At 40.3% G+C, this 72,089-nt stretch overlaps 1 long non-coding RNA gene across 1 annotated transcript; it reads right to left on the bottom strand.

Moving 5' to 3' along the window:
* Positions 1-26,785: 26,785 nt before the first annotated feature.
* On the bottom strand, positions 26,786-57,445 carry LOC125440299. Its single transcript, XR_007245663.1, has 3 exons — positions 57,235-57,445; positions 48,293-48,441; positions 26,786-27,043 (listed from the first exon to the last, which is right to left on the bottom strand). It is a non-coding gene; the product is annotated as an uncharacterized LOC125440299 (long non-coding RNA).
* Positions 57,446-72,089: the final 14,644 nt, after the last annotated feature.

Raw genomic sequence — 72,089 nt, 5'->3', positions numbered from 1 at the left:
ACAAAGGTATATCAATATGGCAGACATAGGAGCTAGGATACCTGGCTAGCCTGCAGAGTCATTTCTGATAATTTTGAAGGGAAAAGTTGATGTTTTTAATTCTTAAATTGGTTTAATTAATTAATCAAAATATTTATATCCTGCCTTTCAGCTTAGCTAAAAGTAGCTTACAAGTAGTAACTAAAATACAGCCAATTAACTTCAAATAAAATACAATTTTAAAAAACCTGAATACCCTCCCCCCTTAAAAAAGATGGCTCAATCAAGAGCTCAGGCAAACAAAGAAATCTTGAAGATCTCCCAATTAAATGAACAGAAAAGCAATCAAATTTGTTAATTTTCCTGTTTGCACACACAGATGGGATAGGCTGTGCACTGAAAAAAACAGACATTGTATTTAGTGACTGTATTGGTGCTTGAAATCAAAGGGAGCATTGCTTTTGGCCTCAGTGAACAGACATATTCCCTTTATCTTGCTGGAATCTATATAGACACAGCCCGACATAGGAAGAAAGTGTCAGTTTTTACATTCAGGGTCCGTGCTTTATGAGATTTGATATGTTAATGTTTCCTCTGGGACCGTTTGGGATGAGTGCATTACACAGGTGGCCCATTGCAATTTATAGGCACAATAATGGAACAGGAAAAATCAGAGACATGAGCCTTTGCGGCACATGGGATGCAGCTGGTTCAAGTACATAAGCGGCAAGCATAACTTTTATATGACAAAGTCCCTTTCTGAAAGACAGGAAGTTTTTCTCCCTTCTCTGGACATGTCATGCACTTGCTTTTTCTGTAGTTGCCTTCATTGCTGCACATACCAGGGCATACTCCTGGAATCACTTTGTCAAGCCCTAAAATGAGCAATATAATCCACTATAATTTATACGGCTGTGGAATTCTTTTCAATGAACATCTGTTGGAGGCAGAGTCTGCTTGAGAAACACAGGGACCAAGTCATTGTTAAAGCTGGAAAGTGTGTGGGGGTTTAAAAAAAATCACATGAACATTTTATGGCTATCTTTTCAAGTTTTTAATGTATTAGCATCTCATAAGGGGCTTTGTTTCAGCACATTTTTGCTGCATTGCCACATTTTCTGACATCCTGGAAAAATAACTGTGATGGAGAGGCTCTCATTCACCTACAAATTTTAAATAGACACTACATATTTTCTTGAAAACAAAAACAAACAGGAAGACATTTAGAATTTAGACTATTGCCCGAATGATGTAGGCACTTAAAAGGTTTAATATATTGTATGGGTGCAGTTGGGTAAATCAAAAATCTTGTGTGGGAAATGTTTGCCTGTATCATTTGCTGAACACAAGAAACTAATAAATTCTGTGGTTGCATATGTTTTAAAGTTGGCACTTAATTATAAAAGTTTGCCATTGGGACAGTTAGATTACTTAAGTATCACTAAAATTAATGGGTTTAAAACGAAACCCTGAGCATGTTCGCTCACAAAATGAATCCCACTGAATCCAACCATTTTGCTTCCTCTCAAGAAAACATAAATCTATGTTCAGTTCCGCTACTCTGAACTATAGCTGACTCTGGTCTTCCACCAGGTGTTTATTTTGACAATAATATGAATCAGGATCATGATACCAGAGAAAGGTGTTAGGGGGCGGGGGGATCTGATGGCCCCTGGAAATTTTTTTGAAACTGTGTGGTAAAACTAGGTTTTGCCTGGAAATGATATCACACCATTGCCAACAATATTTTCCACAATTATTTTTCTTCTATTGGCTGCAGAAGCAGCCCTGGGAAACAGGAAGTGGAGTAGGGATTGATTGCCTTCATGGGAAAGTGGCAGACCTGGAAGGGAACTTACAGGTAATTGAAAACATAAATTAGAACTTGCCAGCATTTTCTTATTTCAAGACTTCATTCCTTACATATTTTAGAAATATTAATGTGAAATAAAATATGCACCAAACCTGCAACCCTCCCCCACCCCCCACACATGTCAAAACAGATTTTTTAAAATATAAAGACTGCCGTTCTGGATCTGGCAAGTGTGGGAAGAAGATTGTTGGAAACCCCTCCCTCTATGTCCACATCCTTAGCCATTACTTATGCCTGTGGGTATGGTGCTCTCCTACTGATTCAAGGGCACTTCCTTCCATATTGGAAGAGGAATAGTTCTGACAGTGACTTTGGAAGATGTGCCCTTGGACTCACCAGCATGTTGCTGTCTGAAGGACAGCTGATCAGATATTATCATGAACATGTGTTTTTAATGCTACTAGCTAGATTTTTTGTGTGTGATTTTTTTTGCAGGAAATCTGTTATGTTTCACAGCTGGAAGAAGACTCAATCTATTAGGTATTCTGGCTGTAATCCAGTAAATCACTTAAGCAGGCAGCTGACTAAGTGCATGACAAACTCTACTAATGCCAGTGAAGTCACTCTCAGTTGCATTGAAGGCGCATCCTTAGAGAACCTTTTGGAGGATTGGCTATGGTATGCTGCATTTCATAGTCCCAGTCTTCTAGGCACACAACTTTGATTTATTGTCTGGTTCAACATTAGTTCAAATGAAATCAAAAGTTGTCAATATCATTTTTTTAAAAAATACAAGTGCATATGAAGGGCAGATAAGAATATCACCATGGTTCATGTTTAGGACTAGTAGCTTCCTCATAAATCTGGTAGGTCATGGAACAGGTTAAAATAAATAGCACGCATGGCAGGATTTTATATTTCTTTGCACGGATGCAGATTTCTCATATACTTATTCTTCAAGAGCACCTGTATCTTCAGTTATTGCATTTTTTTTTAAAAAAATCTCTAGTTAAAAACTTAACCATGATAGATGTTATTGGCTGTTGTGGTTTTCTGGGCTGTGTGGACGTGGTAGTTTTTGCTTCTAATGTTTCGTCCACGTCTACGTCTGGCGTCTTAAGAGGCATGTCTTGATAAGATGTGTTTTCCTCTGTTTTTTAAAAGTTAATCTTTAATAGCTATAAATTAAAATTTACATCAACACGCCCAACAACCTCAAGCATGTTATTAATATTCACATTTGTGTGTGCAATTTGCTATTGAATATATTTAAGAACAGGCCTTTAATGCAAGCTGTAAATCTAATCCTCCTGCCCTGTTACTGAAATCTATCGTCTCCAGTTCACTGCAACAAGAATTGGTATTGGCTTCTTCAAGGAGGCACCATTTCTTTCGATAGGATATGTGCTAAAATAGAATCTTAGAAGGTCAGCAGGAGTTGGTCAGTAAAAGAGTAAAAAGAAAATGACAGACATACAGTCAATGAACACATACCATTCATTCTGTACTTTGTTATTCAGTTGCTTTATATCATGCTCTCCCTGGAAGCCCCGTTGCTGAAGAAACTTGTCTCTCAGGGGAAAAATCATACAGCTAAATCTAAGGTATATCCATTCTCTGCCACAGGGGGTCACTCTATAGCAATACATAAATCTAGGAAGCTGCATAAAATGTACAGGGATGGGACCTTTTTAAAAGAGGAACTCCATTCAGAATTATTTCCATGGCAATGTTTCTTACTGGCCTATCTGAAACCAAATTGTCAGTCCAGGTCTCACTCCCATTACACATGGCATGTAATCCTAAACAGAGTTACACCCTTCTAAACCCATTAACTTCAGTGGATTTAGAAGGGTGTTGCTCTGTTTAGATTTGTAATTTGCACTGTTAGTGACTGAGAACTAATACTATGGTCTTTTGTAAGAGCTCTCAGACAAATGACCAAGTTTAGATGTGATGGAAAAAAATGTGTATGTTGTCTCTTGTGTTTACTTTTTCATATGAGAATGAGTGTGTGAATGTTCTTCCAATTAAAGGAGCCATATGAGTGAGGGGAGCAAAATCCTCCATTCCTTCCTTCCTTCTTCCTTCCTTCCTTCCTTCCTTCCTTCCTTCCTTCCTTCCTTCCTTCCTTCCTTCCTTCCTTCCTTCCTTCCTTCCTGCCTGCCTGCCTGCCTGCCTGCCTACCTACCTACTGTTTATATTCTGCCTTTCTACATGACTCAAAATGGTTTATAAACCACAATTTAAAGCATCACAATTTACAATACATGGAATAGACCCTCCAAAAAAACCCTATCACAAAAACCTACCTATAGTCTGCACCCTATTAAAAGTCCTGGCAAATGAAAGAGTCATGCAGTGTCTCCTAAAATTTCTACAGGTGGCATTATTAGATCTTCAAAGCAGGAGTTACAAATGAGAAGGCATAGGTTCTGGGTTATGCCAGGCTGACTAACTTAAGTAGGGGAACAACCTGTAGGTGGCAGTTTGGGGACTATAATTTGTGCATGGGGATATAGAGGCAGGAAAAGTTTCTTCACACGTGTAGGCCATAGGCCGTAAATGTTTTAAAGGTCACAATCAGCCCCTTGAATTGGTCTCAGAAACAAAATGGCGGCCTATGTAGCTGGTTTTAGAAAGCAAGATGTGGTCCCATCAGCTAGCCCCTGAGAAATTGAACTGGCACATTCTGAACCAGCTGTCATTTCTGGGTTTTCACCTAACAAAGACTGCATTATGGTATTCCAGTTATGAAGTTACAAAGGCATAAATCCAGCCAAATTCAACAGAATCTAAGGTCTATACTAGATGTGATATCATCCTTGTGACTGTCATGGAAGTGTTGCTGATTTAAAAATGATTAAAAATACTGTGAGGCATCAGGCTAAGGATTTCTTGTGTCTCACTCTGCCTTTTCCAGGGCCCAAAATAGCCAGGAGGGACAAGAGTGTCTTAGCCTCCTGAACTGCATATCTGATCAGGATCAGGCCCTTGAAGCACTTTAAAATGACTTTAAAATGCTGGCTACGTTCCTGTGGCAGACACATCATGTTGGGCCCTAAGAAAGGAAAGAGTTGATGAACTAGATGCAACTGAAAGAGAGGACTCTTGGCTCCTACACTGAATAATCAAATGTTGATTCAGTCCAGTAGCGATCCTGCATGTAGGATCTGTGCTTATAGGGGATTAGATCATGCTCTTAAGGTTTTTAGTTATGCCACATGTTAACATTCATTGCATTTGGGCATTACACATTGTCTTGTGCTTTCAATGCATTCTAAAAATAAGTGCAAAGTAAATAAAGACTTTTTCCTTGCCCCAAACCTTGAAGAAACTTTGTCACTCGGTTGAGTGTGCAGGGGGTAACTTTACTACTGTTGTATTCCTACCTTTGTTATTGACCTTTGGCTTCCAGACCTGTTAAGCAATGCTATCTTTGTCCCTTTTCTTAGTCTGAGCTGAAGATGCCACAAATACAAGTAACCAAAAGTTACTTACATTCTGTTATTTCAAAATGATTAAATAAATTGCTCTGCCTGACATCTGCTTAGTGAAGACCCACTATACCCATCTGACAAAATGCTCTACCAGGGGTGGCCAACCTACCAGCATGGCCAATTGGGAATTGTAGTCAATGGGAATGGGCTGATGGGAATTGTAGTCAATGAACATCTGGAGTGCCATAGGTTGGCCACCCCTGCATGTCTAATCCATTAAAATTAATGCTGGAATAAAAATCCTTAAAGATGCCACCATGTACCTGTTTACTGAATTCAATTTAAGGCAGTCTTCATTGTGTATAATGTGCTGTGTTTGTGGCATCATTCTCTGAGTTTGTAATTCAGCTTTATTCCTCTGCTATATATATTATTAATAGTTCACACTCCATTGTTCTCCAATCTTGGAATTCCTGCTTTACTTTCTGTATTATACTATGTTTTAGTGCAGTGTTATCAAATGTTGTGCATTGTATGTATTACATTGGGCACCCAATGTGTACTTGAAGGCACTATGGCCATACAGTGATTTTCATAAAGCCTATATGTGTTAATATATTAATGTTTAAACTCTCTAATGGCTTTTTCAGTCATAATAATAACCTTTGTGTGGTTTCCCATGGATTGTATCTTTTTACTACTAACCATAATGGAAAGGAAGACAAGTATGTCTTTCTTATACCCCTCTTTCGGCATTGAAAAAGCCAATAATTCTGGTTTTCCAATTGCTTACCAATATTGTTTTTTTGATTACTTGCTAAATTGATGAGCTAAACAATTTATTAGGTGTTTCCTCTAGTTTTTACAGTCTGCCTTGCAAGGAAGCAAGCATTGTCTTTGGTGTGGAAGATGAGTCTGTGTGTGATGAGAGCCATGTGTACTAAACTCTCATTTCTCATAACTGCTGTCATTTTACAGATGTATGATCCTCTTCTCCTAGTTACGAGAAGGGGATGGGGAGTAAGAAAGAAGATAATGTACAGGGTTCAGTAGAAGAAACCTTGGTAGGCTGATACACAAATCATGTCATGCAACCAGACCAGGCTACAGGAAGATTGGATCCCTCTTTGGAAGACAGTAACAGATAGGATAGAGAAAGATGGAGTCTGACATGATTAGGAAAACAGGAATGGTTAATGGATAACAGCAACGTGGCGCCAAGTAGTTCATTCCAAGTCATAAAGATATGAGAAGCAGCACAAACGTAGAGCAGGTAAAAGGTCTTTGAATTTCATCCAATCAATACAGATGCAGGTCTGTTTCTCTGAGTGTATCTGACACAAATGGATACAGATGGTGGAAAAGTTCATTTATTTCAAATTAAGCCCTTTCATTTTCTTAGTGCCTTAGTATTTCACCTTAGATTCTTTATAATGGGTTTGTAGTTCTAGTTTAGGGGATGCTGTTTTATTGATCTCACCAGATGATTGGAAATTAGGGGTTTGCATTAGGATATTGCTGCTTTGAAACAGTGTCCAAAATTCCCTGTTTAGTTTTAGATCAGGTATTTCCAATTCAAAACTACATAGGAAATTTTGGGCACTGTTTCAGACTGCACATTTCTAAATGCATACCCCTGATCATCAGGTGTACTGCCCACTGAAAATAGTGGAAATATACTGAGGGTGCTCATATAGCTATTTCCAATCCAAAATAGTGACTGAAATGCTCTGTTGGGATCAGAAATACATGATCTGAAACTAAACACCCCTAATGCAAAGTTCAGAGGTCATGCAGGGGTGTTGCCAGTGGGACTGCTGTCCACCATGTTGGAATGGAGATTGTACAGCTGTTTGTGCCATCTGAGATGGAAGGCTTCTCCACATCTGGAGTTTATGTGTCTGCCTCCAGTGGAGATTTTCAATTTCTCATTTGGACATGGAGAAGTGTTAGCAGCCAAGTGTACGAATGGCTGTGATCCCACTGATGGAGCACATGTGACACATGCAACAGATTTACTGTCTGTTGGATGGAAATGCCAGTGTTGGTTTTAAGCTTAATGTTGTTCTTCACTAGGCAAAAATAATCAAAGCCAAACAAATCATATAAAGAAGTATAAGACAAAACTGTAAGTGCTGGGAAGGTGAAAACATTTCAATGCATTCAGGGCTTCTTCCCATGTTATCATTTGTAATCATAGAAAAACATGGCCAAAGATTATGGGTATAGCTTAGGTTAAGCCAGACTTTATTCTGCAGTTATATACACACATTTGTTTATTCGTTTATAACTGAGGATTACAGAGTAAAGAAAGAGCAAAAATACACACAACAATATTTTCTATTTCTATTTATTTATGTTTATTTCCCTACCCTTTACCATTGTCTTGTACAATAGGACATAACAATATATGCATACAAAAATATTGCAGATGACATCCAATGAGCAATGCAGTAGGGCTGTGAATCAACATTAAAGCTGATGTGAGCAACAATTTGAGCAATGAACTGCCTGTGGCAAATGCAAAAAGTAGGACTACAAAAGTATAAAACAATAGTCAGTGCAGTGAATTTACAAATGTATTTCCATGTGAAATTGTTCTTCTAGACTGTTCCATTTTATTACATTATAAGAACATTTTTTTATTTCATTATAAGAACACTTTCCTGAGTATTTCTTTTTTTTTTTTGGTGTTTTTCATATTGTCAAAGATGTGCATGTCAGCAGCGTGGACAGTCGAGAGCTGGATTGGAAAAAAAACACCCTACAAGTGGCCAGCGTGGCCAAGCCTGTTGGAGACAACAATGAGTTTGAAGATCCATGTTGTGGATGGATAGAACCGTGGAAGCCTTCCTAACATTATCAAGCTAGCTGTTCCACAAGGTGAGCCACCACAGAAAATAGGCAGTTGCTAATCTTACCAATTTGCAGGACGAATCTTCATAAGGCTTTTCTCAGATGAGTGAAGCTGTTATGGTGGAGCATAGCAGGAATGGTGACTCATGGATTTGGTGGGATCCAAAAATTTTAGTAACAGGTTCCCATGGTGGTGGGATTCAAACTGTGGCATAGCGCCAATGGGGCTGGGCAGGGCATGACGGGGGAGTGGCCGGGCATTCCTGGGCGGTGCTGTGGCAAGGACACAGTCGCTGCGCCGGTCCTTGGGTGGGAAATGAGTGCACGCAGGTGCAGGCTGCCACGCACGCCATTGCACCTCCTGCTAGACTGCTTCAAGTTCTGCGCTCTACTGCTGAGAGGAGGGGCGTAACTAAGGCAAAAATCACATGGCAAAATCACCAATTAGTAACCCCCTGTCGGCACACACAAATAATTAGTAACCTACTCTCGGGAACCTGTGAGAACCTTCTGGATCCCACCTCTGGATTGAGGGTACCAGGCTATGAAGGGTTTTGTAGGTGATAACCAGTGGCTTGAATTGAACCCAGTAACTGATTGGTAGCTAGGACAGTGACTGCAAGATAAGTGTGACATGTTCCACTTAGCACTTGCTGCTAACCAGCTGCTGCATTCAATCTGTAACAAAATGAGGTTCCAAGAAACTTTCTCCTATGAAATATGCATTATAATCTAAAGACTTGAACCAGGGTTGTAATATATGACCTGGTTTAGGGTTAGATCCCAATGAATGTTTCCATGGGCATAAAGGTTTCTACCCATTTTTCCCTTTTCCCTTTCCCAGCCCAATTCTTCACCCTCCCACCAATTCTGTTCCTGGAGATCCTCTGTCCTCCAAGCTCAGGATTTCAGGTAGCATTTTGAACTGCTGAAGAAGAGAAGAAGGGGAAAAATCATGCTCTACAAGCAAAAATCCTTTTGTCCACCGAAACATGTAGTCTGGATCTAAGCCTGGCTTTTACATATTCACAGACCCACAGAAATGCCCAGTAAAGCAGATCAAAATGCAAACCTTTCTCACTTTTCAAGTTCTCACTTCCAAAGAGAAGCATTTGTTAAGGCAAAGCAGAGTTATGTGATCATCTGCACTCTGAATCCTGATTTTACAGACTAGCCCTAATTAAACTATGATTTTACATGCTTGAACCAAAGTTAACCATGCAATCTTAAACAGAGTGGTTGTCAGGATTATCCACATGCGGTAATTGATAGACTGTTAGATTAGATCACAAAGACCTGGGGTCTGATCCACATAACTGTAAGTTATCACATCTCTTAGCCTAAACTATCTCGCAAGATTGTTTTGAAGACAAAATGACCTATATATGACTTTGATCTTAAAAGGGTAGGCTGGTGGAAACAGGCATGTAATAGTAGGAGGGGGCCTATTGGGACTTCCTCTGAAATGTCCACTGGGGAGTGAGGGAACTTCCTGTAGATATAGGAACATTATACCCAGAGACAAGGAATAGCATATCAGTGCTTTTGGGAATGCTGTTGTTTCTACATCTGTTTTCCTGTGGGGCCCCCACCCCAAAGTCAGTGCCATGGAGTGAAAGTCTCTATTTTCTTTGGGGCACCAACCTAACTCACCCTGGAACATTTCACATCACATTAAAATGCCATCCTAAGAAAAGTTACACCCTTCTAAACCTATTACATTAACTATTTAATGACTTATAATGTAGCCTTTTGATACACTGTGGAATATTATATGACAGCACTGATTTTTTTCGATTATGGCTGGTTTCTCCAGATACCTGTGGGACCTGATCAGAGCTCTACTGCAAGTTCAACAGTAGCCAAAGTACTTCTACTGTCGGTTTTCATCTTGGCCTTGATGTTGAATGTGAAGGCTTATTTCCTTTAGGCAAAACTTCCTCTCACCCTAATAAGAACCAGAGGAGAACTTTCTTTAAAGGTTGGCCATCCATCATATTGTTTAATCTATGCAGTGATTTTCAGCAAAGCACAGTACAATTATATGGTAGTAGTTAAGTGGTTGTATTTTACCCTGATCAATTCCTTTCAAACGTAAACACATACAAATATGTAACATTTAACCTCTAAAATAATAAAGGTTGTTAATTATTGCAGAGTTAAGGCTGCAATTCAACAAAAACCAAGCTGCTTCAAAGATAACAAATGTAGGAAAACATAAAACTAAATCTCTCTGTGCACTGATTACATCATACTTGATAGCACTATCCAAGATCCTATTGTTTGCCTTTTAGATAAATGTCTCAGTCAATAGATGAGTATAGACAAAAGAAGAGCAACTGAAAAAAATGCATATGCTAGGAATCTGTGGAGTAACTACTGAATGCAGATCAGATTTGCATTGGCACAAACCACTTTCCTAAGCATTTACAGTGCATTGTGATCAGTGGACCCTAACATTTTGCCTTGTGCATATGGTAAATATACAGGCCTTGCTTAGTAGATGATAAGGGCTATAAAATGAGTTAAGATATGACATTGCAAACAAAATATTTTAGATTGTCAATGCCATTTTGACCCGAAAAAATCAGCCTAAATGTAGCCGACAAAGCCCACCAGAAGAAAAGAAATCAGTCCATGGTTAAGAAACAAATTATTTAGCAATGTGGGGAAAACGAATCCTTTAGCTGGGATTGAAGTCATACGAAACTACCTTCTTTACCTTAAAGGGCCAGATACCAGCCTGCTCCCAAGCTTCTTTGGGGTTCAAACTGGAACCCCCAGCAATATTGTCATCCTTGCAGCAGCTCAGGGACGGTCAAGACTCCTAAAGTTGAAAAAAAGGAGTGCTGTATCTCATCTGGCTGCAAATCTCTTCTAGGGCAGCTTCCAGTTTTCCTACAGAAAAGGCATCAGGGCCAAAATTCACATTGCATTTTGTGACCAGTCAGATCTAGGTTCCCCAGATCCAACTTGCCTTCACCTCAGCTGCAGGGGAGTTGCATTTTAATTGTATTCAATAGGAACATTATTTTTTGTATTTTAGAGATATATGTTTCTATAATGTGCAGTTTGCCCTCAGTTGGACTGGGAGCAACAAGCACACAAATACATTTTTTTCTTTATAGGATGCTGTTATGAGCAGAGGCATAAAAATGGGGTGGCCTAGGGAAGAGTTAAACGGAGAGATCCGGTACAGATGCTATGGAGTGCATCCAGCTCCTATGAAAGGTTCTGCTTTTGAATATTTCATGATTTATAAAGTGAAAACATTTTAGACTTTATTGAGCAGTGGCTCATTTCACATGCTCATCTAATGCTGCGGAATGGGCAAAAATATAACCTTCTGTTTCCCAGGGAAATTTCAGTGATGGCTGATATTTTTTGTCAAGATGTTGGGGCAGAGGCTTCATAATAGACTACCTAGTCTGATAATATAGTTAGTGTCTTTCCAGACAATTTGGTTGGTACATCTGTACTGATGATGTCTTCACACAATACCTGCTGCAATACATCCTGTACAGTATTTTAAGCTCCTTGGTGAAAGGAAAATATTAAACGGTAGATAGTCTCTGTTTTCTTTATTTTTTTTTAAAAAAAACCTTATTAATTCAGGCTGGATAAAAATGGGCCTAAGATGACATGTGTCCTGAAGGTGTGAAACTGAGAACCTCATAGTTTGATTTGGGGACCTGACTTTGTGATTTGGGGCCCTGTTCAGGTGAATTAGTAATACAGTATGCATACATATGTGCTGTCAAGTTATTACTGACTTATGATGACCCTAACAAGGGGCTTTCAAGGCAAGTGAGAAACAGAAGTAGTTTGCCACTACCATTCTTGTCAGAGTCTTCTTTGATGGTCTCTCTTCCAAGTATTGATCCTGCTTACCTTCAGAGATCTGATAAGATCAAACTATGCCATGCCATTCCACATCCAAGTAATACAGTACACCATACAGCAATATGCATCAGACTGTATCACTGTCAATGGAGACTGAGCAAAGCTACAGTGTCCCATGTAGCTTTCTCTGTTTATTGCTTATCTACCACAATACTTTCCTGAAATATCTGGTCTTGCTGACAGGGGCACTGAGAAGACTGTATTTAAGCAACGGAAAAGAATCTTTGATCATCCTGTGGACTTATGGAACAAGGAAGGCATTTGATTTTTTTAGGGTTGGCTCCAGCTGGTGGGAAGAGTGGCACAAATAGAGTCATGATCCATGCTCATGTGGTAGCTCTTGGCAACTCTGCTTGCTAAAATACAAAAATCTTTGAAAACTTCAAACTTGTGAATAAAATCAAAGTTGTACAAGAAGTCTAATCTCATTGCATAATTACATCTGCAAGTCCTTCCCGCTTTGTAAAGAATTTGGATTTATTTGATGTATGGCTAGGGTATTAATTGTAGCATACAAGGCTATCCTGTTTATTACCAGAAATATTGAACTGTGTTTTTTGAACTCACTGACTCTTATTTTTTTCAGAAAATCTCTAGGTGATTCACTTTAGTATGTCAATCACCTACAGATTTTCTGAATAAATAAGAGCCACTGGGGAAGGTTAATAATATACCTAACATCAGCTGGTCTAAACAGTAAGGCTGCATGATAGACTCATAACTTTGTTAGGCTGTTAATTGGTTGGTTTGTCTGTGAAAGAAATGGAACAGAAACATCTGACCAGAAGTTGGCATGTAATGTTTCAGCCTTTGTGTGCAGCTTTGTCAGAGCCAGGCAGTACAGGGATACTGTACATCTTCATCCCTTGAATCCTACAGTGATAAGGCAGACGCTTGGGATTAACAGCCCTGTCAAGGGGAACTCTCTGAAGTGCTTATTTGTTTAGATGAAGAATTTCATTCATCATTAAGGGAGTGATTGAAATGGAAGCCTTCCGACACAATATCCAAAGCCTACCTGGAAGTATATCAAGAGTGAGGGAGATAAAAACCTCTCCCTTCTGGTTGTGAAAAGAGCATTAAAAGAATAGAAATGCATTACTGGTGTTAAAAATGTCAAGTGTCCAAGTTATTTGCTTTCTTTTTTATGAAAATATTTTCTCCACTTGAAGGAACAAGGGCTTTATTCAGACAGCAGGATAACAAATGGTGTTACCATTTTAAGTACCATATTAGAGCCATAAGAAGTTTTTAACTGGTAAAATTTGTATTTTAAATTCACGTTTAAATTTACATTCTATGTTTAAATTTAGAAAATATTTCTAAGCACTACATATGGACAATAAATCAAATCAGTGGGCCTGTATTGTTTTAAAAAAGAACTGGGAAGCAAGTTATTCAAATCTGCTACGTGAGTTTAAATCAGATGCTTAAAGTGCGAGGATAGTAGGGAGTGAAACTTTATTTTGAACCTATTTGTAGTCATTTGGGTTATTTACTTCTAAAACAAAAGCTGCAGCAAACATATTAGTTGTTTAATATGTTTATTAAAATCTAATTAGGTGGCTCAAATTATGTTGTGTCTAATTAGGTGGCACAAATTATGTTGCTCTCTCTGTTTATATGTTTTATTCTGAGTTTGCAATGTGTGTAAAATGGCATGAAGGGCAAATGTAGTGTGAGGCTGAAGAAATTCTAAAACAACTTAGAGTGTGAAAAGGGTTTCATTTCCACAGTGTTGGTGGTCTTCCAGATATTGGACCTAATTGGATGTTAGGAAATTAAAGCCATCTTCCCATATCTTTTGACAATGTGTGCGGTGATGCATGTTAATGATCTTGGTTTCCCAGCTGGAATAAAGTAACTGTGCTACTCACTCCTTGTATTTCTGATTGGTAGAACAATGGCTGGAATGTCCATTTTGGATACTTGGTTCATTATTTAACATTTTTTGCCTTTGATTAAAAAAACACTACAGAATGTGGCTTAGGGGCTGTTGTAAGAAGCATTGTTAAATTACTGAATGTAAGGAGCTTGGCTACAAAGACATTCATTATATGGGCACATGCATGGAAAACAAGATTCTATTCAAGACACTTTGGGAGACATAATGTCTACTTGAAGAGGGAAAGTCAGTGCTGTAAGAGCAGTGCATATGTACTTCTTGTACTGTACACCACCATACAGGTGACACGGGATAACCACCTGTTTGGGACAAAGAATGCAAACAGCCCATGTTCAGCATTGGTGATCATTGTTCTGTCTTAGATTTAGGGCTCATTCTCTGCTTGGATGGTATGAGGGTCACTTGCTTAAGGAGACACACACAGTGTGCTGTGAAACAAAGAACGAGTGGAATCACTGTAGAGTAACATGTAACTCTTAGGTCATTTATGCATGCACTACTTATCCCACAGTTGAGAAGCAGTCAATCCCCTAACTGTGCCGCACAGTGGGCTTTTCCTGTTTACATCATTCCTTCCAGTTTTTTGTTTACATAAGTTACCTCTCACAAAAGTGTCCTTATCTGAGCCAATCCACCATTTTGGGAAGGTTGCCTGCTGCCAGCGGCGAAGCTCCCAGGGGACAGGGGGGAGGTGTGCGAAGCACTGGCTGTATGAATTTGGGTCACATGGAGGCCCCTGCAAAATTCCCCAGCCCCTCCCCCTTTCCCCCACCCCCATGGGGCCCCCCACACTTACTGTAGGAAACCGAACAGGCTGGAGAACAGGACTTCCTGTTCTGGTGGGAACTACATTTCCCAGAAGACCCTGGGAAATGTAGTTCCCTCCAGAACAGGAAGGCCTGTTCTCCAGCCTGCTCGGTTTTCTAAAGTGAGTGGGTGTGGGTGCGAAAAAGCCAGAGTGCGCACCGGGCGCACTCTGGCCCAGCTACGCCTCTGCCTGCTGCATTTTTTTTGGTGGCCAATGTGGTCTAGCATCAGTTTGCAGACCTGCCTCTATTAAACTATGCTCAGAAATAAAAACATGTCTTGCTGGAGGCTTGGGAGTGGAAGGAGGAAGGAAAGAGGGTGGCAGCAGCTGGAGGTGAGGAGAGACCTGGAAGGCTGGCAAGAGCTTTGTTAATGAACCCAACCTTGTCAGTTTCACTGGGTTCATCACTCCAGCCACAGACCTTAAATGAGAGAGAGAAAAGCCAGAGGGGAATCTCCCCAACCTTCTCATCATCCTGAAATGGTGGTGGGTAGAGTTGGAGTAACTACTGTGGTAGGGAAAGGCAGGTAGAAGTGAGAAAACCTGAAGAAATTGTTATGCATGATGATCTTCTTCACTCCACTCCATGTAAAGCAGGGGTCTGCAACCTGCAGCTCTCCAGATGTTCATCGACTACATGGCCAATTGGCCATGCTGGCAGGGCTGATGGGATAACATCTGGAGAGCCTCAGGTTGCAGACCCCTGATGTAAAGGGAAAAAAATTGCACTTAAAGAGCTTTAGCAACTGTGGGGATTCTCTGATTTTAGAGCAAGGTGAGTGCCAAAGAAGAGGATACATTATCAAAGGAGACCACGTGTGCATAAATGACCTTGTATTTGTGGAGTCTGCAAGGTTATTGAGAGCAAGATATTAGGGGTCCAAAATTGTTGAGGGAATATTTGATCTGGTGGCCTCAGGAAGGGAGGATAGGCATTACTGTTATCCCACTATAAATTCTACCTCTTCTACATGAAGCCTGCTGGGTGACGTTGGGCTAGTCACAGTAGTTTGGAACTCTCCACCTACCTCACAAGGTGTCTGTTATGGAGAGAAGTAGGGAAAGGTATCCATAAGCTGCCTTGAGTCTCCTTACAAGAGAGAAAGGGAGGTATAAATCTAAACTCCTCCTCTTCTCACCATCATTCCATAAGCTTGTACATGCCAGGAAGATACCCCTAAATCTTCATGTCTTGAATGTCCTGGTATGGCAACAGTGGCACCTCCAGACAGCAGTCCAGCATCCACTGCAATTGGGCTCCACCCTGCTAAGCAATTATGAATCTAGTTGTGGTCATGGCAGCCCATGAGTTTTGTTCTCCTGTGATAATTTTGTGGGTGTGAAGGAGATTCAGAGCAAGGTTTTATCTGGGGGCCTACAGTGGTTCTCAGTGCTCCTGCCCTAAAGAACAAATGTTTCTACAGTTCAGAGTTCAAATATTTTGACAGCTTCAGTCCAACTGCACCCCAGACTAGACAGTGATACAACCCCCAAACTGGCAGAGCTTATGAAATGAATTGATGATACATCCTCTATGTGACACTACACTGTAAATTGGACTCTGTTTTAAATCCTGCTGTGAGTTTTGCTTCCCCCCCACCTGCATTATTTTACAACTGATTACCGCTGACTGCTCAACACCCAGCTCCTTTAGAAAGTGCTAATTAAGACACAAAAGAAGTTCATCTAATATTTATACTGGTGGTGTTGCACTAGATCATTTTGCAGTGCATGAACAGCGTCATGAAGAAGGAATTAGAAGCGGTATAGCTCTGAGCCCCAGATAATCCTTCACTGATTAGTGAGATTCTCATTGCCACCTATTCTGAATGCACTCCTCTCAGGCTGTTGATAAAGCCTTTCAGTATCGCAAGATGGACTACCAAGCACAGCTCCAGCTTTTCTACCCAATCAAAGTGAAGCCCTTAGTTCACCTGGTTAAGCTATCCTAATCCTAAATCGGCTTTTAGATTGTCACTTAACAACTCTGAGGTACTCCAGAAGGATCCAGCACAAATCCAGCAGTAAATGAGGCCTAGGCTGAGTGAAAATGAACAAACAAAAAGCTTTGAGGGAGAAAAAAAAGATATATTTTTCTAAGATGTAAAAAAACACCATTTTTCCAATACGAATTAAGATGTCAAAATCAAACGGTTCTGTGAAGTTGACCTTCCAGCAAAGATGTTGTGCTTTCTATTTTCGGATGATGCATCTTGAAACCCACCGAATAATGTTTTTGTATTTTTGTCATATTTGGATAAAGGAATGACTGATAGAACAGCACAGAAGAATCAAAAAGTGCAATTAGTCTGTGCATATTTGTTGATCATGACAACCCTCTGGGCAGCCTGCCTGATTATTGATTAGATCTGTATCCTAGAGATTTTTTTTTGCTTCTAATTAACCTTTATGCTAAGAGACCCATTTCATGGTAATGAGATCTCCTTGCCTTATAGGAAATGGCACACTTTAAACTATATTCTTGAGATGTGATATGTGGTGTACCACTAATTTCACTATGCTTTGCTACTTTAAAAAAATTGACAGGTTGGAGTATTGCTGCTAGATTATTCTGCCTTTGTAATTAAAGAAGAAGAAAGAGAGCCAAGTTAAGCACAATGGTATAAAGGCTTAACGCAGATATGCAGCGATGTTGTTATGGTTGCTTGGTAACCACTAGACTTCAAGAGATTCTTGCATGGATGAATAGAAATGCTGGCAGTAGTTTCAAGTTGGGCTTACTATTCGTTTGACTCCTCTGCTTGAAGAGCAATGCAACAAAAGGCCTCTCTTGCAAACATCAAGCTTTGAAGTCTTGTGTAGTACTGGGAAAAATTAAGATACCTTGTTTAGTAACTTGAAAGCTTCTGGTCCATTGAAATTGCATATTTTGGAACCTGATGAGAGACAGTTGGATGCTGAAAGAATGAAATCTCTGGCCGATTGGCAATGCACTTGAGAATGACAGTGGGCATCAGGCATTATTATGAATTTCTTCCACAAATATACGAGACATAATTCAGCCAGTTGGGACTTTCAAGTTCCATGGACTTTGCTGAGAGAGTTAAGCACATGCTAAGATCCATTAAAATAAATTGGGCTTAAATATGCCATATTTTGTACCCACATGGCTCATGGTTACATCTTAACAGATGTTGATGTATTAGTAATGAAATCAGACATCTATAAGCCAGTCCTTTGTTGCTTATTTGAGCCCAAGAGATACTCCTGCAAGAAACTAGTATACCTAGAGCCATAGTAGTAAAAAGCTGTATATGTGTGATCACTTCCTGGAATGAAAAGGATGTGGCAAGTTGGTCCCAAATTCTTAGCATACATAAAGTATTCTTATAAATTCAGATTGGCAAAAGTCTTTTCATTTTAACCAATATGTAAAATGCCCAACTGTTTTAATTACTAATAAATTTGAGGCCTGCTGATCCAGTCCACAGCATCTTGTATAAATCATGATATGTTCAGTGTTTATAATTTTGTATAGCAACTTTCTAGTCCACATAATTTTTGACATAAGTAGCGAAAAGTTTAAAAGTCATCACAACTGAACAGACTAAATACTCTGCCCTCATATTTAAGATTAACATTAAAAACAAGAAAATTGATGTTGAAGAATTTTAACCAGAGGAACTCTGGCTCTAGAAACAGAAAAAGTTTTTATTAAAATAAGTTAAAAAATTAGAATCGAGAATCATTTTCCTACTCTTTTACCTAACTTACCATTCATACGGTCTTTTGTAGAATGAAGATTACTGACCGCACAGTCAACACTACCAGCAAGAAATCTGTATTTTATGCAGACATATTAATTACCCTGTCTTACTGATGCCAAATGACACAAAACTAAATAGCCACCCTCTTTCCCTCCTTCACCAGAGATAGAAGTTTATTATCTTTCATAGGGAAATTGTTTAGAAATAATAAATTGAATACACAAACTCTATCTGATGGTGGTTTATTTTGTCTTGTGGGAAGTTTTAGTAGTACAAGGATTAGCCAGCTTTCCCCTTCTGTGAAGGGTGTGATGTAAACCCTTGTACCAAGAGCTTAAAGTCTTAAGGCTGTTAGAAATTTCCATCAGTCAAGCAGTACGTTAGTGAACAAAATGTTAGTCACAAATCTGACCTGTTCATTGCTTCCTGGAAAGATGCCATCAAATGACAGGAACTCCACAGGAGGAAGAACAAGGCTAGATGGTAGCAGAAGCAGTGGGACTTTGGTCAAGATATTTGCATGTGCCTGTTTGAAATCACATGCATTCGTGTAGATGTGGGAATCAATTGGGTGGTTTGGAAACACTTGGTTGCAATTTCAAGGTAAGATGCCTGGATTTTTTTCCCATTGCAATTACTTGCAAACCTACAAAAGCACAGTGTGAATCACAACTGTTTATGACATTGAAGAAGTGCAGTTAATTCTCATTTTGAAAAATGGGCATGATCCTATGATTGCAAAGGATATGGACATCTTCTCTTCTGATTGTGTTGATGGGAAACCAGTACTTACAGTTAAAGGGTGCTACTGAAAGGTGATCTCACCAATGCTTTAGCAAGAAAGATTCCTCAAGGGTGAAGAATTCCAATTGTGGTTACATGTTTTGTCAGTTTGATCAAGGACAGTGACAGGACAGCTTTCATAAGTGACCTCCCTCATTCAGTATTCCTCCGAGAAATATTCTAAGTAGCCCCAAATTGTCCCGATCAGCCCAAATGCTGTAAACACCAGTTACCCTCAGCCATCAGGTACCCATCTGAACACTTCTCCAGTACACCCCACTAGAATTATCTTCTAAGGCATAAAGTAAATTCAGATCAGCAGTCTAACAATGAATGAATTTTGAACCTGGAAGGCAGTTGGGAGTTAACACTGAAGATATGAGCATTTGATGTGAACTTTTAAATGGTCTGCCTTCCCCTGAAGCAATGAAGTCTACAGTGTACTCAAAGAACTGATATTTTCCCTTCATAGGATTCACAGCTTCCATCGGAATGGCCTTTCATCTGGAAATCCCACCAAAGACAGGCCCATAAATGAGAAACTCCTGCTTCATTTCTTTTCCTAAATGGTATTTAGGAGTCGGTGCTGACTTCTACTGACACGATCACATGATGAGAGTCAGTGACAAAGGGGGCCAGGTCAGGGGTGCATCTCTTTCCTTCTGTGTTTGTAGATGAAACAAACAAGCTAATAAAAGTTAGCTTAGTTAATTTTTACAGCTCTATTAGCAAAATTCAGAGTTTATCATTGAGAAGGAAGGCAAAATCACGATAGATTTTAAAAAACAAACAAGCAGTGTGCCCGGGCTGCACAAACACGAGTGAAGTGTAGGTCACTTGGCTAATCAAAGCTGACAGCAGCAACAATGGGTTGGGAGTGACCAAAGGGCAGAGTTCAAGATATAGGGGGGAAAAAACAAGAAGAGTAAATCAGCTTAAACACACATGCTCCAGCCCAACTGTGTTGTAGATCTTGATGTAAAAATAGGGTTGGCAACTTACCTGCTATGGCGAGTTAAAACTTGCTGCTGGTTCCTGATCTCCCCCACATCTCAAGTGGAAAATGTGGGGGAGACATCAATGATGTGTCAATGTCACTTCCTCCTAAAACCTGGTTGGAGCAGATGTCACTGACATTGTAGGATGAGATCGGTGAAATTCCAGTCTCTCATTTAAGTCAGTTCTGGGTTTTAGCTGGAAATGATGCTGACACATCATCTTCCCCCTATGACCCCCTCCCCACTCCATGTGAGAAACATGGCAACCCCATGTGAGAAAAAAAAACACAGTAGGTAGCTTTGGGTTCAGCCCAGATTCATTTCTGCCACCCTTTGGTGCTTTGCTCATGTGACCTTGCTCATTTGACATTCTGAAACAAACGTAGACAATTTCATATCATTGATTTAAGTACAATAAATTACATCTTATTTATTTATTTAATTTATTAAATTTGTAAACCGCTCTCCCCCTGGGAGCTTTGACATCTTAACATGTCAAAGCCAATCTACTCAAAATGATAAACATTTGGTCAGCTTTCTGTACATTCTGGTTTTGCTACACCTGTTCAAGAGGAGTTCATGGTTCAGTGATACTTCTGCAGTTTTCCGTCAAAGCACAATGAATGATTCACTTCTTGACCTGGAATAAAGCAGGGTATTTACAGAGCTATTATACTGACACTGAGCCAAATGGATAAGGAGAGCTTCATACTCTCATCCCCGATGGAGAAATGACATCTTCTTCACCAAATGACTAGGATTCTTGCTCAGGCCCCTTCCGCACATGCAGAATAATGCACTTTCAATCTACTTTGCAGCTGGATTTTACTGTGCAGAATAGCAAAATCCACTTGAGAACAATCGTGAAAGTGGATTGAAAGTGCATTATTTTGCATGTATGGAAGGGGCCTCACCCATTCTATACCTAGCCTACCTCACAGATGGTGCCTGGGTCAAATAACTCCCACTTCCCCCTAGATACATCTTGCCCATATGCTGGGGAAGATTTAAGTTATCCCCTGCTAGATGTTTACATACCCCTCACATTAACTACTTCTGGGTACTGGTTAGAAAAAGGCTTGCTGTTACTTCAGGGTATATGTTGTACCTCTACAAGCAAACAGTGAAAAGTAAAGTGTGCACAATCTTGCTAGAATCTAGGCTAAGAATACTAAGGGTTCTGTATTTGGACATCCAAGCATTTTTTTCTTTTAAAATGGCAGCCTCACGAGAACCAGATTTGGATCACGATAACAAGGGCAGGGCTTTAAAAAAAAACCTGTATCCCATGCTGTTTTTCTGAACAGTCTTGCTGAACTGCTATTTGCCTTGTTAGTACAAAGATCAGTGAACAGAAAGAATGCCAGCATGCTTGCAGCAAATAACTGAAAGCCTGTGACCATTTTGCCCCAGAAAACAGCACCTTCCCCTGGGCTATGGCCCTGATCTGAATCTAGTGGCTATTTGCACACAAAAGATGCTTGTGAGCTCCGAAGTCTCTTTTAGCTTGATCCTCAGTTTGTTTATGTGAAGCTCTTTAAGTGGGAGGAAAGGCCTTGAACAAGTTTAAAGCATTTTACATCCCATAGATTGGCACATATCCCAGTGAAATCAATAGTACTTTAAAATGCAAAACCACATACCCATTGTTATTACCAATCATATGTTGGAATATAGCAATGTCTTTCTGAGCAAAGACAAAAGAAGATCCCATGTGGGATGCAAGTTCCAGCTAGACAGGACTGTAGGGGGAGTACCTTCTATCTACAGGGGCTTCTCTTTGTCTGTCTGCAGACTTTTTGACTTTTCTTCTAGAACGATCTGGAGCTCTCTCTTAGCTAGCAAGGTACTAATATTTACTACTTCTCTCTTCTATCTGGTTTGTCAGTACCCTTTCTTTACTCTCAATCAGTTCAATATCCTGAAAGCTGCAGTCTCCTGAGAGCTGCAATGGCACTCTGCTAGCAAAATATATGTAGATTTGCAGAAGATAACAAATATGAAGCAGAGCTTTGGGCTGTGGAGAATTTGGTTAAGGGAACTTGTGACCTGCTAGAATTGACCTGCTAGAATTGACAGAATACTTGGGGTGATTAACTGAAGCCTGTGGCCATTTTGTCTGAGGAAAACAGCAACTTCCCCATGGCCACGGTCCTGTTCTGAATCTAGTAGCTATTTACACCCAAAAGATGGTTGTGAGCACCAAAATCTCTTTTAACCCTCAGATTATATATCAACAAATATTCAGGGTATGTTTGGACTGAGTAGAATTTGCTTATTGCAACTTGTTAACAATAATAGAAGAAACAATTTGTTTTGCATATTAACTTTGAAACCAACAGATTTTCATATGGTTTCAAAGAAATGTTCACAGGTGAGCTTCATTACAGAAAAGTTAAATATCCTCAAAACAAATGGAACCACTTTCCTTCCTGCTGTATTCATTCAACTAGGATGCAACTCTAAATGCACTGGAAACACATATCTGTTAATCTCTAAAGATGTGAGTAGCTTTGCTGAAATCGATGTTCTGAATGTTTGTAAAGATTTGTGGATATAGAACTATTTGCAGGCCCGGAAAGTAAATGATAAACCTCAGAGCATTCAGTAGTTCATAATAAGTTATACTGGCAGTGCTCCAAGACTTGTTGCTGGTAATAGAGTTTTGGAGAAATCTATCTAAAAAGAGATTTCTTTAACCATTGAGGTTTAGTGCACGGACTCATCTTTTGAACAGAGCACGCTGTTTATTTATCTGTATGTGTGCATAATACACAGAGACAAGATAAATCCCCTGATTTTCTTTCTTGTCTTTCAGGTATTTTCCATGGTTCCTTTGTTGTGTGCCTGTTTGATTTTAGCAGGTCCCTATCTTTCAAAACCAACTGGGAAGTAAACAAAGCACTTTTGCGTTGTGGAAAAGGCAGCGGCCGAACAATGGACACAGCAAATAATACTAACTTCATTTGGCACTTCTTCCTTTACACACAGCAAATGCTTCTTTTAGTTTAAAAACAGTCCTCGCCCCAGGCCCACAAAGCTATGAAAGGGCTTGAGGAACCCAAGAGAGCTTCATAAACACACACTAAAAATACTTGAATTGGTTTCTTTTGTTTTCTTGTTTGACAAAAAAAGTACAATAAAGACCGAGTTGTGCTGAATCAATTGAGGGCAAAGAGGCATTCCAACTATGAAGTATCACTGCTGTTGTGCTCAGTTCCACAAATTTTTAACCTACTCCTGCAGATATTCCTTAGAAGAAGACATTGGAAAGTGAAAAGGGAAACCCTCTCACTGTTTTTCTCTAGATGGCAGCATCTGCCTAATGGACTCGTTAAAAACCAATATTCAGGCACCAAAACTGAAAAGTAATATAACTTTTTATATTTTGGGCTGGTTTCCATTTTTTTTTGCTCTAAGTGGTTCAAGTACATAATGTGCAATGTTCCAGTGCTTCAATCCTCCAGCTCACAAAAGTCTTTGTTTAACAATCTTTTCTGATGATTTTGCCTTCAAACCCATTTCAGTCGCAAGAATATCATGTCCTTAGAGTGCTATGGTGCTTTTGAGGATGCTGCTGCTAGTTCATTCCCCTTGTAAAATATCTGTAGGGATGTGTGGTGACAATCCTGCACAGGAGAGGGGGAATGCAGTGGCGTAGTGCCCAGGGGGAGCTTCTTGCTCCAGGTGCACGCCAGTGTGTGGGCGTGGCATGGGTGTTCCGAGCCATTCCAGGGTGGGGGCGTGACAGGGGCGCAGGGCATACATGTGTTCTGGGCACAGTTCCCCCTCGCTATGGTTCTGCAGAAATATGTAGATTCCAACAAGCTAAAAAACAACTGCAGTGGTGGAAATGTAAGTAATGCTGGTAACAATATGAAGCAAGTCCTAAAGAAACCTGCACAATCATGGATGACACTTACCTTGGTCAGAGATTGCAGCACAGGAAGGAGATGGGGAGCAGGGAGCCTGGCTGGCCAGCCATGTGCTTCCTCAGGGATCAGGACTGTTGGCTGGCCGAGGAAGTGGGTCACAGGTGAGTAATGTCTGTGGCATGTTGGGGTTGGGGCCAGTAAACTGGTCTAATCCTTAAAGGGGCTCACACCAAGGCTTAGACCTCTCTTTCTTCTGGAGGGCCTGGAAGCTGCCCACCCTTTCCCCCTTGATGTTAAGCATTGCACAGAATTAGTTATTATGGTTCTATTGCCACAGTCAAGAGGTAAGTGCACTTGGGGGGGGGGAGAATGATCCCATTTTGGGGGAAGGTGGGCTTGCATGATGGCCTTCCCATCATCAGGGGATTACATATGGGTCACATATGAGGTGTAGGCAATAGCCACAGGACCAGGAAGACATTTAGGCTGTACACTACATATCTGGGTGGCAAGGTGGGCCTAACAGAGGCAGACGCTCACTCGGCTCCCCTATCCTTGCCACCCTGCAGGCTCACCCAGCAGGCAGGATGGGGGTATGTACATCAGTTTGACAATGGGTCATCCGATGCTGGGATCCACCCCCATACCATGTCTTAGCTCCTTTTTGCTTGTAATCGATAAAATGGTTGTGGCCTGTTTTAATGCCAGACATTATTGAATCCGTGGTTAGTGTACCACTGAGTGCCCTTCTCAGGTCCCACAATCATCATCCCACAAGCATCTGGTCTCTGTCAAGGGAGTGGATTTGGACTAACTTGACAATTTCCACTGATCACCTTTCTTGCTGCAGACCCTCACCCTTGCTGCAGACCTGCCATTCCTTGGGGTCCTCTATCCTCCAAGAGCAGCATTTTGGGGATATCAGAGGGCTTTCAGGGGAACAGGGAAGCAGGAAAATTCTATTCTGCCACTGGAAAATTTAGTTTAGAGGAAACCAATGTGTGTCTTCAGGAGTGGTGTAGGGATTTGCATTCTTCCAGGCTTAAAACACTGGGTTGTGGATTTGAACAGCAGTAGAATTGTGCTTTTTGTTCCACGGGCGTGTGTTATGAATGTAAATAGATGTACAATCAATTGAATTGTGGAAAGATCGCCATCAGCATCAATAAATTTTGAAGTCGAAATAACAACACAATGAGGCTGTGACTCCTGTCCAAAGCCAGCCTGAATTTAAGGAAACCAAATATAAACTTTCAGATGCACCAAAATTGGTTTACCCAATTGAGTCCACGGATGAGCTGAAACTTCAATTGAAATATTCCACCGGGTCCCCAGTTAATACTCTTCCAATACCCTTCACAATGTTGTCAGTTCTGAAATGATATGGTCTCACAGTGACTCCTTATACAAATGTTGATTATTTTGCCTGGCATTCAGAAAATTACAGGAAGTAAATTTGAAAATAATGATCACAGACCTGCTTTGGACTGATGAAATTGTACAAAATCGTAGAAAAAGCAAAATATTTTACTTCTAAAACTTGTAATTTGGAAAAAAAGGGGGGAAATTCTGAGTAAGGCTAAAAAAAACTCTCATAAGTTTAGGAATGAATGAAATATTTGAAGACCAGTATTGTTGTTACTCACTCAAAATGTATAGTATGAAACATTTTAAGCAAGATATTCTGCAGTAGGATTCCTCAACCTTTGTGACCCACTGGAATTCTGAGGGCCTGTTGCTAAATGGCTTCTACGGAAGGCGAAGCCAAACACAATGGGTCACTATCCACTCACCATAAGCCGCGGGGTCACCTCTTTAAAAGCCACGGGGGTCCTGGACGCTCCCCACATCTCCGGCGCTCACTGCGCGGCTGCCAGGGATTTACCTCTCTCCCGCCTCCTGGCTGCGCGGCAAATTAGCTCCGCTAAAAAGAGCAACTTTTTTAAAAACCCCGTGGGTGCCGCGGGGTTGTGGGGAACCTCGGCTGTTTGCGCGCGGCTGATTCGCTGTGACGCGCAGCTCACAGCCAATCAGGGAACAGGAAGCACCATCTTGTTAAGTGGGGGTGTCCCCGTCTAAAAGTGCGCTGTGAAGTGATGATCGTGAGACACGTGTCTACAACTCCAGTCGAAGTCACCGCTCTTCATGATCTCAACTTGTTCAAAGCCCGTGCCGGTGCGCAAATGGAAAATGTCGCCGGGCGCCGAAATGCGAATCGAGAGGGGGAAGTACAAGAGAGACGCAGGCAAGCGTCTGAAAGCGCTGGCTGCTGCTTTCACTTCCAAACACTGCTGATGACGTGTCTCCCCACAGAAAGCCGCCAGCCAACGATTCCTGCTGACGCCAGCATGTGCCGACGTGGCCTTTCCAATAGAGGAGCTGTTAGCGCCTCTTTGATGACGTTCACACTCACGCTCGTGCGAACCTATCATAAACAACCTCTTCCCAGCCAATCACACTGGAGACCCGCCCTCGGCTGGCCGCCACTTTCACGTAACTCATGACGCACACGTTCGACGGCCAATCGGAGCGCTCCATTCCCCTCATTGCAACGGAACTCCTGCTCTTTGCTGCCCGCGTTATTTCAAGAATTGCAAACGTGTGGGGGAACAAATGTCTCCGTGGTCAGAAGCCACGGAGGCTTTTCATTGCGGGGTCGCAGCGGCGTTGCAGTTTAGTGAGGTAAGTGGGTAGTGGCCAAATGCCTCCCTCCTTATTTTGGTAAATAATTTCAGAAGGAAAATAACAACAAACATTAGGGAATAAAAAGAAGAAATGACTGAAGGATGACTGTCAACTCTGTGTTGGAAAAATCATGATATTTGGGGGGCATGGAAGGGTAGAATGCCATAGAGTACAGAGTCCAAAGCAATTCCTCCTGAAGAAATGATCCGATCCCTGTAGTCTTGGGATCAGTTGTAATTCCGGCTCACCAGGAGGTTGGCAACCATACCCTAAGGAAGAAAGACACCATAAATTTAGATGCTTACTTGTCTTCCTGATCATCCAATGGCAGCTGCTCCTGTTGCATCTGTGGAAAACTCTTCTATTTGAATGAGAGCAGCCAGTAACAAGCCCTGCCTTACAAAGGCCCGCCCACTTTCTGAAAAGAAAGCCAAGTACTGGTTAGGGAAATACCTACAGCATTAGGTAAAGGTAGGCCTTTACTGTGCAAATACTGGGTCATTACTGATCCATGTGGTGATGTCACACTTTGTTTATGGGGTGATTTGCCATTGCCTTTCCCAGCCATCTATAGTTTATCCCCAGCAAGCTAGGTACTCTTACTGACTTCAGAAAGGTGGAAGGATGAGTCAATCTTGAGCCAGCTACTTGAAACCGACTTCTCTGGGGATCAAACCCAGGTCCTAAGCAGAGCTTTGACTCAGCATTGCAGCTTACCACTCTGTACTATGAATTTCCTGTGTACAGCACTACGGAAAGATAATTCCTGTGTATATTATAGACATATGCAACATATTTTCAAGGATATGTTTATTGTTTAATAGTTAATAATTTTGAAAAGATGAAAATCTATAATGTGTTTTTAGTGTTATAGTTTAACTTGATATCCAAATATGCTGGTAGTCTTAATAATACCATATGAAACTCTTTCTGTCCAAACTTGTTTTAATTTTGTTTACTACATATGTTTTGTAATTTTTGCTAATTTTTCTTAGCTTTCAGATGGCAAAGCTTAAGATATATTTGCTGAAGTAGCATAGGTTGAGGAGGTTTGCAGATCTCTCTCGAACATTAGGGATATTTGCAATTTTGCTTATAGCAAATTAAGGCATTTATACCTTTGAATTCCATAAACATGTCAAATATTATTTTGAATGATAAGGTACAGATGATGCATGTTATGTTGTTAAACAAGTAAAATTAGTTTATGTCTGATAGGATATTATGGGTCATAAGGTCATTCATTCCAGTCTTGGCCCATCAACACTGGCTCCTGATTTGTTTCTTTACCACTTCTGAAACCCTGCCTTCAAGGGTAGATAGGTGGCAACCTGAGAGAAAGCTTCTCAGTTGTGGTGTAAAAATTATGACACACTCTGTAAGGATTGCCAACTTCCAGGAGGGCCCTGGAGATCTCCCAAAATTATAACGTCTCTCCAGATTACAGAGATTAGTTCCGCTGGGAAAAAATGGCTGTTTTGGAAGATGTGCTGTATGACATTATACCCCATTGAGGTCACTCCTCTCTCCAAACCCCTCTCTCCCTACAATCAAATATCCTGGGATTTCCCAACCTGAAGTTGGCAACCCTATTCACTCTTCACGGATATTCATCTATCTGCAACCTGTGGCTCTCCAGATGTTCATGGACTGCAATCCCCGTCAGCCAATTCCCACAGCCCATTGGCCATGCTGGCAGGGGCTGATGGGAATTATAGTCCATGAACATCTGGAGAGCCACAGGTTGCAGACCCCTGATCTATCCCCTTCATCACTGTCTTCTGCGTGAAAACTTTTGCCTGTCATTTGTACAATTCCTCCCTCCTACCCTGTGTTTTAATGTCTGGTTTCCATGTTTAATTGGTTTAATTTTATACTTTTATAGTACTATGTTTTCAATTGTTAGCTGCTTTGATGGCCTTGATTGGGCAGCAATATGGGATATAAATTTTGCAAACAAACAAATAAAAGCCAGAATACAACATGTTTATTACAGCACTTTTTTGATGCTCTTCTGCTCCTCCTCAAGGTGTACACTGGAGCAATCTGGTGTCCCCCCGAGACAGGTCTGTGAATATTATATCTTCATACTATGGCCCCATCCATACATGCAGAATAATGCGCTTTCAATCCACTTTCAATTCACTTTGCAGCTGGATTTTACTGTGCGGAATAGCAAAATCCACTTCAAACAACTGTGAAAGTGGATTGAAAGTGCATTATTCTGCATGTGAGAACGGGGCTTTGGAGAGTGATCTGAAGCAGGTCTACTCAGAATCTTACTCAAGCCTGCCCATTGGAGCTGTCTCCCAGGAAAATGTTCTTAGGATCCAACTATAATTCTTCTTTCCTCTGCTCAGCAAGTTTTTTGAGCTTTGATTATTGAATAACTTTAACAAAGCAGTGGCGGGGGGGGGGGGGGGGGGGGGGAATGGAACCATTCATAATGTATCCCCTGGCATATGCCAGCTGAGAAGAGAAAAAGGGGCCTTATTAATCCTGACTCATGACCTAATTCGATGACCTGTGTGCTCTTGGGGACTTCATTCCCACCCACTTGGAAATCAATTTTTCTTGCTGAATGCCTCGTGATCATACAGAACGATGTGATCACATGATTTCAAAGGGCGCAGAAGTGATGTGTAAGGAATAGAAGCCAGCAACCCAAATGCCAAGTAAATAATAGAGAAGAAGTAAATGTGCTGCTGAGTGAGAAAGATAGGAGAGAGAAAAACACAGAACTCAGAGCCAGGAAATAGTTGCGAAACACCAGATCACTGAAATAACATTTGAAGATAATAAGAAATACCTGTATAAATGGGATTTGACTCAACTCAGCCGGGCCGTTTATAACATTGAAAGAGCGGCGAGCCTGTCTCAAGCCAATAGGAACGGAGAGGTCATGTTTAATATAATAATCAAGTAATCCACAGGCATTAAACCAAATGGCATACTCCAGATACACTTTCAAAGGAGAGGCAAGCAGTCATATTGAAATCAGATGCCATGTACACCACACATAATTTCTTCCCGCGCTGTATTTCCCGTGCTCTGCTTCTTTCTAGCTCTAGAGATACATCTGTTTCTTCTCCCTCCGTTGATATGATCCAGTTAAATACAAGCTTTGGAGACACTTGCATGAAACATTAGTGATGGCTTGATTTTTTCAGACCATAAATCTCACAGCGAGCCTCACTATGTAGGCCTCTGTTATGAGGTAATTTTTCCTCATGAAACCTTATTTTTTGCCTTTGCAGCTATCTTGAGACTCCTACTAACATAACACTGTCAAAATTGATCTCCATATAACACACTAAACAATTGTTTTCCCAGGACACTGAGGAAGATAGTAAAGAGGATTTGAAGAGAAAAGCTGCTAACTGAGGCCCTTCTGCATATCAGCAAGCAGCTCTGGCATAACTTGTGATCTCCAGAGAATGTAGGGCATAAGAGGCCCGAGGCTAAAAAAGCCTCCGAAGGCTTCACTGAGAACATTTCAAAACAGATGACTTCCTTTAAGCAAAACTTGGTCTACATGCACAGTGGAATAAGACAAGTAGTTTTTTGATATGAGAAAAGAGCAGTATGATTTCAGGATACCAGCTAGGAGAGTGGTGCTCTTCCAAGTAAAAACTTCTTCTAATTAAAACTGTAGACATCTGGAATTGCCCGCCTCCAGGTGACTGGAGTTCTGGAATTAAAATATATTTCCAGACAACAGATTGTTTCCCTTAAAGGAATCCAAGAATACAGCGGAAATGGAATGCCTAGCATGCCTACCAAAAGTAGATTCCCTAAGACTTCTGTTTCTTGGTGATGAGCTATAGAGAGTATGAGAAACTGTAGTCATTGTTAAGATGTTAGAGACTGGTTGGGGATTGGAAGAGTGAGGGAAGGGGAGGGGTTGGGGGAGCTGATATTTGACCTGGATGTCAAACCACAGGTGAGCTCCCCAATCCGTGTGCTCCCAGGCACCATCTCCAACTGTGACAAGGCCAATGTTATCCAGCAGGTGCAGGACCAGGGAAAATCGCCCACCACACTGCACACTCCTCCTCCCTTGCACCAACTTGGGAGCTGAGTTGACACAAGAGAGGAGGTATTTGAGGGGCGATTTTGCACCCCCCCTAAATGACAGGATGGCATGTGTCCAGGGACATGTGGCCCCTGTAAAAGTGACTCTCACAGCTGGAGCCTGCAGAACTTGTTCTCCCACATTTTATGGCATGTCACCACCATTGCTGGGTTTCATGGCTAAATATCTGAGTAATTTAATCAATCCACATCTCCGTAGATATTTTATGCTTGCTCGGCTTAATGTGCTACCGACTGCCCAAACAAGAGGCAGATATCATGGCATCCCACAGGAGAACAGGACTTGTTCCTGCGCAGCGGGCCTACCCGAAACAACTGAACACGTGCTCCTTCATTGTAAAGATTTGGCAGTCTATCGGTTGCTTTTTCTCGAGGCCATCTTGAAGAAATTTTCAGTTGAGATCAGACAAGGAAATAGTTTCATACTTGCTTAGTGACCATCATCCCAACACTACTGAATCAGTTGCCAGGTTTTTAACAAAGGCACTTGGATCACGGGTGAAACCTTTGTGTAAATTTTAGTCAATTGGTTTTAACATAATTTGTATTTTACCACTTTTTATATGCCATTAAAGGTATTGTATTTGTTGTTGTATTTGTTGACTCAGGAGGCCTGGTCTTCCTATATAAAATAATGGTTCTTTAAAATTTAAATGGATCCAGGCAAAGAAAACAGCTGTAAGGTATACCCTCCACTCAGTGGTGGGATTCAGCAGGTTCACACCACTTCGGCAGAACTGGTTGTTAAAATGGTGTTGTAAACAACCAGTAGTTAAATTATTTGAATCCCACCACCGGAACCGGTTGTTAAATTATTTGAATCCCACCACTGTCTCCAATCACTCCTGCTCTTCCAAAATGATCCTTGAATCCATTGTTGGGGATTATAATCTGAGGTTTGGGAATTAGGTAGGCTCAACTTGATATTCCAAATATCTGGCATGGTATTGGGTCAGAAATTTATGACTGCCCATGCCTACTTTTCAGTCTCAATCTGCTACATGTTTAGACCAGACTTAATGCTGCACCGTAGCTTGGTCCTAGTCCTGATTACTTGGAATTAAGCCTGAACAATTTTCTACTGTACGTCCAAATGAGTATTCTTACCCAGTATTTGCTTGTTCTAGTTAGGGATGAAGTTGCCTTATTTATGTGATTATGTTCCACCCTTTCCTCAAGGGAATTTACAGAAGATATGTAGACATCAATACTAACTAGAAGCACATATGAAAATTAACAACAGCCTGCAGTAAAAATTCTGACTAAACAGCCCAAACACCTAATTAATATCTACCAGTTCTGTTTACCAGTTCTATTCTGACCTTCCCATGTAGTGTTTCTTGTCTAATGGGATTTGTGTAAAAATTAGCTTATGGGGGAAGTGGGAAGAAAAAGATCCAACAGCAACTGATAACACGGTGTCTCATGTTCTGAACCATCTGAATTAATTAGGTTAATGCAATTCAAATCTTGAAAAAAATTTGAGAAGCAGACAGAGATCTGTCTCCTCTTAGGTCTCCAAAATATTTTTCTTTAAAAAAAATCTTATTCTTCTTCCACTCCTTTTTATTATGGCAGAAGGAAGTCATTTTTCATTTTTAAAAAGTTGTAATATTTTAGTATTCAGGCCTTCAGGGTAATAATTGCCACTTTTCCCTGATGCTCTTTGACGATATTGATATATCCGTCTGCTGCTTGAAGCATATAACAATAGTGCTACATCAATTGTTTAGTTGCATGTTTGTTTCCAGGCCAAGTTATGTTTCAAGTACTTCCCAGCCTGGGACCCTCTTACCTCTGGAAGTGGGAATTGTAATTATCTGAGGCAGAACTAATGTTTCAAACAGAGAACTTAGGATATTTTAAACATAACACAGAATTGATATAGGCTTGTCACATAAGACCCACATTTGTCATCCCAAAAGGAGCAAGTTTTGTAGCAGATACAGTGTTACTGACCACAGGACAGCATCTTCCTAGATGTGTAGTTAGACTTTGTTATCTGTTGTTCCTGCCACTGATTGCCTGTCAATCCACATCTACATTTCTGCGCGCACGCACGCACGCACACACACACATACACACACACACTACACATTTGCACTTTTGTGTATAATGAAGGGTCTGGATTATATTGCCCAAATTGCCTTTGACAAGGAGTACACCATTACAAAAATTCCAAAATTGTTTTGGAAAAAAACCAACAAGGCCATTCGCATTATTATTATCTCAACATATTCCATTCTTTTTTACTGCAGTGCCAGAAATCATGTAACTAAGATTAGTAATGGATTTTATTTTAAAAAATAAACTGTTTTTAAAACACACCAGGCTGTAATTGGACTGATCTGAGCAAATTCAATTCAAGAAGCCCAAAACAGGCCATTTTACATTTTGAGATTTATAGTTAAGGTCTAAAAAAATAAACAACATTAAAGCAATTCTTTCTTGACTCCTGCACAACCATTACATTAGCTGAATGATAATATTGAAGGACTGTAAAACAGTTTATTTGCTTATTGAGGAAATGGCCCAGTCAGTCCCCTGTACACACAATTAAATGATGTATTACAGTGCAGTCCTAGAAAGAATTATACCCTTCTAAGACCATTGACTTCAGTGGATTTAGAAGGGCTTCCTAAATGAATAACATAGGACATCTTCTGAGTAGACATTAGGAGTATTTACAAAGTTTCTTATCTTAGAAGCAGGAGGACTGAGAGAATAGACAGGGAGGACAGAATGGGGCAGTCAGTAATTTTTGGAGTAGTCTGAAAATGTCCGGATAATTTTTCATTAAAAGGAAATTATTGTGTAACAGTTTCATAGCTGAGAGAGAGGTGGATTCTGCATGGGCCAAAAACAGTGATGTGAAAGTGGTGTGAAAATGGTATAAACCCTTTCACACCATTTTAAACAATTTCACACTGTTTTCACACCACTGTTTTTGGCCCATGCAGAATTTGCCAGAGTGATGCAGTGAATGGAGTGTTGGACTGGGTTGCCCTGCTGTGATGGACAGCTGCAGTTTAAGGAGTTGCCCTGAACTTAGAACTTTTTGGCCCTTTCTGCACGGGCCATTTACAGCGGCCTAGGGACGGCAAAACGCTGTCCCCAGGCAGCTGTTCACACAGGAGGTGCTGCTGAATCGCAGCAGCGCTGTCCTGGCCGCCCAGGAGCGGCGTGAAGCTGCTCCTAATAACTTCACTCATTGAGCGAAGTTATTCTAAAACACCGTCTTCCCATTGGCGCGGTGCGAACTGCACTGCTGGGAAGACGGCGCTTTCCCCATCCCCTCCACTCACCTCATCCTCCAGCGTGCTCTGGAGGCTGTCAGGGCCCCACCCACGCTGCCCTCCGACCTCCAGGGGTTGGAGGGCAGCAAGGGCAGGTCCCTGACGGCCTCCAGAGCAACGCTGGAGGACGAGGTGAGTGGGGGGGACGCAGAAGAAGTGGCTCTGAGCGAAGCTACCTCTTCTGCACTGGCTTCTGCGGGGCCACTCGCACGCTCCCGTGCGAATGGCCCTCACTTATCTACTGGCATAATTTCTGCTGGTGGAGAGGCGCCCTTTCCGCTGTGCGGAAAGGACCTTTGATTGATAGAGAGTTTGAAGAGAATTCTGAGAATGTCTGTTGGAGAGTTCTGACAGTTGAGAACTGACAGTTGACTGAGAGATGAACAGACAGCTGTGTGAGCTGCAAGCTGTCTGGTGGAAGATTCTCCTCTGGTGTGAAAAGGAACACATTTGGGTTTTGGATTGGGAAATAGCTCTGGTGACTGACCCCAGGCCAGTTTAAAAGAAAAACTGGGCAAGTATGTTAATGCTCCTGAATGCTCCAACTAAAGAACCACTGCGTATGAGAAGCCTAAGTTTAAGAAATATACTAGTGATTGCCAAGAGAAATTTTTCTCTGTAGAAAATAAAAGTCTAGCAACTTGCATGTGAATCATCTTGATACATTTGGAATTACAGTGTATTACTTGAACAAACCGCTTCCGTTATTCTGTTACAAACCACATCCTTGCTAGGAAGTTTTGCTATCCTGACTTTTAAATTCCCCCAAAAGAGACAAATAAAACCATTTTAAAGAAGAAGAAGAAGAAGAAGAAGACGACGACGATGAAGAGTTGGATTTATATCCCCCCTTTCTCTCCTGTAAGGAGACTCAAAGGGGCTTACATACTCCTTTCCCTTCCTTACATATTCCTTTCCCTATCCTGTGAGGTAGGTGGGGCTGAGAGAGCTCAGAAGAACTGTGATTAGTCTAAGATCACCCAGCTAGCATGTGTGGGAGTGCACAGGCTAATCTGAATCCCCAGATAAGCCTCCACATCTCAAGCAGCAGAGCAGGGAATCAAACCCAGTTCCTTCAGATTAGAGTACACCTGTTCTTAACTACTAAGCCATTGCTGCTCCATCATAATTATAAGGGATCCTTTATAATTTGTGGCAATGGTATCAAAACAAGTTATAAGTCTCAACAGAGAACAAAATGATTTTTTTAAATGAAAAAAGGAGGAGTTCCATTATATCTGCATACAGGGGAACTTCTCACCAGCCATCCCTCGCACATCTGTTCCAAATGTGTGCTGACCTTCATGGACAACTTTTTTTTGCAATGGCCTAAGGAAAGCGGGAGATTTCACATGGGTAGGTTGCTCTGCAAATGCCTCCACTGGCATGGGGGGGGGGCGCTCCAGAGACATTCCCAGAAGTGGAGCCAACTATAAGCCATTTAAAGCAAACTCATGGACAATAAAACAGACCTCATACCAGAAGCAGACCATAAAATGGCTGGAAAGATAACATCGCCAGTTAAAAGCTTATGTAAGAAGAAATGTTTGTGCCTGGTACCTAGCAGATAGTAAGGTACTGCAATTTCTGGAATGCCCCCTCCCAGCAGGGCAGATTTACACTACCAAAAAGTGTGGCATAAGTCACTTTATACTGGAGGAGTAAAGGTTTTCCTCTTTTCCCCTGGTGCCTGTGCCTCTTTGGAGGCAGTGCGGCAGCACCGCTCCCGGCCACTGTTCTACAGCTCCCTTTGAATTGGCCTGCCCGAGGAGAAGCTTTACAGCTACCCAGCTGATTGTTATTCAAGAAAATGATAACAGATATATTGGATACAGTATTTTAACTCAACCATCAATATGACTAGCAAAGAATCATAAATACCGGGTAACCAAAAAGGAGAGCAGAACTGACCCATTCATAGTGCACATCCAGAAGTGTGTAACGGTATAGATGGTTGGACCTGTTCCATGTGTGTACCATTTCTGTTTATAGATCATGTTCCTAAATAAAAAATAAGTTTAACATCCATGGGAAAACATGAAACACTGTGTCAGAGAACTTAATCTCAGTCTGGAAAAGAGTCATTAAATGTAACCGAAGAATATGCTTGCACGATTTAGGAAAGACTTTCAATCTGTGAAAACCATTTGGAGTCACTATAGAATTGATAAATGGACCAACTCTTATCCACAATCAACACAATAATCCTAAAAAGCAACAACATTAAGCCCTTTTTGGCAAACAAATCACTTTTGAAGGGACTTTTAGAGAGGCTTTAGATTTTTACAAAAAGGGGAAAGACAACATTGGAAGTAATGCTTTGAAGAGAATATTCCTCCTGACTAATGAAAGTAAAAGAGAGTTGCAGTGTTAACTCTTGGAAACTAATTTTGACAAGGGCTCGTGCTAAATGCTTTTTAATTTCTATTTTAGCCACACATCATCCTTTGCATTTTCCCAATTCAGCCTATAGCAGGTTGTTAAGAAGTCTTCACATGAGCAAGGAGGTTATAAGTGATCTATTACTAGAGATGGTGGAATTTGTTAGGAAAGCAACCAGGGCTGAGAATTAATGTGAAAGAGACCAGAAAGCACAGCCTAACTAGGAGCTAAGAAGAAATCTCTTTGGAATTCTATAGAAGAAGAAGAAGAAGAAGAAGAAGAAGAAGAAGAAGAAGAAGAAGAAGAAGAAGAAGAGGAGTTTGAATTTATATCCCCCATTTCTCAAAGGGGCTTACAATCTCCTTGCCCTTCCCCCCTCACAACAAACACCCTGTGAGGTGGGTGGGGCTGAGAGAGCTCTGGAAAGCTGTGACTAGCCCAAGGTCACCCAGCTGGCGTGTGTGGGAGTGCACAGGCTAATCTGAATTCTCCAGATAAGCCTCCACAGCTCAAGCAGCAGAGCTGGGAATCAAACCCGGTTCCTCCAGATCAGAGTGCATCTGCTCTTAACCTCCTATGCCACTGCTGCACCCTATTAGACCTTTCTAATAGCCGGGTTTCCTTTCTCCCCAGGAGAAAACAACAACATTTTGAGTTTCTCCATGTGGTTAAGTGCATTGTGACTTCATTCTGCAAGTGCTGAAGCTGTTACACAGATAACATGGCAGATTGTCCATGTTTTACAGGTGTACTGGCTGTTTAATTGCCAGGAAAATTTCCCATGGACCACTGTTTAAGAGGGCTGCTGAGAATAACAAGCAGGTAAAGCCAAGCCCCAGGAGCTCCAAAAGCTACTTGGCTCAGACTTTTAAGTAGCAATGGCGATCAGTCTCAACTCATCAGTAGCCTCCTGCCAACCTTTCATACTGTCAACAGTTTGTGAGAGGAAGCCATGGGTTGGCAAGCTGAGTTGATTGGCCCAGAAGTAACATGTAATCCCATTGGCGCTAATCAGCTTGGCTTGGTCCAGGGCCATGTAAACCTTACAGTCTGCTCCTGCCATACTTAATTTGGTTATCTGAGAATTTTTAGGGTTGCAATTTTGTGTTCCACATTGTCTTCCACAAACATGAAATGTACCCCAAGGATAACAAAAATTAGATGGGTGTCAGTTTAGAATGTAAGGATCTGGAGACAATTGGCATATCAGAATTAGTTTTGATTTCTGGAACCCACAGAAATCAGCATTAAAGTTAGGATTCAGAATTTAAGAGTTGCAAATGTGGTTTAATAAAGCAGCTGCTGCTCTGAAAACCAAGGGTACATGTTCTCAGTCTTGTGTGAGTTCTGAAAATTAGATCTTCAGATATTTGATGTAGTTTTTGACTGAGCATATATGGTATGTCATACATTCTAGGTGAAATCCCTCTCCAAATTTCCCCCTCCACAGGCACTGCCTCAAGTCTAGGAATTTCTCAGGCTGGAGTTGGCAACCCAAAAATTATTCTAATCCACTAGAAAATCTGCAATTTAATAACATCACAACAACTTTGTCTGTGTTAAACTTTTAAAATGTTTCTTTCTATATTTCTTTAGAGAAAACTTAGCAAATATTTTATTAAGAAAATATTTGCTAGTAGTTTATGGCATCACAGATTGAAATAACTGGTATTAGTTATCTGATCATGCTCTCAAAAGATACTGTGATCACTGGCTAATGTTCAGAAGCCATTGCATTGAAAACCTTTCTTGATTTCCACCTCTTTGTTTTGGGGCTTGATTGGTATATGGAAACAAGATAATAATTCCAGTCTACCAGTGTGGTCAAGAATATAATTCTGAATTTTGGATGAACAAAAAATGGTTGGTACTCTTTTTAACATGTAAAGTGAGGGAGCTGGTGAAGTTGGACATTGCGGTTGGACTCTTGAAGTGCTTTGTGAACAGGAAGATTCCAGTTTTCTGCAAACTATTTCAGGAAGCTGATTAATTTAGGAACCTGCCTTGAGGTTTTTGATCTTTCTCATCTCATCCTTTACTTTCACTCAGCGAAAAAGCTGCCTTTCCCCTTCTGCAGCACAAATAATTCTTTTCAAATCCCAAGCTTTCAAAATCTGGAGAGTAAACTGGCCACACTGGATATAGGGATGAGATTAATTTATGTATGATCTCCTGAGTCTAATGCCACATCTATCAGTCTTGATACCCCCATCAACTTAAGAGAGCAATATTGTTTTCCCACAAGCTCCTTTGGAGCACCTGAACATTGTTAGAACAGAAGAGGGAAATAGTACGAACTTGAAACAGATCAAGAAAGGAAGGAAGGCCAGTACTGTTTAGTTAGCTTAGCCTTATTCATTAAAATCATCAATATCAGTTCCTCCTAAAGCAAAATATGAATGTATTGAGCACCACTAAACCAGTGTTTGCCAGACCAGTGTTTGTCAGTAGAAATAAGCACTGGTTCAGAAAAAAGTACTGGATACTGTAGATAGGTACCTTTGGATGACATAGTTAAGGTGCTTTATGGACCTGTTATTCTGAAACTGAAGTTTTCTTTATTCATCATGCCTTCATGAATCTAATACCTGTTTAAAACTGTCTATGGTCATGGTCATCACTAGATTACTATATTTTCTTCTACGACCCTGTATTGATGGCATAAATGCCTCCTTAGCAAGGGGGAGTGGAACTGAGCATAGATGCTAAGGAGGTTGTGAAAGATAGCTTTGGCAGTTTCAAGATGGTTGATGCTGTTGAAAATACATTAAGAAACTAAATGTTTTGGTCAAAATGTAGTTACAGGTAATATACTCATTAACCAAATGCAGGCTATTTTTTAATGAAATGTCTGATACATTTTGTGACACTGTCTGCTAAATCCCTATAATTAGCATGGGCCCCTGTTGAATGTCATGGGGGTATTTGATGAAATAGGGCATGAACTCTGTAGCAACACTCAGGGGCTCTGTAATGCTATCCAGCATGACTTTTGGAATTTAACTATTAGATAGGGTTTCCTTATCTAGGAAACACAGGAGAGAAAGGCATTTGTCCAGTCTAATGACCCCTGTTAACAGATTTATTCCCCTCCCTCAATACAGTCCCTGTCCCCTCTGCTGCACACCAGAAACATACATTACTTGAGATAATCAAATACAATTTCTAAAAGCCAGTAAGAGGCATTTAGGAAAATAGCCTCCTTTAATTTGGTCATATTTCATGGTTGATCATGGTTAGCACATGAGTGGGAGAAAATTTGATTTAAGGAATGATTGCTTGATGCACATATATTATATCTCCATCTGAATACCAAATTGCAGCCATTTTGATATGTGATTTAATATATTTCCTGTGTTGTGAATTTCAGTAGATAACATCTTCATAAGGCTTCATCAAGGCCAAGAAGGGACTGGTGATTATGGAAAGTGCTGTCAAGTTGCATCAGACTTATGATGATCCCATAGGGTTTTTAAGGCAAGAGACATTCAGAAGTAGTTTGCTATTGCCGGCCTCTGGGTTTCTTTGGTGGTCTCCCATCCAAATACTAACCAGGACCACCCTGCTTAGCTTCCAAAATCTGATGACATTAGGCTGGTCTGGCTACATTAGTGTAGCAGCTCAAGGCTACAGTTCATTTTCAGAGGACATGCATTGTGCACAAAATAAGAAGGTCCAGTCTGTGGCATCTTCAGTTAAAAAGATCTCTGGGAACTGGGCTGTGAAATATTTTTGTCTGAATCTTTGGCAGCCAGCATAAAGAGAACTGGGCTAGATAAACCAACAGAGTGATGCTATATGCGGGTTAATATTTTCCTGACATATGCACGCAGTAGATTGAGAACGTTTCAGGTGCAGTGGAATAGCAACCTAGAGATAATTCATGACTTGGAAAACGTTCAGAGAAGATTGTCCAGCAATAAGTGCAAATATATTGTTTATTTATTTATTTAGACTACTATGCCACCTCTTCAAAGTGTTGCTGGAGCTGGCTTAAAATTAAATGATGAATTATAAATACAAAACAATAAACCATTTAAAGCAAGCCCATGGACGAAGAGGCCTCATACCAGAAGCAAACCATAAAATGGCTGGAAAGAGAACATTTCCAATTAAAAGCTTGGGTAAACAGAAATGTTTGTGCCTGACACCTAGCAGGCAAGAGGCAAGGAAGCACTAGAAAATACTCTGTCTCTAGTCACCCCCTGTCTCACCTCTGATGATGGAGGCATAGAGAGTAGGGCTTGAAAGGCAGATCTTAACTAGTGGGCTGGCAGAATATTAGCAAGAGAACTTTAAAAAAACCTAAACTGTGATCTGTGTGCACCAGATGAATTTCCTTTGAAATGGCAACATTTAGTCAACTGTTTAATCAACTAATTAAAAATCTTTTTATTAGAAAGTTGTTCCTTTAGAAAGCAGCATTTTTGTAAAAAAAATGGTTGGTTATATTAAATATTCTACTTAAAAAAATTAAAACTCTCGCTTTAAAATGGTTGATTATATTTATCCTCCATTTTAAAATCAATGCTGATCTTCACAGAGGGAACACTGCTTCTGAGATGGTGCTTGTTATGGCAAGAGTGCATTGTTAAAAGAATTCTTTTTTTCTTTGGGACTATTCTTTTATTCGGATTTTATCAGTTTATTTAGGAGATTTATTTATTTAGGAGATTTTTGGTTGATTTATCAACACAATCAGTAAAGATTTATTTAATTGGATAGTTGCGTTAATTTCCTCTACTGCAACATCTTTATACTAATGAGGTATGACTATCTGAAATGGGAGAAGATCTCAGTTCCTATTTAGTAGCACTTGGCATCAGGAAGCAAAGCCATCGTCATCCCTTGAACAACTCAAGGCCCATCTGTGATAGCTTAGAAAGAGGATTATGCACATACTAACAGCTTAGTTGTTTTGCACATTTTTGCATTTCTTGTAACTTCTGGTGGGGAACCTGTGCACACTAGAATGTCCTTTCGATTTTGCTTTCTAGGTTGCACTGAGAACTTAAACACAGGGTTCATATTACAAGATGAGAATCTCAAAGGCACTTGCTGTCCCCCATAGGTTGGGTCCTATAGAGCATGCCCATAAGGGTGCACATGGATGTGCAATTTCCTAGTCTTTCCTTTGCCTTAGAATAATGTTTCCATAGATCATCTGTCACCAAAAGAATTCGATCTTCCAATTGCAGAGAGATAGTAGAAAAGGTCCTGTTGTTACTGGCAATTGAACACAAACATATTTCTGATTCTATCTCCTGTATTTTTCATCCAGTTTGGATGAATTAATAGGGACTGTATATCTCGCCCAAGGGATAATCTCAGCCAAATGATAGAGAATAGGAAAAAGGGTTCCAGTTTCATAGGTATTCTGAAAAATGTGGAAGATCTGGAATAAAAAAAATTGCTTCTACAATTTATTAGGATGTGGATTTGTATCCCCAAGAAGGTTCTTGAGTAAGTTAGAAGCGTTCAATCAATTGTAAATATAAAACAGATCTTTCATTTCTAGTTTGGAAGGTCTAAAGGAGAAGGGTCCATTATACATGGAATACCTTGGGGCTTTTCACTGTGCAGTGGGCTTGTAGTTGGGGGATCTCCTCATATTTGTTTACTCGTGAGGAGGTAACCCACAGCATGCAGTGCAGTTTGTCTGCTGAACTCTGCTAGGCCTCTGTTTCTCCCAGTTGTCTTAACTCAATCTGCAACAACCTTAAAGCCTTTGGCCTTGAGTAATTTAGCCAGTAAAAGAGAAGCCCAGGATATGCATCTTTCTTTCTGTCTAGCTCTTTTTGCACATGCAGAATAATGCACTTTCAAACTGCTTTCAGTGCTCTTTGAAGCTGTGTGGAATAGCAAAATCCATTTGCAAATAGTTGTGAAAGTGGTTTGAAACGCATTATTTTGTCTGTGCAGAAGGGGCCTATGTATTTTTCTGGGAAGGGTAGGTGTGAATTAAATTGTACCCTTGCAATCTACTTTGTGTCTAGACTGGAGAAAAAAGTGGAGATAAAAATATTCATAGATAATTACAAATGCTGTGCAGTTTTCATACAAAATTAAGGTGACCAGCCATCCCGCTTTTGGCGGGACACTCATGCTTTTCCGCAATGTGTCCCGCGTCCCGCTGGGTTTTAAAATTGTCCTGATTAGGCAATGCGCTCCTGCGGCCCCGTGCACCTCCTGCGCTGCCGCACTGCCTTCTGGGGTGCTTCCCTGTTTCCTGACCGGGGAGCGCCGCAAAAGGCAGTGTGCTCCTGCGGCCGCGCACGCCCCGCATTACAGGAGTAAAAATCTGGTCACCTTACACAAAATGCATGTGTACAATTTACATATATTGTTACAGGAAAAAAGTTGGTGTGAGGAAACAGAAAATGATGTGAAAATGAAGAATCACAGGTTTAATTTGCATGCAGTGAAATCAAAAGGGGGAATAAGAAATCTGAAATCATCCCTTTTATGATCTGTTCAGGATGCTGCTTGTGTGAGTTCCAGGGCTTTCACAGGAGTGGTTCAAATGGTTTGTGCCATCTGTCAGCACAAAATGCTTACTTAAAACCTAGGTTTTAAACCTTGCTTAAAAAGGAGATGAAAGTTGCCTATTTTACTAAGGACTTATTCCAAGATTAAACGTAGCCTCAAAACAAATAACTCCTGTGAGTTTATGCTAACTATTCTAATTAATCTTCATGTTTGATCTTTGTGATAGTATATGAACTAATTTGGGATTAAAAGATTACAAGTAACATTTTGAGCTGAAAGCTGTAACATGCCTCATGTCAACACAGCAGTGACAGAATTAACCCCAGAAGCCCTTTTGATTCTGCACTCTTGATGCTGCTACTTGAGCAGAGTTAAGGTGACCTATTAATGAGGGCACTATAAAGTGCTAAAACTGAAGCACTGGCAAGAAACGAGAGCATCAAAAGTCAGGCACTTTGGGTTTTGCATCTCACAATGGTTCCATAGTAAACTGTTACACATTTCAAATACAGGTCCTGGAGAAAATGCCAGCTCGCACATTTTCTGTTTATTTTAAATCTTATGAGCTTGGAGTCAAAGAGGCTCTTGTATGAACAGAAGGCCCCCGTGATTGCACAAGAGGATGGTCACTTATGTCACCACTTGCAGGTTGTATTTCCTTTGCTGCACCACACAACATTCTGGAGGGCGCCCCAACTCTATGAAGTGGCTTTGGGGTCAACGAGAGAATATAGTGACATGAAGGGGAAAAACTCACTGTACAAACAGAACTCCATTGCTTCTGTGAATCTATGCCAGTGTTTTTATGACTCAACTATTGACTGTAATATCCTCACACTTGACAATAAAAGGAATACTAAACTTTTATTCATGCCTAAGATATAGTATTTGCTAGTGTAGAGAAACCTTATTTTCATGAGTGTCATTTCAGCGCAGAAAGATCCCAGTAAAGGGCTGAGGGAGGAGACTGTTGGATATATTTACAATTGAATTGCTAAGAAGCATTGAATATTTGTTGTGGATAATTTTTGAAGTAACTATAGTAAAAAGGAAGGTAGGTTTTAACTGTAACTATAGTCTGCTATCAAGATAATGTGACCTCGATATTACAAAAATTATACTGGTTACTGATCCACTCCAGAACCTGATTCAAGATCTGGATTTTGATCTTTAAAGCCCTTCATGACTTGGGGCCAGGTTACCTAAATGACTGTTTTCTCCCATATCTTCCTGCCCAGGAATTAAGATCACAGGGAAAGGCCCTTCTGTCTTTCCCACCAATCAAAGAAGCTTGTGTAGTGGGTATCCAAGAGAGGGCTTTTTTAGTGGATGGGAGGTGCTCCTGACTCCCTCACTTTTGATTGTTAGCGGGCAGTTGAACTGCATTTGGTTAAGTTTAGTTTAAGTTTGGTCAAGTTTAGTAGCCTTGAATAGTGATTTAAATTTTGGTTTTATATTTTTAATATATTTTAAATGTTTAAAGGAAGAAAGCTAACCGACTGACCGACCGACCGACCGACCGACCGACCGACCGACCGACAGACAGACAAGTGGCTGTTGTGGTTGTACCAGACTGTACGACTGTGGTCTGGTAGTTTTTGTTCCTAACATTTTGCCTACATTCATAGCTGGCATCTTCAGAGGCATGTCATGATAAGATGTGTTTCTCTCCATGACACAGAAATACATCTTACCATGATATACCTCTGAAGAGACCATAGATGTGGATGAAATGTTAAGAGCAAAAACTACCAGACCACAGCCACATAGCCTGGAAAACCAACAAAAGCCAGTTGATTCTGGCCATGAAAACATTTGACAAACCATAGAGTTTTGGCAGATCCTCACATGTCACCCCTGATGTTCTGTCATCACTTCTCTTCCCCCACAGTCTTCCCAGTAAGCTGCCAGTTGTGGCTGGGAACTATACTATAATTTTATCACCTCCTAGTATAATACCAAATCACCACTTTTTTTAAAAAAAGAGGAAAGAAATTTGTTCCTTGGCAAGCCTAACTAATACATGGGTCCATTTAACCATTTATAGCTATACTTTATAGAACCAGAAAGATCTAGGCACTTCTGAAGAATGCCTCCACCCCATGGTTCCACGCTGGCATTATACATCTGGAGTCTTTATGCAGAGCTAAAACACGAGTTCCATATTTTAAGACAAATTTCATTAGGCAAAAAGTGGATATATATTTGCTTGTGCTTCATTGCCCACAAATTGGGGTAAAAAAGACAGGATGCTGAAAGGTCTTCTCAGTGTTCTTAAAAGGATAATAGGTTCCATGTTGGCTCTTGATTCATATTGGACTGTGGGTGAGGGGGAGGCTGCAATCCTTCTCCTACCTTGTGTTTTCATCAAATTAAATTCATTTAAATCCCTGCCATACTGTTAGCATTGGGGGGTGGAGGACAAGAGCACAGAGAGAGTGCCTGCCTTTTTTGCTTTTAAGAGCTAACTCTGCAGTTCACATGCAAAACCATTTACAAAACCAAGCTGCTTAGCTCCTTTCCGAATTAGTGCCCCATGCAGCAGCTATTAACTTAAAAAACAAAACAAAGCACTGCTGGAAAGACCCAACCACGATCCCTTAGCTTCTAATCAGTTTTGGTCTTTAATTGACCCATGTATGTTCAGGGTTAGTGTAAGGCAAACCAATTTGCAGTGTCACAAATTTTATATATTTTCTTTTATTTCCCTTTGTAGTTTTCTGTTTCATTGCTACTGTCTGTAACTTCAAACCTAGCATATTTTTTAAAATGTTTGACATCATGTTTGCTCCAGTAGGAAAGCCAGGAGGTGTGGGTCAACATTGCTTGCCTTTGTACATCTGAAGAACAATCCTGAAATTGTATTGTCGAAGGCTTTCACGGCCGGAATCATTTGGGTGCTGTGTGGTTTCCGGGCTGTATGGCCGTGTTCTAGCAGCATTCTCTCCTGACGTTTCGCCTGCATCTGTGGCTGGCATCTTCAGATGCCAGCCACAGATGCAGGCGAAACGTCAGGAGAGAATGCTGCTAGAACACGGCCATACAGCCCGGAAACCACACAGCACCCAAATCCTGAAATTTTTAGCACCTCCCTTCCTGCCCTTTTCTCTTCAAATTTCTCTCTGATTTAAACAAAATTGTTCCAAACAGATTTCAAGGTTCTAAAAAAAGAGAAAAGAAATAGATTGTTGTTTTTCAGGGAGAAACAGGGTAAAGACAAATTAAGAGAATTCTGTTATAACAACACTGCTTTTATTCCAGTCCCAAGTGATTATTAGCTGTTTTCCCCGCAGACAAAATTTCCTGGGATAGACCTGGGATCATATATCCCAGGGTGTTTTTATTCCGGTTTCTCCCTTCGCACGGCTGCCCGTCAGCGCATTCTGGCTGGGAGGAAGAACTCCAGTGAAATATGCACGAGCCTCCAGTTTATTTTCATTTTCCACATGAACATTTAGTTTGCGTATGTTTACGTAGTTTATGTAGAGTCCGTTTTTCTGATGTTCTGATTGGCAGCAGCTAAGGGGCGGGGAAAGCAGGCGGCAAAGCCAGAAAAATCGACCCGTCTCTTGTGGTATTTGCATAAGAGCGGGTCGGCGCGGGCTTTTTCAAAGGAACCACCAATTTTATCATTTTTTGAAAGCTGTGGGATAAGGCAAATCTCGCAGGGTGGGCTCGAGTGAGACCCAGAAGCCATGTGGAAGTCATAGCCAAACCAGGATGTTTCACTTCCTTAACACAGGATATATTGGCCGTGGGAAAATCGCCTTAGATTGCTACACTGACAAGAAGTGAGCTGGTTTTCTCATTGTGTAAATTAACAAAGAAATAATCAACAGAAATGCTTGTTTGTCTTTTATGAGAGGCAATTTCAGAAATGCCATAGCAACTATGAATTCTTTTTGTTGAGATGTTTTTACTTTGTTTCACAGCTGTCCAAAAGTTTTCTATAAATCACATGTCAAACTTTCCCCTTTAAATCAAATGGACAAATGGGTAGATCTTATGCACTCATTTCCATTAAAAGCATGGGTCTTCCTGATAATTTATTGCTTAGGTTATTTCTATGAATTGCTGCTTAACCTCCCTTATATTAAAAAGGGGACAGGATATTGGAGTTTTCGTAATGCTAATCTTACTAATGGCCAAAAGAAGATGATTCAGACATGTTTTATTATATTTTGTCATGGCCCATGCATTTTTGAAAAGGAAATCAATGATTAGTCCAAGTTAGGTCACATAACTTGGCCCAATCAAGGCAGGTTTTGAAAGGCAACTAACAATATTAATAGGAATTTCTTTATTCCGCTGGTTGAATGGATTGAAGTTATTATATGGTGATTCTTATAATTTCTTAAAACAGAATCAGAATAGGTATAGGCCTCTCTACTGAAGGGAGCCCTTGAGTACTTTATGAGGTGATTTTAGCAATTTAATACCAGATGCTCCGTGCAACTGCAATGGATGGAATCATCATTCTTCTGTAAATTTCCTAGGGGAAGGATTACAAGTCTTGAAAGGGATCTTAGTTTTTTCAATCAGAGCTCTATTGCAGCACAATGGTAAACAAATTTACTTTGAAGTAAATGCATTGTCTTCAATGGAATTTACAGTTATACCCATTGAAATGGATGGACTTAGAAGAAGTAATTCTGTTTAGGATAACACTGGAATGGTTTTTAGACTCTACTTTCCTCTATTTTTAACAAGTCTCTGTGCCTTACAAACCCTTTCCCTTACCCTCCCAACAACAGGCACCTTATGAGATAGGTGGGGCTGAGAAAGTTCTGAAAGAACTGGGACTAGCTTAAGGTGACCCATCAGGCTCTATGTGGAACAGCGGGAAACAAACCCAGTTCACCAGATAAGAGTCCACTACTCTCAACCACTACACCATTCTGGCACTTAGCCAACCATATTAGTCCAAATGTAAAATCCAAAAATCCCCAAACACCAACTTTTGAGTTTCCTGGATTTTTTCATCAAGCCAGATTTTATAAAATACAAAGAAGGGCATCTGGGCAACCTCAGAGATAACATCTGGGCGGCCTCACATGGTACCTTCAATGAGCTGTCACTGCATACACAATAGAATCGAAGAAGCTGGTTTATAGCACACAAAAAGGACTGCCTCGGCAGCGTACCCCACTATGGCAGATGCTTTCTTCTGAACAAAACCATATGAAGATACTGTTCTAAATGGGTTAGAACAACAGCTGTTTATTGTAGGTGAGCATTCTCTGATATGGTTCCTACCTTGTGGAACAGCTCACCAGACAAGGTCAGGAAAAATGTATCGTCGAAGGCTTTCACGGCCAGAATCACTGAGGATCCTCTGAAGATGCCAGCCACAGATGCAGGTGAAACGTCAGGATAAAAATGCTACTAGAACATGGCCATACAGCCTGGAAACCAAACAACACCTAAGGTCAGGAAAGCTTTCACATTTCTATCATTTTACCAAAGGTGTAAAAAAGAATAATTCAGGGGGGTGTTCTTGCAAAGGAATGGGAATGTGGCAAAGTGGGTATTAAGAGGTCACTTCTTATATTAGGGACAGGCTTCTAGCTTGAATTGCCTGTGGACATTTTTAGGCAGCATTTTCCTTTTTTTTCTTCTCTGCCATCCTCCTGCATTGTTTCCATCACAGTATTTGGGTTTTTAATTTCATTCTTTTGTAACGGTGTAATTCGATATCACATTTTATTGCTTGTGACTCAATCCAGTCTCATAGCATTGTTAATGTATATATTTTTATTTGCATTGCTTTTATAACTGTGTAATTTTTTTGTGAGTTTTCTCAAGGAACACGGATAAAATGGAGGCAGTAGATAAACAAGCAAATGCTATTTTGATCTCAGTAACATTAAGAATTCAGTTTATTCTGTCCATATTTCAGTCTCCTGTAGCAACATTTGGCAGCACAATTGGTACTGTGAAAGCCCGTCCAATGATAGTTTATGATTAAAGTGAACATTTTACATATAGAATGCATCTAATTTTCCATTGTTGGACAGGTATGATTGATTAATTATGTACAACAGATGTGATCTAGAGCTTCATACACTGGGGGTTCCTACTCTCTTTGTGAAGAGTGCATGCTGAACATATATATTTCCTTCATGTAAGTGAAGCTTTCTTCTGTTCATAGACAAGAACAATGGTCTACTTGCACAAAACATCACATCTACATTGGAACTGGATAGCAGCCATTTTGTTATTGTACTGCTTTATTCTGCCTCAAGGATATATAGCACCCATAATCCCAATCTTAATGGCCACTTTACTCTTGTGACCAGCAATATTGTTGGCCAAGGTAAGAGGGGAGAAGAGAAATTGTATCTTTAAAGAGTGATTTGAGAAAGTTTCCCATTTATTGCTTTGTATCTTTTAGGTTTAATAGTACTTGTTTTTCCCTCATGTGCCATTTAGAAACTCTTAAATAAAGGACACTTATGCCTGCTAAGGGAATTGATGCAGTTCACCAAAATAATTTCATTCCACTGGATAGCAAGGCATGAAAAGCTATATTTCATCTTTTCATTCTGACCACATTCTGCCAGGGTATTACATTAATTCCCCTTTGTCTTCCATTAAGTGATTGGCATTTACTCAGTTTTCAATGCTGAAGTTACTTTAAGTACATGTTGAGTTAACTTTCCCCTTATTTGGATTTATATCAAAAGTTCTCATAACTATTGTGAAGCTGAAAAGAGTGTCTGGAGTAACCCATGTTGAAAACATGTCTTTTCTGAAGTACACATTATTATTCTTGGCCTGAAAGAGAATCCTTTGAAGTCAAAAAGGAGTCCTCAAAAACAAAAGTAATCAACTATGATAAGATTACAGAAAATAAGTTGTTATTTTAACACTACGGATCTGCAGACAAAGTTTAGTGGCTTATTTTTGATCAGTAAGTGAAATTTAGCTCTTTTAGTAGTTTTGCAATTTTGTTAGCACATAAAGCTGTTCCTCCTGTCCCTAAACCACAGATGAAGTTCATACCCAGTGCCCTTTCTGACATCTTAACTCCCGCCACTTTCCTACTCCCCACATTTCCCACTGTCTGTATCAGAGTGTTCCCCTGTCTGTATCAGAGTGTAAACAATCTGTTTACAAAATTCAGTAACATCCCTCATGAGTACACCAGTGTGTCCCACAGTGAACATGAAACATGAATGAATGCACATAATTAAACTTTCACATTTTTGCATCAGAGAGCTGTAGCCCTATGAAGATTCTGGGGCACATGATCATGAGTGTGTCTGCCATTCACATTTTACACAGCACAACACATTTGCTGAGTGACAGGGGCAAATGTGTGTTGCTGCAGAATTTCTTGAATGGATGAAATTCCTTACACCCCACTTTCACTTTTGATTCTTCCTGTGGCAATTCCACTTATTTTTGTTTCTCAGCCAGAGTAGACAGAGTTGCCAGTGAGCAGTGAGCAGTGAGCACAGCTTTGCCCCAGACCTCTTCCCTCTGCCCACAGCCAGCTTGCCTAGTCTCACCCCGCATTCTCTTGTACTGCTGTGCATGCTTCCCCCTCAAGCTCACTAAATGCGTGTATCAATACATCGATAGGAACAACACAAGCAGGGTCTCTTTCTGGCTCCACCCCACCTCCCCCATTTGCTGATAACCAGGAGGGCATTTAAAAAACTTTCTTTCAGACCAGCTTCTATTTAAAAAACTTTTGCAAAGGAACACACAAGCAAGGTTTCTTTTTGCCTCCACCCCACCTCCCATGGTCTGCTTTCCTGATGATTGGAAGAGCTTTTTACAACTTTATTTCAAACAAGACTGTATTTTAAAACAATTTTCTTGGCTGCAAAAGCAGGAAGAAAGAGGGGAAGGGCGTGCAGAGGGAGAGGGATCTAGAACATGGTCTCTTTCTTTAGCAACGTGTGGTCCAGGGAATGTCTTTACCTCTTTCTTTGGGGGGAGTCGTGTTTGCAAAGGGACTACAATATCAATATACTTGCTATCACAGGTATATTGATATAAATGAAATTTAAAGGGCTTTGACAAAGCTATTTATCTTGCAATTATGGGTGTGCCTTTAAGAGGAGTTGATGGGCAGAGTTAAGAGAAACAGGATAAGCTGCAGAGACCAACAAGCTAGCTTCGGGACAGGCAGAAAATGTTTGGGACAGGCAGAAAATGGTTTGGGACAGGCAGAAAATGGTGTAAACTGAAAAATGCAAGGAGACCCCTCTGCAAGCTCATTGTGCACTGGAGATCCCCTGAAAAGCCCTGAGGTAAGCATTCAATGCTAGTGGGCCAGTCCTTTGTCATGCTAAATGTCAGAGGTTGAGAGACATACCCCAAGGTTATGCATTCTGGCAGGCTAAAATCACAAACATATTATAACAGACACAGTATGGGATGATTTTATAATTTGAAAGTTTAACATGTGCTCCTGGTTGGGAGTGTTGCTTAATTTGCATGCATATCTCTTTGCCTTTGCTTACATAATTTTCAATCAAGCAAAGACACTAGGAATGCCATGAACATTTCCATGAATGAGTTTTCCAGTCAAGCTTAATATATTCAATGGAAAGATACTATAGCAAACTGATCCCAGAATTAATTCACTGACATGGCAAATGTCATGAACCCCTTACAAACCAGTTGGCAGCTGCACAGTAGAGGGTTTGGGGGTTTTTTTTGCTTCTAGCCATACTGTTTGGTTGGTTTCTGTAGACAGTAAAATGTTGGACCTGTTGTCTTGCATCCAAGAAGGAGAATATCGTTGCAGGGAAATATGTTTTTGTTACCTTTCCGATGCAACACCACAAGCTTTTTGGAAACTTTCAGATTACTTGTTTAGCACTATGGGAGGGGGAGATATTGTGCAGGGGGAGAGACCAGTGTCTCAACCAGTGTTGAAAGTGTTTCTGATTTGTGTACAAAGAAAATAACTTTTGCTTAAAAATGTCATTAACCAGGCAATGACCCACAATGGAAGACAGAAAGGGAGATCCTGCAATGGAACCAAAACTGGAAGAAATCTGGGGGAAATGCAGAGGTAGAACTCAAAGAAGCAGCATTGCAATAATCAACCAGTGAAGCTGTGGAGCTTTCCACCAAAGCAATAGAGCCACACACTGGGATGAAATTCAGTGCATGGATAACCATAAGCAGGTCTTGACTTTCCAAGAACAAGAATAATTGGCACACTCACCAAGGCTGGCGAAAGGTATTTTGTGCCACAGATGCCACTTAAGCATCTACAGATAAGGCTAGATTTTTTTAAAAGAAAGCCCAAAGTGTGATCCTTAGAGATGGCTCTTCTCCATTGCAAAAATTGCAATAGTCTCCTACCCTTGCTCAATCCCCTGACTGAAACCAAATTACTGCCCTCTAACCCTTATCTGGATTCAGTATCAGGCTATTCACTCCTATCTAGCCTATTTCTTCCTTCACTCAAAATAACTGCTGTTCTGTTTAAAAAGGAGGAACAGAGCTGGGTGATCTATTGTCATCAACATACAGATGACACCTCATTCCAAATCCCAATAACTCCAGCCAACAGTGTCACATGGGCTTTTTTGTCACATTTGTTCTTATGGAAACATGAAGTAGTTTAAGTGCCATTCTTACAGAAACAATCATGTAGAGATATGCAGCACAAATGTGTAAGGCTGAACTAAGGCCATTTGCTACCAGAAGTAACTGGGCATGTGTCAATAAAGTACTCCACAGTACTTTTTGCATTTATTTAGTAAGGGCAAATCTTCCTCCGCTTTCTTTCTACTTTCTCCCTTACCTTGGGGTCAGAGGTAGGGAATGCAAGAGATGGGATATGGCCTAGGGAAATGGCTCTCAGTCTCATCTCCAAGAAATGCCAGCAAAACTTCTCCTGTGTGGGTGGGGGAAGGTGGGGAAGAGGGGAAAAGCCGAAGGAAGCAAAGCACATGTTTCTCTGGTCCACTTTCCCTGTGCAGGCAGGGAAAGTAATCACACTTTGCCTGCTCCTGGAAACTGTGGGTCTTTTCTGATCTGCATGTGTGGTCAGTTCTGAAAAGGGGAAACACATGCTCAATTGAGAATCTGATTCAAGGTAATGTATGCTTGGACCAAAGAGGCCATGCATGTGCAAAAGCCCCTTGCTGGAGTCCCCATAGGTTGGCTGTGACTTTTCTGGGTCTTTTCTGATCTGCATGTGTGGTCAGTTCTGAAAAGGGGAAACACATGCTCAATTGAGAATCTGATTCAAAGGTAATGTATGCTTGGACCAAAGAGGCCATGCATGTGCAAAAGGCCCAGGCTAGGCTTGAGCACTGCTTAAAAAATATCGGTAAATTTACTCTAATTACTCTAGCCTCACCTACAGGATTTGGCCAGTCTATCTCCCACCAATGATTTTCAAGGACCACAGGGCTTGAAAAGCATTGGAAGGGGGGGGGGGGAGATCCTGCATGCAGGGCTACACTAGCTCAGCCTCACATGTAGGATCTGGCCGGTCCAGCCTCCTCCAATGCTTTTCAATTCCTTCAGGATTTGAAAAGTATCAGAGTGGAGTAGATCCTGCATACAGGGCTGAGCTGCATGCAAAATCTGGCCAATCCATTCCTTTTCAATGCCTTTTCAATGCCTTTTCAATGCCTTTTCAAAGGCTTGGTGATTCAGTAAACCTGCATGAGGGATCTGGCTGAAAAGCATTAGAGGGCAATGGATCATATTGATCCAACATGCAGGATCTATCCGCTGTGATGCTTTTCAAGCCCCACTGGGCTTGAAAAGCATCACAGCGGATAGATCCTGTATGTCGGATGGATATGATCCATTGCCCTCTAATGCTTTTCAGCCAGATCCCTCATGCAGGTTTACTGAATCACCAAGCCTAACACAGACATTATAGGGATGCCATCATCCAGTTGTGCCCTCTAGATCTCCTGGAATTACAGCTCATTTACATACAGAGATCAGATCCACTGGAAAAAATGTCTACTTGACAGAGTAGACTCGGTGGCACTATATCCCCCTAAGGCCCCTTCCGCACAAGCAAAATACTGCATTTTCAAACCACTTTCACAACTGTTTGCAAGTGGATTTTGCTATTCTGCACAGCTCCAAAGAGCACTGAAAGCAGTTTGAAAGTGCATTATTCTGCATGTGCGGAATGAGCCTAAGGTACCTCCCAAGAGAGAAGGGGGCATGGATAGCCTGATCTCAACAGATCTCAAAAGCTAAGCAGGGTCAGCCAGTACTTGGAAGGGTGATTACGAAGGAAGACGCTGCCTCTTTGCTTCTCACTTGCCTTGAAAGCCCCTTGCTGGAGTCCCCATAGGTTGGCTGTGACTTTACACATACACAAGGTACCTCTTCTCCCCAAACCTTGCACTTCCTAGAATCCAACCTCCAAATCTCCAGGAATTTCCCAAACTAGAGCTGGCAACCTTCTGTGGCATCTGACTGATCCCTTCATGAAACAGGACCACTATCTAATACAGCATGACTATTAATTTATTTTTTAAAAATCTATGCAGGTTAGATACAAGCCCAGCTTTAATAGAAATATATCCAACAGTGCATCTAAAATTAAATCTGTTACCAGCACAGGGATGCCAGCCTCCAGGAGAGACCAGGGGATCCCCCCAGAATTACAGCTGAAGAAGTAGTGTTGGCTTTTGTACCCCACTTTTATCTACCTTTAAGTAGTCTCAATGTAGCTAACACCCTTTCCTTCCCAACAACAGACATCTAGCCCCAGGTCACCCATCAGGCTTCTTGTGGAGGAATAGGTTCTTCAGTTCTTCAGATTGAAGTCTGCCACTCTTAACCATTACACCATGCTGGCTCATTTCCAGACTACAGAGATCAGTTCTCCTGCAGCAAATGGATGCTTTGAAGGAAGACTCTATGGCACTGTACTGCACTGAGGTCCCTATCATTCACAGACTCTATCTCCAAATCTCCAGGAGTATCGCAACCTGGTTCTGGCAATCCTAACTTCCCATTCCTGCTGGTGGCAAAGGCGGTTGGGGTGGGGTGGGGCTGGCAGTCCTAAATAAGCAACACATATTTAAGCTGTTTTTAACCCGGAAAGGATGCTCAAAATGCCTCTCATATCAGATTTGTTATGCCTACATTAAAAATCTACATAGACCAGAAAGGTTGTTTGCATGATAAATACCTCCTCTTTCTTACAAAGACAATACTGTAAATGGTGAAATTACAGGGCAATGGCTCCTGAAATCTCACCCAAAAATTTCTCTCAAACTGCTATTCAGACCTTTTAGCCAATGTTTTTTTTAATCTAACAGATTATACTTCTTTGTATCTGCTTGGAATGGCATTTCAGTCCTATGCAAATTACTTAGAAGCAAATCTTACGAATTTCAGTGGAAAGTGGCTCCAGGTATGTTTGGCAAAGATTTCTGCTTAATTTCGTGATAGCTTCAGCTGTCCAGGTGTATTGTCCTCATTGCTCTTTTGACTGTGAATTATTTTTAATGCATTATATAAAATTTGTTATTGGTACTACCCAAGATCAGATCATAAAAACCCAATTTTAAACCAAAAATGATGCATTCAGAAAGCATATTTATATGGTGGTTAAAATGTTAGGAACAAAGAATATTTTGTGTATTGTCAAAGAAGTGTTTTAAAATTTTATTGTGTTCATAATTTTGTGTAATTTATTCCTCCCCTTCTAATTATTCAATACTTTTCCATGGTTTTGATAGTGTTCTTTTTATAATTTGCTTTTGCAAATTGTTTGGAAATGGTCAAAAAGATTTGATTTGAATTGAAAAAAGAATATTGTTCCCATTAAAAATCTTGTGGGAAATAGGATCCGATAATAGGTTTATAAATATTTGCAAGAGGCCATTTTTCAACAGTTCCTTTTGTCATCACAAAAGACAAAGATGATCAGTTTTACCGAGAGGACCGTAATAATGTTTGACTGTTGGAAAGGTAAACACTATTTCCATGAAAAATTGGTCCAGTGTTCCATGAAAACAGATACAAGTTTCTTCTGTATGTTATTCACATTAGATTAAGCAGAACTTTTATGACATAATATCCTGTGATGAAACAACTACAGGCACCATTATACATTAATCAGTTTTATTTTTAACATTCTTTTCTCTCACTTTTTTGTGCTTACAAAAACTATTCTGGAAGATATGAGAGAAAAAGTGAGTTTTTAAAATGCTAAATGGGCACTGAAAAGTCAACAGTTGCCTCATTTTCCTAGCACTGCTTTTCGCCAAAGACAACTGCAGGTGTTAAAACTGGGGCTTCCCAAAATTTCATGTACGTCCGATGAATCCATCTTTCTCTTTGCCATCTGTCACCAAGAAGGGATGATATAGAACAGTGGCAAATTCACATTCAAAGAGATGTCTTTGGGATAACAAAGAGAAAAGTTAATGGACACAGATTTACAAATTATTAATGATTTCTCTTGCCATTTTTGAAAAATGAAAGCTATCTCTCTCCCCAAACAGATTGCATTTTATTCCTCTGCAGTTTGTCCATCAGGCTTCACTCTGACAACATAATCCAAAACTAATCCAGAGCATTCAGTTTTCCTTGTTGGCTCTCAGGCACGCTGCTTAGACAAATCCTGCTACCTGTCAGCTCTCCTGTGTGTGCCAGACAGCCTGCCAGGTTAACCCCTAGGGAAGCTGAGGGACCAGCCGACTTAACCCCTACTTCCCTTCCAATAATCCACTGTAAATACATAGCGTTAACGGGCTAACTGTGCTAATCAGGGCTGGATCCTTTAAAATCTGCTTCATACACAGTTGTTAAGTACTAGGAATCTGAACATCATTGTGAGAAGAGGAGAGGTACTACATCCAAGAACACCAGCCCCCAAACAGCAGATGGATAGGACACACTGAAAGGATTTAATCCTTTAAAGCAGTGTGTGAAAACACGTGTCAAATTGCTAGGCCACCTACTTGCTTATGAATCCACCTTAATTAGCAGCACAAGATCAGAAACTCTGCAGTGCCTTTCTTTGCTCTACAATTTGCTGTTCTGTACTTTTCTCACCCAACTTTTTGTTTTGAAATCTGACGCTTTAACATCAAATGCTAGAACCACCTTAATGTCCTTTCTCCTCCACTTAGGAAATTCAGAAATCATTAAACACTTTCAAAGATTTTGAAGTCTCCTAGAAAACTGAAATGCACAGCACAACTTAAGCAGCAAAGTCTTTTCAAAGTACTCACTCTTTATTGGAAAAAAGAGGAAAAAAACACACCATTGCTCCTCATTGGAATTCAAGGCACATCACTCTTGTCGTTCTGTGGCAGCCTCAACAATCCACAGCAGAAAATCACTTGCGTAAGCACGACATGCCCAGGAGCACTTAAAAGCCGAGCTAAGCTCAGACACATGAGATCTGTAATAAAACATTGCTGAGCTCATTTAATGATTGGAAGGCATGATGTCCAGGTTAATATCTGAAGGGGGGCAGTGAAGCCCATGGGGAGTGGTCCTGAACTCTGTCATGAAGAAAACAGAGCAGAGGAGAACTTTTTGTGACTTCTGATAAGAACATTTCTTTTCACTCTGTTACAGTGTTGGGAGTCTTTCAAGAGAAAAGCAAAGTCATTGTTTCCATATTTTCATCCAAATCAGAAGTATTTAAATTATAGCACACATTAGTAATGTAGTACATATTACACATTATAATACACATTATAGTACACGTATTACACATTATACACATAGTACACATTATAGTACACAAATTATAGTACACATATAGAATACATGTTCTAATTTAAACTTTAATTAATGGATCTGGCATCTATTACCGTGAAATTAAAAGACATTTAAAACTCCCCTTTCCTATAACAGGATAAAAGTATTTATCAGTAATATTATACTAGTATCTTCCACAATTTATAGTAAATGTATGGTAATTTTTAAATGTATTTTTGCTCAACAGTACATAATAATTTGTTAGAATTGGGGGGAGATAAACACTATGAATTTCTTGCTTTTTCTTACAAATCATTTGTGTATCAGGTGGTTGTCATGAACAAAGAAAGATAATTATTTCATTTAATTGTAAAGTGCTTCCTCATATAATTAGGTTATATAGCAAGACTGCTGAAGCATAGATGGATTGGTGGATAGATAGTAAGAAAATCTTATCCCAATTGAAAAGCAAGTTAAATTCGCTTTCAAAAGTTAATATAAATTCAAAATCACAATAAATTATAGCAAAAGTGTATAAATTATTATGTAAAAGTGAACTGAGTATGAATGTTCACTGGACAGATGTTAAATGCTTTATTTGAAAATGATGTAGGCACCATTCTGGCTATGCTATTAAAGTGAATACCTTTGAGACATCTGTTTTCTAAACTATTGTCTTTTAATAAATGTGAATTTTCCAGAGTTATCCTAGGCCAAATTGAATTCACACAGAAAAAAAAAGAAACTCTAAAAAGTGTAACAGATGGCTAGTTTGCTAATCAAAATGTAAAGACATATAAGAATTAAAGTGGAAGTCTGAAAACTGCTGTCTCAAAACAATCATACTGGCTGTGAAAAGTTATCCAGTCTTTAGGGATGCTGACTAGCAAATTAATTTTGAACTAACCACATACTGTTGTTGCCTAGGAAATGCTTAATTTAAAATGAAACCTCTTTTCTTTTGTGCTTACTCTTTTGCATCAGTTCTGCAAGGAGCACATAGTATTTGCAGAAGAGCTGTAGAAGAGCAAAGCAGAGTGGCTCAGTGCGCTACACATCTTAGGCAGGGCTCAGATAATGATAATTACACAAATAACTTTTAATCTTGAGGGCATCTGATAAATTCTTCTGTGGGAAGAATTTAGAGCGCTGTCAGATGCAAAGGCTGCCATGTTTCAGTGTATTTCTACTGAATGTTGACAACATCAAGTCATTGGTTGATTATTTTTCCTTTCTGCAAATGCAGCTGGAAGATGTTCAGCCTGCTATTGATCCTGCAACTTATCAGCTCTTCACAACATATGTCTTTGTAGCTGGTGCAAAATCCAAACAACATGGAGTTGGTTCATTAACCTTTTCATATTTGGCAAGGGTGGGAGTAAAGAACAAAAGGTAGATAGCTTTAGTTTACTTATTTTTCCATTTATTCTGTTCCACATTTGGTTGATATAGATCAAGAAATCAAACATTTGAGCACCCTTTGATGCACATGGAGATACTGCTGCTGCTGTTTGCATGTCATCTCTAGCATGGAGAGCTGAATGTCCTTGTGGGTTCTGGATGACTGAATCACCACAATACATTTTGTTCCACTTTAAGGGTTGATGCAAAAGATTTCAGGCAGATCTACACTAGTTACTTAATCAGGCTTAATTCCCTCTCTCTGATGGACTCTGGTCCTATGAGGAGGAATTATCAACACTTTCCCCAAATTACACTTCAAGTTCTCAGTATTACTTGCAGCCGATCATGCCTGCGAAAGCAATCTAAAACCTTGCAGCAACTTCACAGCCAACACATTTATTGTGGCATAAACGTTGTTGGATGCACGATCTAAAGCGCAGACATGGCTGTATTGTGGAAAACATGCCTCTTGCTGGGTCAGTATAAAGCCAAATAAAACTATGGGCTTATTTTTCTGGTTATATACATGTTTTGCACATAGCTTTAATGTTTAAAACATATTAATATTAATCCTGGTTTCAGTTACACAAGAGCGCTTGGAAGATGTATATACATGATATCAATTCTTAAAGTTCAATTTGTGCAGGCAATAGGGGAGAGAGCGAGAGCCTAATTAGCCATGTTGTCAGCAACATGAAAGCCACATGGCCAGCCATGGCTGATCCTGCAAGTTTGGGGATGCTTCTAGAGTTTCACTCTCCTATGACAATCAGCCTTGAGCTGGTGAAGTAGGTAGCAACTGGAGATGGTGATTATGGTCCACAATGGAAACTTCATTACTGTGCTTCCCTGCCAGCTGAGGAAAGACTACGAAAACTCAGATTGTTCTTCATCTTAACTATTTATGATATTTGGTTTTGTCAGTTATGCTATTCAGGATGCTCTCAGACTTCTTTTGTGTTTCTCTCCATATGCTAGTGCTGCAAGAATGTATTTAGTTGCTGGTTGCTCCTAATGAATAAGCTAGGCTAGTAGGATCTCATCTGACTCAAAAGCTAAACAGGGTTTAACTTGTTCTGGTGGGTTTTCCGGGCTGTGTGGCCGTGGTCACAGTCTGGAAAACCTACCAGAACCAGTTAAAACCGGCTGTGAAAGCCTTCCACAATACAGGGTTTAACTTGGTGATTATTTGGATGGATGACCACAAGAAGTGGGTTTTTTTAACTGTGCTTTTCTCTACAAAAAGGAGTCTAAATGTGGCTTACATTTCCTTCCCTTTCCTCCCACAACAGGGACCTTATGAAATAAATTGGCCTGAGGGAGTTCTGAGAGAACTGTGACTAGTCTAAGGTCATTCAGCAGGGTGCATGGTTCTCCAGATTAGAGTCTACTGCTCATGTGGAAGAGTGGGGAATCTAAACCAGGTATTCATACTGAAGTCTGCTGCTCTTAACCACTATGCCACTACATTACTACCAGAAAATATAGGGTCACTATGCAGAGACAGGCAATGATAAACCACCTCTGAAATCTCTTGTCTTGAAAACCCTATGAGGTCGCCATAAATTGGCTGCAACTTGATTTTTAAAAAGCTCCTTACATCTCTTCACAGTAAGGTGGATTCTGCATAGGCCAAAAACAGTGGTGTGAAAACGATATAAACCCCTTTATACCATTTTAAACCCTTTTACACCATTTCCACACCATTTCCACACCATTTCCACACCACTGTTTTTGGCCCATGCAGAGTTCTGTCTAAGAGTTCTGTCTACAGCTGCTAATGGTATTGACCCAATTTCTGAAGTCATAAATGATACTCAACTCACTCCTTTCCACCTGCTGCTGTTGACTTGGTGCCTGTGCTAAATCACTGACATGACAGAATTTGTGGGAGAAACTTAATCACATCATTTCCTTTATTAGGCATGGGTAAAACAACTATCAGACTAACAATAACAACAAATAGAAAGGTTATTAGGTGATCAACAGGCGTGTGCAGTTGTTAAAGCTATTGCCAAAAACTTTGCGACGTCTGCAGTTCTTTTAGTACAGCAGTCATTCAAAAGCAGACGTAGCTTGTCTTGGTCAGAAGTGGCAAGACATGAATTAATATGAGGTTCAATGTAGTGAGTTCTGTGTAGTGAGGACAATACAGGAGTATGTGAGCAGTTGATTCTACTTGGTTGTGCGAACATTGACAAGTTCTTGCTTGTAAGGGGACCTGAAGTAATCTGCCACAGAGAACTGCAGAGGGGAGGCCATTTAGATGAGCTTGCATAAAGAAGTGTCTCAGTAATGGGGATGAGAGATTTTTTTAAGTAGGCCGGAAGGGATCCATCAGGTGGAAGAAGGTCATAGTTCAACAGTGAGCAAGGCCTGTTAGTTTCAGATAGCAGTTTTTGTCTCCAGAATGCCCTCCCCTCTGATGCAGGTGGGGGTGTTGATGCCAATCTGGGCATTGTAGTTGGGTGTCCCAGGGGGCTGCAGTGGCCAAGTGCCAGTGGATTTGCCCCTCCTCTGGAATAAGTGCTCCAGGGAGGGCATTTCCACTGGTACAAGTCTGTGCCATCTCCAGAGGGAATTTGCTCCCCCTCTGGATTGGGCTGTCTTCCTGGCAAACCTATTGATTAGTTGTCAGTGCCAACCTTACTTTTGTGGTCTGATATCCAGGGTTATATCTTTTAAATATGCTTTTTTTTAAAAAAAACAAACCCATCAACCTTAATATTGGAAGGCATGAAATCTCACATTGCAAATGTGAGTCTTATTTTTTTAATTAATGTACATTTAAATCCAGGCACTCTTAGCATATGTCTAAAAGTTAAAGCTTTTATAATTTTTATTTTCTGTCTTATGAAGAAACCATTTTACAAAATCTGTGCCATGTAACTCTTTAAAACTAGAGAAACATGAGAATATTTTGTCCTTGAGACAGAATAAACAATCCATCAGTCTCACAAGTCATTTTGGAATGTTTTGATAGATCACATTTACTTTAGCCCCCTCCCTTTCAATCAAGTCTGTTGCTTAAAACTCGTTTCTGTCTTTAAAAGTATAAGAAATTACAGAAAGGACAGCAAAAATTATGGGAGATATTTTTTTAAAAAAAAAATCAACATTCCTTTTGTATACATAGCTTAATGTACAGACTATTGCTAATGATAAAAGGGAGATGTACTCTATAATGCTTATGTTTCAATAAATCTGTCAGTCCTTAAGGTGCTACATAACTCCTTTTGGGGTTTTCTTGGAACAGATTATCACAGCTAATTTACTGGAATGAATTGCTCATATTGTAATGTTATGACTAGGGTATGCATACACCTGAGCCAAAAATCTACCTGAAAATTAACCTATCGATATTTTTCAGATATATTTGCATCCCAAATATAATTGAGAATTTTTCAGGATACTGAGAAAACAATGCCAAAAATCAGGCTCTACAGGCTAATGGTTACTCTTGTACAGACATCAGAAGAGCTGCAAGACCAAGAACAAGCCACATGAACAAAGATAAAAGCCATCTAGAGAGAAAGTGTTCTTACCATACATCAAGGGAACCACTGACTGCATAGGAAAACTGATGAAGCATAACCTACAAACAATCTGCAGACCCACTAAGAAAATTCAACAAATGCTACGTTCAGCAAAGGATAAGAGGGATCCTCTAGCTGCTGCAGGAGTCTACCATATACCATGTAGCTGTGGACAAGTCTACATAGGAACCACCAAACGCAGACACGAATCAAAAAACATGAAAGGCACTGTAGACTATTTCAGCCAGAAAAATCAGCAATAGCAGAACACATAATAAACCAACCTGGACACAGAATATTATTTGAAAACACAGAAATTCAGGACCATTCTGACAATCACTACGTCAGACTACACAGAGAAGCCATTGAAATCCATAAGCACAAGGACAATTTTAACAGAAAGGAAGAAACCATGAAAATGAACAGAATTTGGCTGCCAGTTTTGAAAAACACTAGAGTCAAGACAGTGACTAATCAGCTCCACACAAACACAGAATGACTATAGACAATCAAAGGGAACAAAAGCCAGACTACTTCTTTTCAGATGGCTTACCTATTGACCTTGCTATCTCCATTGTTACTTACTTGCTAGGCCACTCCTATTCAGATGCCCTCACCTATTGACCTTTACTCACAGGTATATATACTCCACTTGTTTTCCTTCCCTACTATCAGATCCTCTGAAGATGCCAGCCACAGATGCAGGTGAAACGTCAGGAGAGAATGCTGCTAGAACACAGCCATACAGCCCGGAAACCACGCAGCATCCCAATGCCAAAAATCCTAGAAATATCCAGTTTCCCGCTCTTTTTCCTCCTTATCCCTTTTTTGTTTGTTTTTGTTTGTTCCTTTGTCTCCCAGGTTTCTACAAGCTTGCTAGGCTGCTTCTGTCTATTTCAAGTATGTCAGTTTCAGGATTTTTCTTTGCCAGAGTTGCTTTGTATGTCCCCCTCCCCCCGAATTTGTTCTGCATTGATTCTCCAGGTTAACATTACTTCTGCTGAGCTTAAACTACTGCAGTGGTACTTGGTTCTACCAGCCTTCTGCATGCTGCGATTGGTTCTGCTGGGCTTGCAAAAACCTCCCCTTCTGTTTCCACGACAGAGATTCTCTGGTTTGATTTTGGTTCTGTTTGGCTTGGCACATCGGCTTGTGGTTCTACTGAAATTACTGGGTACTGTAATGGTTCTGTTGGGATTGTGGTGTTGATTCTTCCGTGGGTGACACTTGACCAGTGATTGCTGCTTGCAAGATAACTCGTGATTTGAAAGCAGCTTGGAGGATTTCCCCCCTCTATAGAAATAATGGAGGATGGCTGAGGACGCCCTGTTCAGTGGCCCAAACTACTTGAAATTTGGTTTTTTTTTAAAAAAAGACAAGCATCAGCATCTTCCCTTGTTTCTTTACAACCTCCCAGCCACCCAGAATGTTTCTCTTAGGGATTAATGACCAAACATTCTGTTTTCCATGAAAAACCTGAATCCAAATACCACATTTGTATTGGAATTCAGAAATAGTTGGAATACCAATATTTTTGGGGTCCAATATATCTTAATCCAAAAAAGCACCTTTTTTTTGCATACCCATACTCATGATTCTAATATTGGCTTGAGTCCAAACGGATGCATGTGTAAGACAATGGACTGGATCCCATGATTCCATTCCACTAATGGTGGTGGTGGAGGGGTGGAACTTATGATATGGGCTTTGGAATAAGCTTCTTCCACTGGAACAAGGCTCCTATGTATCCTAATAGAGTTGTAGGATCCAACCCACAGATGCACAGTGATTTCTCAATCCCTCTTCCAAGAGACTGACAAACTACTGGGGGTCTTTGGGATGGCCTCTACTACTACATTAAATTCTGTAAAGTAGTCCCCTGTGCAAGCACTAGGTCATTGCTGACCCATGGGGTGATGTCATTTCATGATTTTTACAAGGCAGACTCTGTTTATGGGCTGGTTTGCCATTTGCCTTCCCCAGTCATTTACACTTTAACCCCAGCAATCTGGGTGCTTATTTTATGGACATTAAAAGAATGGAAAACTAAGTCAACCTTGAGCCAGCTACCTGAAACTGGCTTCCATTGGGATTGAACATGGCAATGTTGCTTGAACATAAAAACATGCTAGTGAACACTTTTTGATCATTTAACATATTTTGTCCCCACTGGAGAAAACACTCACACAACCTTTTATTTAGGGGTAAATCATACAACTATTATATGATTGGGGCTTTTTACTGCTTGAATGGCCAAATATTAAATTATATTATTAAAAATTAAATTTTATTAGAAAAAGTAAAGTTGAGATGAGATCTAAGAAAAGTTCACATATTTACATTTTTTATATTCTGCATTGAGCCATCCACCACTAGCCCAGTAATATTTTATCCAATGGGGTAACATCAGAGTTTAAAGTGTTCTTGCATAAAAGCCAAGTGAAGTTGCAGTTTTTTAAGCTTAGAAGATGGGGTGTCTTTGAAGATCTCCATGCTATTCTCATTTATTTATTCCAAAATGTCCTCCATATCTAGTCTAATAAGCCAGTAATTGCAGCCTGCTAAGATAAGTCTTGTCTTGTCACAGCTTGTACTTTCCAAAATAGTAACCAGCTTTTAGTAGTGACACAACTCATGGACAATACTCGGCTGGCAGTGTTTTTTTTCCTGCAGCTTATGACATGTGGTTTCTCATCTTCCTTTTCTTCTTCCAGCAATCTGCTCAAGTAGCTAACCTTTTGCAATTCTGTGGAGAAAACTTGGCAGCTGCTGTGATCCAGAGGTCAAGCCCTGGAATGAAGTTTTCCAGTCTTGGAATAGGGTGCTTGTTTTGACTCATTAGTTTTGGCTAATTAAAGCAATCTTTATTAGATATTAATATCATTGCCATTTCTCCGGAGGCACAAATTGCATGTTGAGGATGCTTTGATCGGTACAACATCAGTACAACACATTTTTAGTTGATTTTCCACAGCACCATTGAAGAAGCATTTGTCTGGGCCAAATTTGTTTTGGTTTGATCAAGTGGCAGGATTATGTTTTAAATATTCCACTGCACACTCCAGATTCCTTAACTGTTTCTACCCAAAGGCAATTTCTGGAACCTTTTAGCCACCATCAGTTGATAAATTTAGTTGATCTTTTATTGTATTTATTGTATCTGTTGTATCTGCTTTTATATTGGAAACCACTCTGAGCCCACCAGATGAAGGGTGTCATGAAACCTTAAATAACAACAACAATAACAATGACGGAATTTGAAAATTGAGATTTAGTGATTATGGCACAAATCAGCTGAGGCAGTCCCAGTGATAATTGGCACCCTGGGCACCATTCCGAAAACACTAAGGCTGCACTTGAAACATCTTCAAATTGACAAAATCAACATCTGGCAGGGCTCGGAGGTGGACGGCAAAGGTGGGCACTGTGGCTGCCTGCTACTGAGCACCCCACCTCCCTGCAGTGGGGGGTGGCACTCAGTGGTGTGCGGCTGGGGCGCAAGCTATTTTGTCATGTGGGGAGCACCTGGCACTATGTCCCTATAAGCCGTACGCCTCTGTTGATACATTATAATGTCCTAGGCCTCTGGGTGTGGCTCAAATTGTAATGAAAGGCCAACAATCAGCAAAAGAACTGGCAGCTGTGATATTAAACAAAATTAAATAATAATAATATCACAGGTTAATGTTTACCTATGACTTTCAGTGGTTCATTTTGTTGCAGCATACATATGTGTTACATATGCTGGAAATCACAAGACCTGGGGTCTTTAACAAGTGAATAACACAGTAACCAGCACTTCTTTCTTTCTAGGTCCTTGAATGGGCTATACGTGAAGATTCAGCCAGAGCTCTTGTCTGCCAGTCCGATCTACCATCTCTTCTTGCCCATTCTTTTGCACACATTCAGTTCTTGCTTTCCTGACCTCTCTTTCTCTTCCTTCCATCATATTCCACTATCTGTTGTATATTGAAAGATCCTTGGGGTAGGGACCTGTCCATATTTTTATATGAAATTCTGTAATGTGCCAACTACATCTATAGATAAATAAATAATGCATAAAATTCAGATTGCAAATTTACAGAACATGGTCCTGTATGTATAAATGATCCTGATTTCCTTGGAGGAAGAGCAGAAATAACACAGAACACAACCAACCATTACATAGTAGTCACATTAAAACTTATATTCATTTCCTAAACTCACAATGGGTTATTTGGCCCTTTAGAGCAAAATGAAGGAGAGGAACTATAGATTGGTCTCTCAAACTATAGATTGGTCTCTCAAACTATAGATTGGTCTCTCAAACTGGGTAAGAGAAAGTGCCCTTTCAGACACTAATTATGGCTCTCATTGAGAAAAAGAACAGGTGCTATATTGCGTGTCCATCAAGTTGCAGCCAACTCATGATGGTTTTCTTGAGGCAAGACACAGTTAGAGGTGATTTGGCATACATATGTGTGAATGTGTATGTCCTCACCTATCCTTGAGCTATAAAAAAAAAATTGAGGTCACTCTCAGGAGAAATGTAGATACTTGTAAATGAAGAAATTATCTTCCAGAAATGTGGACATTTGCAATCAATCAGCCAATCAAAAATTGGATATTCTATTTATATATAATGTGATTTATAGACCACACCTCCCCGTGCTGGGCACAGGGTGGCTTATGATAAAGATTCACAGTTAAAATTATGCATAACCATAAAATAAACTCCAAAGTAAAAGGTGGGGGGACAGGAATGAATTAAAAAAAACAGGAATAGGAAAAAAAAGGATAGGCGGAAAAGGGAAAGAGGAAAGGGAGGGGAAGGGAAAAGAAAGAGAAGGAAAAGAAAAAAGGGAAACAGCAGAATATCAATAAGATCTCTTATCACTAATGAAATGGTAAATTAATGACCAAACATCTGTGAGGAGGCTTTTCCAATGCTAGTTGTATCAACTGGAGGCAATGAATATGCCCCCACCTCCAATCAGTTTATTTCATTCTCGGGACAGAAAATATGACTTGATTTTTTGTTCCCATTTTAGAAGTTCTATATTTATCTTGGTTGCAGAGAAGCTATATCTTCACCAAGTCATTTGACACTACTCACAATAACAGTAGCCATGCCCTTCTTGGGAACATCAGGATTTGTAATTAAACTATAGCTACTACAATATATTTGTTAGTACTAGAGATGAAACACAATTTGTCCAAACTATTTAAAGACTGCAAAATAGCTATTGGTGTATGCTATTGGTATACACTACATTTAACTCATCTGTGTTATCATGGAAAATGTAATTAGAGAGACTTATTAGAATATTGTGAAAATGTTGTGCTGCAATAGGATCATGCACAATGGAATATTAGGAGCTGTCTGATATTTTATTTTCAACCAGTATTTCCAAATTATTTTTGCATCTTTCTTCATACAGAATCACTGAAGAAAATTAACCACATCCCTTTTCATGACTGCACTGAAATATTACCCATAAAGCTTTTCAGGGAGAAAATAGTTCTTCTTTTAATAGTGTTGTGATGTACTTGGGATTTTCCCCCTAAAATTCACCTTTAAAAAAAAGATGTATCCATGAATTCTTCTTATTCTCTTTTTTCTCTTTTAAAAGAGGAATTTCTCTTTCATTTGACTTCTTTTTGAAGAGAAATCAACATGGCCTTTTATTACTTCAGCTTTAATAGTTGTTTTATGTTAATCACCGCAGGGTTTTCCTCTAATAGGAAACTAGAAAGGTTTGGGAAGACATCTGCAGAGAGGAATTCTGACATTTTTTTCAAAATTTCCCTTCACATATTGAATAGGATAATATCATGGCTGTATGTATGTATTAAGTCAGATCTGGCTGTGTGCTTATGACACAGCGGGCAAATGAATTCAGGAAGCTTCCTCAGGATATCTTTCAAACTGAAATCCCTCTGAAACAAGTGGTGCTGCTGTAAAAAACAACAAAAAGAAGGTTTGAGATGTTCTTCCCAGAATAAGAGCCAGCTTGCTAAACAGTGTGGTGCAATGGGTAGAATATTGGTCAATCAAAGGGTGAACTTCAAAGTTCAAATGGTGAACTTGAGGCAAGTCACTATTTCTCTCCACCTGAAGGTTGCTTGTGAGGATAAAAGTACATACGAGGGGAAGCCATTTACATTGTCCCAATTTCCTTATAGGGAAAGGCAGACTGAAAGTATAATAAAGTCCATTCAATTAGGACAGTCACTCCAAACTGAGAAGTGTATGTGCCATAACACAATTTACATGTCAAGTTAAATAGAAGTAGAGTTGCACTGGAGCAGTGCCATAAAACAGAATATGGGTTACCACACTGCTGCATAATGGGAATATTATATATATATAATATCTACTTTCCCAATCATGTCTATTGAGTAAGTTTAGTTATTTCAGTATAAAAAAAACAGATGTGGCAGAGATTCAAAACAGGCACTATAGTTGGTTGGACCAGCTTTGGTCAGATTGCAGCTGGCTGAATAAAGGAGATGAAATGGTATCTTGCTATTCTACTCTGTTTAGTTGAGCTCCTTTCGTAACTGGATCCTTGTTTGGAGGAAGAGGCTTCACTTTTAGTTGAGTGTAACGGTAAGATACAGCCCATCCTGTGTTATATTTTCTATATTCTGTGAGAGATATTCACTGTGATGAGATATAAACAGAAACCCATGGTTAATAGTGACAGCTACATGTTGGTCAAGCAATAGAAAGAAGGAAACCTTGCTATGTTTTAATCTCCAGGTGACAATAATTTGAAACATCACTTTGGCTCTGTGTGATGTGAAATTCCTCTACAGTAATGTGAAATTCCTCTACAGTAAACATAGATTGCTTGGGAAAATAATTATAGCATTTTAAGGTTTTGGAAACCAAGCCTTGGTATTGTGGTGGATGGACAGAACTTCTTAACATTGAGATAAAGCAGGAAGGGAGACCGAAAACTGCATTTGTGGCTACGAAGGATGCGACTCACACAAAAGTCAAAATTTAGTTTGACAATCTACAATCCCCCTTCCCCCCAACTGGTTGGAACATAAGCAACCCTGCTTTTTGTAAGGGATGCAGCACAGTCTTAAAATAGCACTTATGTCGGCTTTTGCCGCATTAACTGTGGGAACTCTGGTGGAAATACATTTAGGCACTTGAAAACTGTAAGTTCCGAGATAAGCCTGGCTGATACTGTGAACAACTTGCCTGAGAGGTAAATTGCATGCAGAAACTAAACATGACAGCCAGAGATAAAGCACTTATGATGATTAATGCCAGAAGATGTAACAGACTTTACTTACTGAAGCCTCAGGAAACCTCACTTTTTAACCTGGCAATAATGCTTACCATTCCTTTTCTGCTCTGAGGGCACTACCAAGCTCCTGCTTGCTGACCACTTATCTTGAAAACTTCTTAGGTAGAGAAAATTTCAGCTTTAGCATTATTCTTGTGTATCCTTGAACAACTTTTCAAGATGTAAAATTGTATACACTCATTAAAATTTAAAATGTACACACTCATTAAAATTTAATTTAAATATATTTAAAATGTTTTAAATTATTTTAATGTTTTTAAGTGTATTTATATTTTTTAAACGTTCATATTGAGTAGGCTTGGTAAATACCCTGAAATTTGGTAACATTCAGATTTATTTGGGCATAAAATTATCTGTATGTCCGAATGAAACAAATAACATATTCAGATATACCTGAATATTTGGGTATATCCAAAAAAATTCAGGTCTGTTTGAATTTTTTTTGTATTTTTTGGGTTTTTCACATTTTGGCCTGCAGAGGGCGCCTTTTTAAAGCTAGTGGCACCAAAATTTCAACATATGATTCAGGGACTGTCCTGATAATGCCTTCCAGGTTTGGTGAAGTTTGGGTCAGAGGGAGCAAAGTTATGGACCCCAAGAGTGGGTCCCCATCCCCCATTGTTTCCAATGGGAACTAATGGGAAAAAGAAGAAAAAGAAGAAGAAAAAGAAAAGTTAGATTTATATTCTCCTTTTCTCTCCTGCAAGGAGACTCAAAGGGGCTTACAATCTGCCTGCCTGGGCCTCTGTGGCTCTTAGCTCTGTAATGGGGGGCGGGGTTGTACCACCTTCCCCAGTAGTTCAATACGATCTGTGGTGCTCCGGCTCACTCCAGAGCATCTGAATTGCATTTCTGGTTCTTTCAATCAAGCTGCAGCTTGGCCCAGTGGCCAACGCGACGCTTGTGGCCTCCAGCAGCAACAATTGAGCACATCTCTGTGTGCTCTGCTGCTTTGAAAGATTCTGGAGCTTGCCGTGTGCCACCTTTTATAGGCGCACACGCCCCATAATCACAAATGACAAGGGCCCCGGTCATGTGACTAGTGCCTGCTGGGCCCAATCATGTCATCCCTCCCTGCATGCATGCATGCGCACTGCCGGGGAGATGGGGCTTTTTGCTCCCTGTCTCCTGCTGCAACGGCAGCCCCAAGTAAGTTTGGGGCTGTGTTTTAGTCAGTTTCAGTATCTTTAATAGTATTTATTTGATTTTACATTAAAAGCACATAATGAAATAAAAACACTTAAAATTCAGCCTATACAGGGTTCAGTTGATTCTCTGTCTTAAAATTTTTGTGAAGAAAACTGCTATTGACATAGGGAAGCATGGGTCTTGGTCAGCAGAAGTTGTCAGTCTAGAATTGCTCAGATGGTTTACTGTAGATTGCTGATTGGCTGATGCACATTGGGGTGCCCAGAGGTTGTTGAAAGGTGGAAGCCTGCAATCTCTCAATGGCGGTATTAAAAGCAGTTATCCATATAGGTATGGCATATAAGATTTGGGCACTCATCTTGCCTTAGTCGATCTAAGCATGGCAGGGACTGACTGATCACCTTTAAGAACATGAGGCCTAGGTAGTCAGTGGAATGGTTTGCAATCTTCCAACTATATTTGTGCCAGGTTTTGTTTTTGCATAGTTGATTATTAGGAATGAGTGCAGGATAGCATAATAGTATCATCTGCATAGAGTAACTGTGGTGTCAGGAGAGAGCCCTGTTTGGAGGGGGGTGGTCCGCTGTTTGAGAAAGCCGGTGAGGCATGCCACTGATGAATACATTAAGTAAGTACAGGGCAAAAATGCAACTCTGTTTCTATCCTTTGCTGATCACTATTTTTGATGTTAGATGATCTTGAGGAGTAAATTTTACTTGGCAAGATTTGGAGCTGTAAAGTTGGATTGGAAAGAGAAGATGTGGATCCATTCCATGTTTGATTAGTTTGGACCAAAGGAGATTATGGGAAACAAAGCCAAAAGCTGATTATAAATCAATAAATGCAGCATAAAGTTTCTGTTGGGAGGTAATCCCTAAGGATAGTTTTTGTTGAAATCCCATCTGGACCTGGTGATTTTCCTGGTTTGAGTCCCTTTATGAAATCTCTTCTTCAACCGGAGGCCAAGATGGAAGCAAAATT

This window comes from Sphaerodactylus townsendi, linkage group LG10 (assembly GCF_021028975.2).
Source record: "Sphaerodactylus townsendi isolate TG3544 linkage group LG10, MPM_Stown_v2.3, whole genome shotgun sequence".
Classification (NCBI taxonomy): domain Eukaryota; kingdom Metazoa; phylum Chordata; class Lepidosauria; order Squamata; family Sphaerodactylidae; genus Sphaerodactylus; species Sphaerodactylus townsendi.
Note: the sequence above shows the minus strand (reverse complement) of the source record. Positions and strands in the feature narration are given on the sequence as shown.